Here is a 69,942-nt window from a genome sequence, read left to right as displayed (position 1 = left end):
CGCCCCGTGACGCGTCGGTGGCAGCGCGGGCCATTGGTGGGAGCGGGTGACGGGAGAAGGGCGGGGCCCGTGGGTGACACGTCGGACGGCGGCGCCGCCAGCGGCAGCGGCAGCCGGAGCGGCTCCCGGTCCCGGTCCCATCCCTGTCCTGGCCATGCGGCTGTCGCTGCTGTTGTCGGTGCTGCGGCCCGCCGGGCCGGTCGCCATCGGCGTCTCGCTGGGCTTCACCCTCAGCCTGCTCAGCGTCACTTGGGTGGAGGAGCCCTGCGGGCCGCCGCCGCGCCCCGCCACCCTCCCGCGCCCCGACGGCAACGCGGCGCGCAGGCCCAACGCCGTGCCCGCCGCGCTGGGCGCTGACAACTGGGAGCCCCGCGTCGTGCCCTACCGCCCGCCCAGCCCCGGCAGGGCCGCCAAGAAGGCCATCAGGTGCGGGGGGGCCGGGCCGGGCTGGGGGAGTTGGGCCCCGCTCACCGGGGGTACCTGCGGGCGAGCTTGAGGTGTCTGGGTGTGGGTGTGTGCGTGTGCCTGTCGTGCTGAGGCTGGAAGGCTTTACAGGAGGCTCAGCGCTGTGCTTTGCCCTCCCTTCGGCCACCTAGGGCTGCAGATGGGATTTTCTCACTGCAAGTGCYTTTCCCAGCTCCTTCCTTTCCTCCCTGTGTCCGACTTCATCTTACCCCCAGCCCGCAGCGGAAGAGTCTCYTGCCCATGCTGCTGCCGGCTGCGCGAAGGTTGCCTGCTGCACACGTGCTGCCGGGCACCCTGCCACGATCCCCTCTGCCCGAGCAGGGACCCCCTCCCGTGGTGGCACGTCCCCACCCAGTGCTGCAAACGCCAGCTTGCTTCGGAGACGGCTGCAGCCCCGTCCCAGCGTCCCCTGGATGACAGGGAACAGGCAGTGAAAGGACCTCCTTGTCCTGGCGAGGTGGTGGGCGGATGAAGGGGGCTGAATGGGGCCACTGTGTACCAGGCGGCGGTTGGGGGACGTGATGGGGGGGGTCGCTTCCTGCCACTGCACCAGACTGGGAGAATTAAACCTGAAAGTCATTGTGAGTGTGACAGCTGGGAGCCATGGTGGGGAGGGGTACACAACCAGCCCCTTGCTGGCTTCAGCAGTTTTTGTGGGGCCTGGCTTCCCCAAGGAGGGCAGCATGGACTCTCCCRCCTGCCTGCCTGCTCTAGAGCAGTATGTCTGGCAGGGGTGGCAGGAAGGTGCTTCCCAGTTTGGCTGACCTGTCTGGGGCCTAGTCTCACGGGTGGAGTATCTGGTGGGTCAYGTCCCTGCTAGAGCTGGGTTTTGCAGCCTTGTTTCCTGCTTTTAGCTATGCTCAGCCTTTTGAGAGCATCTGTTTTGAGCTGGACTGGCCAGCTCATGGGATGGTAGGGCCCCCCTAAGTCTCAGGTTGACCGGGGACCTCAGCAAAGTGCTCTGCTGTGCCTCTAACAGGCATAGTGGCAGCTGATGACACTTGTGTGTATGGCTGAAGCCTGGGAGCAGTTCCTGCAGAGGAACTGAGGTTGGTGCCATTGGTTGCAACAGGGAGGGTGCAGGCTGGGGTGGGTTGCAGTGCCATAGGGGCCATACATTGTTTTCTTCTTGCAGGACCCGGTACATTAGCACAGAGCTGGGGATGCGGCAGAGGCTCTTTGTGGGTGTGCTGACCTCCAAGAGCACGCTGAACACACTGGGGGTGGCTGTCAACCGCACGCTGGCCCACCGCCTGGAGCGCCTGGTGTACTTCACAGGCACACGGGGCCGCAAGGTGCCCCATGGCATGACAGTGGTGACGCACAGTGACGAGCGKCCCATCTGGAATATGTACCAGACCATCAGGTACCTTCTGGACCACTACGTGAATGATTTCGACTGGTTCTTCCTGGTGCAGGATGATACCTACACGGAGGCACACCGCATCAGCCGCCTGGTTGCCCACCTCAGCATTGACACCCACCTCTACCTGGGTCGTCCTGAGGAGTTCATTGGTGGGGACACTGAGGGACGTTACTGCTACGGAGGGTTTGGCTACTTGCTGTCCCGCAGCCTCCTCCTGCTCCTGCAGCAGCACCTGGAGAGCTGCCGCAATGACATTCTCAGTGCCCGGCCTGATGAGTGGCTGGGCCGCTGCATCATTGACTACACAGGTGTCAACTGTGCTGAGGAACATGAGGTAGGTCCTACAGCAGAGATGTCTGGATCCTGGCCCACTGTTTTACCTCCCCCAAGTGGGCTCCCAGGTCCTGGGAGAACCAGCTGTTGCACGCTGACATCCTTTGAGCTTGATATGTTGGCATCTTGTGGTGTGGGAGTACCGGTTGGGGCTGGCTGTGACCTCTCTCTCCTGGCTGGCACAGGGTCTGCATTACCACTATTTTGAGCTGGGGAAGAACACAGACCCCGAACGGGAGACCGACCTCCGTTTCCAGAGTGCCTTCACTGTCCACCCTGTGCTGGATCCCCTCCAGATGTACCGGTTGCACAAGTACTTTGCACAGGTGGAGCTTGAGAGAACCTATGAGGAGATCCAGCAGCTCCAGGTGAGACCTGGCTTGTCTGGGAGGGCCTTAGTTCCATTTGTCATCCCTGTGGGCTCTGGTCACTCTGTGGGTTTCTCACCTGGTCCTGCTGTTGGACAGGATAAGCTGGAGCAATGTGGCTGCAGAGGCAGTGGTGCAGTGCTGTCTGGAAAGCAGCTTTGGAGCTAGATGTGTCCTGAAGATGCGATTGTGCTTCTGGCTGATGAAGGCAGAAGGGTGCAGAGGTCTGTCAGCAAAGGCCAGATAGGGCGAGGGAGAAAACCTGAGGTGCTGRACAGGGCAGGTTGAGGGCAGAATTGTTCTGGTACTGCTCTTKGAGCCAGCTCTGGCTAATCTCTGAGTATCGGGAGTCAGCTTGACTGCTACCAGAGCTGGAAGACCTACTTGTGCATGCCTTGGTTCTCACTCCTCCATCTCTTGTCTTGCAGATGGAGATCCAGAACGCCAGCAGCCTGTCTGCTGACGGGGACCACGTCGCCACATGGCCCATTGGCATCCCGCCCCCRTTCCAGCCCAAAACCCGCTTTGAGGTGCTGCGCTGGGACTACTTCACAGAGGAGCAGGTCTATGCCTGTGTGGATGGCTCTCCCAAGTGTGAGCTGCATGGTGCAGATCTGGCAGATGTGGCCGATGTGGTGGCCACGGCCATGGAGGAGCTGAACCGCAAGTACCAGCCGGTGCTCCATGTCCGCAAGCAGCAGCTGGTAAATGGGTACCGGCGCTTCGACCCCACACGTGGCATGGAGTACACGCTGGACCTTCAGGTGGAGGTGGTCACCCAGAAGGGGCACAGCCGCTCTGTCACTAAGCGAGTGCATCTGGTGCGGCCCCTCAGYGAGGTGGAGATCATCCCCATGCCCTATGTGACTGAGGCTAGTCGCATCAATGTCATCCTGCCGCTGACAGCCCACGACCGGGACTATGCTGGCCACTTTTTGGAAGCTTATGCRGCAGCTGCTTTTGAAAGCAGTGAGAATGCGGTGCTCACCTTCCTCTTCATCTATGACCCCTTTGAAGCCCAGCAGGTCACCCAGAATGACATCTTTGCCGCTGTGAAGTCCCAGATCACTGAATATGAGCGCAAGTATGCAGAAGTAAAGATCCCTTGGATCAGCGTTAAGACAGATGCACCTTCCCAAATTAAGGTCATGGACATTATCTCCAAGAAGCATCCCGTAGACACGCTTTTCTTTGTGGCTGGCGTGGGGACAGAGGTCACTGTTGATTTCCTGAACCGCTGCCGGATGAACACCATAAACAACTGGCAGGTTTTCTTCCCCATCCACTTCCAGGGCTACAACCCAGCCATTGCTTACCACAACCAGGTGCCACCCACAACACTAGACCTGCTGCGGGACATGGGGCGCTTCGACCGTGACGTCTTCCATGAAGCCTGCTTCTACAACGCCGACTATATGGCAGCACGTACCCGCATGGCAGGGGATGTGCAGGAGAACGAGGACATCCTGGAGACCCTGGACATCTACGACATGTTCATCAAGTACTCCARCCTCCATGTCTTCCGGGCTGTGGAGCCTGCCCTGCTGCAGCGGTACCGGCACCAGGCCTGCAACCCCCGGCTCAGCGAGGACATCTACCACCGCTGTGTGCAGAGCAGCCTGGAGGGCGTAGGCTCTCGTTCCCAGCTAGCCATGGTTCTTTTTGAGCAGGAGCAGGGGAACAGCACCTGAACCCCAAATCGTGGAAGGGCTGGCCATGCCATGCCATGCCTGCCTGCCCATTCCACCTCTTCTGCTGCCCAAATCCGTCTTCCTTCTCCAGCRGCTGCAGGGATTGCTGGTGTCCGAGCTCAGTGTGACTTGCCCCACGAGGGCTGCCAGGCCGGGGTCTGCCAGCCCAGGGTGCCTGGGTCCTTCTCAAGCTGCCACGGATGTGTAGACCCCGGCGCAAGATGAGGTCAGAGTCACTGAGCTGCAAGCTGGAATGCCTGGCTCCCTATCCAGAGCTGTTGGCTGCTGGCCCCATCCCTCTGTCCTGACCCTGCTGCTGAGCACAGGGGAGATGGGCTGCCCTGTCTCTTGCTGTCCCCCCTCAACTGGGGGACTGTAGAGCCCAAGGTCCCCCTGCTGCAGGGCCATGACTGCCACAGGGCCTGGTGTGACCCCTTGTAGTTCCCCCAGTGTCCTGGGACAGGTCTGTCCCCCTCGCTCCTTGGGAGCATTGGTCTGGTTGTACAGGGAGGGACACGTCCCTGTGCCTGYCACAAGCTTGGACAGTGGAATGGGGTACATCCCATCCCAAAAGAGCAATAAGGATGTTTGGTTCGGGGTTTTGCCACTTGGCAATAAGCTGGAGTGCTCCTGGCTGGTTGGGGTGTGAGGAACTCGGCCACTGGGGCTGGTGGGTGTAGGGGGTGCCGGAGGGGATCCTGCTGATTTCACGTACGTGAGCTGCTCCCCATGGGAACCATGACCCAGGCCGCTTCGGCCTTCGCAGTATTGATAGGACGTCGGAGGTCACAGCCCTCAGACGAGAGCCTCCTGACAGAGGTGGGATCCCTCCCCACTGTGGGGCTGCCCTCAGGGTCGAGGGACATTGTGCCTGACACTGGTGGGCATGGCAGAGGGTTTGGCTGTGCATCTCCTAAGGAGAAAGYGACTGAGGAGCCGCTCTCTGCTCCTGGTTTGTATTTAATAGGGGGAAAGGAGGGAGGATGGGGTGCATTTACACTAATAAAATGGAGAGATGTACCAGTGGGTCTGGCTGATTCTTTCAGGGTGTTCCACTGGGGGTCTGTATGGTGGTAAGTGCTAGTTGCTTGTATGAATTCTGGCTGCAGCTGGCTGGACAAATTCATTACAGAATGCTTCTTTCCCCAAGCACCTGCAGAATCCTTTACCTGAGCAGGCAGATAGCTGCTCAGGGGGGGTGAACTGTGCCCTCCAGTATCCAGGATCAGCTCTGAAGGAAACTSCTGAGTCAAAAACTGGATCTGAGCACTGTGTCTGGGATCACTAGTGCTGGTTCTGCCCTCTGCATTGCTTTCAGCCTTTTGGGAGCTGTTTTACATCTCAGGGGTTTCTCAGCACTTTTGTTTTCTGGCTCTGATTTGAGCAGAGCACTGTGGTCCTGTCCTGGACTGTTCCATCCTATTTCATTCCTATTTGCATTATGAGGAGTGGGGACTGTGTCCCCTGCCCACGGTACCTGCACCACATATGATTTTTATCACTCTGTGTGCTCTTCCCACCAGCCCTTTACTCATCATGTTTTATTGCTTCATGAAACACATGTATCAGAGACACCCCCAAGACAATTAACTGAACCTACTCACTATTACTTACCAAGACTGCTAGTGCTCAGCAGAACTCCTGGAGAGCCCCTGGGCTCTGTGGTATGCCTCTTCCAAGGATACCTCATTCATCTCTTCCTGCTCCTGTCTCTGTATCCATGGTGTAGGAGTGTATATGTTTAAATATAATTTTATTATACTTCAGACAGTAACTGGTAGCTTGTTCTGAGTATTTCTATTTTTGATCTTCCCTGAGCACATCCTTAATTCCCTTTAAATGGAAATCTGGGGCAGAGGGAGTGAGGCAGATGCAGGTGTGTTAGATACATTTATCCTCTGAAAAGCAGACCAAGCAGTAAGATGTGATTAGGCATTAGAAGAGTATCCATACGGTAATAAAACAAACCGGCTTCAAATCAAGTTGGCTGTGAAAAGAAACCCAGAAGTGTCATTTAATTATCATGAGACTGTCTAGATAAAGTTGCTCTTGCCTCACTGCTGTTTGCCCAGACTGAGTTAGAGGTATTTGCATACTTAACGCTCTGCACTATCAATAGCAGCAGAGCCTCCTCACTCTGACATGTGCATGAGCAAATGACAGTGCTTGTGGTGATCCCAGTACCATTACTGCTCCCTTTTAAAGGGAGCTGGCAGGGTTTGAAGCTGTTTTAGTGTTTGCCAGGTTATTTGCAGCATCAAAACATGATGAAAGCCCGAAGAAGGATGTGCAAAACTTCAGGAAGGTGTTTGTTGATGTGAACAAGGTGAGCACTGGCTGTGAAGTGAGTGTGCTCACTGGGACATGGCAGAGATCAGTGACAATGGGGACACCTCATAGGGCTGGCAGGTGCAGACAGGGCACCAGACTGGGACAGTGACACCTTTGAAAGGGGCAGGAGGAGCAACCCTGGATGCTGATGTGGGTGGCTGAGCAAACAGAGGTATTGATGCGGGTGGCTGAGCAAACAGAGACATTCTGTGATCCCTCTTCAGGTTTGACTGGTACTTCCATACAGTGTGTGGATTTCTGCACTTAGCCAGTTTCAGAGGCAGGGCAGTAAAAGGTCAATTTTTCCAATGAGGCAGGAGAAAACTTGTCTCCTGCCTTGTATACTTCTGCTTCCCTTGAGGAAATTCTCTAAGTATTACTGGCTCACCACAGCAATCAAGAGAGGCAGAGCAACTTCCTCCTGATTTCGGAAGAGAGAGTGAAGGGGTGGTTCAGAGCCYTCTGAAGCACAAGAGAGGCTGTCTGAGTGCTCTGGGCCTGGGCACGCACCTGCTTCTCCTCCTGCCTCCTCTCTCATTTCTGCACTGTGGCAAGGAAAGGAACTCAAACTGGGGAAACCCCAAGCTACTGCTGTTCTCCCCCCATCTGATTTGTTTTCCTGCAAATGCAACAGTGAGCCTGTGAGCAGCAGGGAAAGCAAAGCCTGCTTCTCTAGCCCTGCTAGAGAAGGGTCACTCCAGGCTGTGCTGAACTCTGTGGTAAAGCTATTTAGCTCCAGCAATATTAATCAGTTTGATGGCTGACCTTTGGGAGGATGTGGGAATTGCAGCCATGCCAGAAAAGGACTGGAGGGCAAGGGGAAATGCAACGCCCTTTCTTCCCTGTGCTTTCATTGGGAAGGGGCCAGTGTTACTTTATTGCCTGTCCTACAGGGACAGGTCTGCCAACCACAGGCCAGGACTCAACTCCAGCAATCATTTCCTCCTGTCTGTAAGTGAAAGCAGAAGAAGCTGTTCTGCTTGAGGAGGGGCAGACAGGGAAGTGCCAGGCTTTGCCTYCATCCAGTGCCTTGGGTGCCCAACACACTGCTGAGCCCCTCTGGAGGATGTGAGAGGCTTTGGTTACGGTTTCTTCTGGCCAATCCCAGGGAAATCAGAGCCTTTTGGTGAAGAAAGAAAGCTGTAGGTGCAGGCAGAGCTGCTGTCGGTGTGCYTGCCTGTAGGGATTTCCTTCCAGAGGGTGTCAGCATATCTGGCTATGGCCAGAAAATGTCTCCTCTGGGCATACACCACCCCAGCACTGGCAGAATGTGAGACCCTGAATCTCTGGCAGTGAGCGAAGAGGCAGGCAGCTTGCTTGGACTTTAATTGCCTCCTTGGTTATTCCAGCCTGCTTGCCCACTGTCAGGGGCTGAGTGCTGGAAAGTGGGTGCTGTGTGTACCCGGCCTGGCCCCACCGATTGGCACCACCAGTCCAATTTCCAATGTGCAAATGATCAAGAGCAAAGCAGGGAGCTTGGCACGTGCATGTCATTCAGACATGCTGAGAGTCACTCCTTTCTCCAGGTGTTGCCTGTCACCATCAGCATCTTCCGGCAGGAGATGCTTGGGGAGAAGGTGACAGCAGTGAGACCACATGTCCCATTGCATTTTGGGCTTACTTCCAAACCCTCTGCTCCCATSTAGATGGTTTTGTTTTCTTTGAAAAAGAAAGCTTTTCTGTGGGAACAGTTGTAATTACTGTAATTCATGGCAATGGAGGCTCAATGCAAAGTGCCCAAAGGAGATGCCTACCCCATAGACAGAAGAGATCTTTGCTGCCTWCTCCATCCTGGTGCCCCCTCCCTGGGGACTGAACCACTGACTGGAGCTATGTCTTCTGGGGTTGTCACCTCCACGGTGACAGAAGCCGTCGCCAGCACAGCCGATCCTGCTGTGATCAGGTGCTTGGCATTTGTCCAGAGGGCTGTGCTCATTAAAATTAAGGGCCTGTTTCACTGTAGTGGATCCCCTTCTAATTATGCCCCAGCTATTTCRTGTGCCTCATTACAGGTGTTTCAAGCAGTGCTGTGCTGGGTGAACCCCAGGTGGCAGCATCTCCATCTCTGGGGAGGATGGAGCCCCTGGTGGCCCTTAGACAGGCACAGCATGTGTCCTTGGACAGGGAGGGGGTTTGTGGTTGACCCTGGAGTACTAAATATAGGTTGTCCCACTGGCTCTGTTCAGCCCAGCACCATCTGCACTGGGAGATGAGGCATGTCACAGGCAGGGGATGATGCTGGGTTCACCTTGTCTGCCTGTCCTGTTTGGAGAAGTGGGAGATATTACAGGAGCTGTTACTTCCAGATAGCACCTGGAAGTTGCCAAATTGAAAAACAGAGGTGCTGAGAGCCACAGAGAGAAAAATATATGCCAAATCTTTGCTATGTCATCACTACAGGATTCCTGGGAATGGTCCTGAGGCCACTTCATTGGCACAGAAGCTGGGATAGGCCATGCATGAAGCTCAGCCTTCCCTTCCGCCATGCTTCACTCCTGTGCATGGTGCTAAATGAGCTCATGAGGACATGCTGCGCAAGGACCTTGTGGGCTCACCCCACAGTCCTGCTCTCCTTCTTGCTCAGCTCCCATGACATGTCTTCACTGTAGAGCAAGAGGCACCATGAGCTCCCAGKTACTGTCTTGGTGTGGGTGAAGTGATGGGGCATCCTAGAGGGGCAGATGTGTCAGAATCTGGTAGTAGGGACAGCCTCATCCCAAAKGGACCTTATTCTCTTACTTTGTGATAAAAACATGTGGAGGATGCAGCTATTTCCCTGCATTTCCCTTTAGCACCAACCTCAGTGCYCTTCTCACAGGGCATGGTGTGAGCTGTGGGATGTGATCCTGTGTCCCAGGTACACCCAGTTAACTCAGGCATTTTCAGCCCTCACTGGTTTAGAGGGAAACTTGTGGCGCCTGGTGTTGGCAGCCTTCAYGATGAGGTCAGCCTCTGTTTCCTACTGCATCCCATTTGTCTGTCCTGTAGGTGGCTGAGGCAGATGGAGAAACGTCTGGAGAAGGCAGGAACTGGAGGAGCACCTTTGCTGGGGAAAGCCCCAGCAGGGCCCCTTTTCCCCTTCACCCATCCTCTGCCTCCCCTGTTTCAGTCTCACCCTGTACCCCTCCCACATAAGCACAGGGCTGTAAAGTTTTCCCTGGGTCCAACCACCACCTCCCCTCTAGKGTGATGTCACCGCCATCTCTCTGCCCCATCAGCCCTCACAGGCATCTCTGGACCTACTTGTGCCTCTTTATTAGGGAGCATTTTTACATTTATAAAACAGTGACACACATCTCTCACATTCACCAGCACGAGGGCATTCGTGCTGGCCCTCCCACSGTGGTGCCCATGCCCACCCTCTTCAGGGTCTGCTGCTCCAGCTGGCAGGAAGGGGCCACATCCTGCACCCCCCACTTGCCACAGGAGACCTTGGTGTAAGGCTGGCTGGCATGGCCGTGGCACTTTCCTGGGCTGACATGGCACCCCTCTGGGGACCCTCCTGCTTGCAGGTTGGTGTATGGGAACCCCATGGGGAGCTGGCATGGGGTGCTCTGGAGGGCTATCCGGGGAGCACCGTGTGTCTGCCCTGCCAGGAGGCTTGCCATGTGTCCCCACCATGCAGGGGGACCCAGAACACCACACAGTTAGATGCTTGCACCAATGGGGAACGTGCTTACGCGTGGGTACATATTTTGGGGTACGCGTGGGGGGCTGTTGGGCCACGCATACCCAGAGCCAGGGCTGCTGGTGCCCCGGTCCCTGCCGTGCACCTCCCATTGTGTGCGACCTTGAAGGCTGCAAGGATGATGGCTCCTCCTGCATCTATGGCTTTGGGCATGGCACAGCATGGCCATGTTCCATCTGTGGGCACCAGGGATGGGGACCAAACCAGCAGGGCCAGAGCCTGCAACCCCAGCCTTCCCCAGAGGTCCCAAATTCCTGCCCTGAGGTCCCCCTCTGCCAAGTGTGTGTGTTGAGGGGGGCTTTGCCAGCTCGCCCCCCCTCCTGAGATATTTTGGGGCAGTTTGCCCTGCGCTGGTGTCTGCTGCTACAGTGGAGGGGGTGGAGGCAATGTACAACAGGACGGGGAGTGTTGCGGGTCCTGCCGCAGGTCCTGCYGTGGGTCCCGCCATCTCAGGGCAGGCAGGAGGACTGTGGGTGCCAGTTCCAGCCAAGGCTCCAGCCACCAGGTTGGACTGTGGCTGTCTGGGCAGTGCTGGGCACGGAGCACCCTCCTAACCATGTACAGTCTGGGGGAGGCACAGCGGGTGCTCAGCACCCGGGGCTGGGAACATGGCAAGGGGTACGTGCACGGTGCAAAAGAGCAGCGACAGGCAGGGGAGTGAGAGCAGAACCCACCACGCTGCCTGGGCTGTGCCAGGCAGCTACACCAAGGGATGAGCCACTTTAGGCAATACCTGGGCAAGGAGAGGATGGGTTCACAATGGACTGGGGCAGAAGACGGGGGAGGCAGTAGGTTTGCAGTGCTGAAATGACTGGGGGTTATTACAGGCCAACACTGGAGTGGCAGAAGGAGTCACAGTGCAGGGGTCTGGTTGGGAACAGTGATGGAGGGGCTACAGCCCTAGGAGGCTGCATGAGGTTGGGGAAAGGTGGGCGGATGTTGGGGGAGGGGTGTCACAGTGGTGGTGGTGCCAGGGGTCAGGGTGGTGCCATGCAGGTGTGGCTGCAGTTGGGGTGTCCCCAGGCTGGCCGCGGGGGCCATGCTGCTCCGAGGGATGCCCTGCAACGCTGCCCTGCCCTGCAGCAGGAAGGCAGGGAGATGGTTCCTGGGCAGAGCAGAAGCTGTTCCAGGCATGTTTCTCTCCTGGGGAAAACCATGCAGGGCAGAGACCACCACCCAGGAGGGGTCAGCAGGAGAGGCCTTGGAGGGGCTCACAGGAACCTCAGCTTACCCCCTTCATGTTCTGCAGCACCAGGGCCTCTCTGGCCCACATCTGTTGCTCCTCCAAACCCCCCTGGCATGCCCATCCCCCTCCACGCCATGTGCTTGAAACTGGGCTGAGCCCACGTGCTAGGGGCAAGCAGAGGGGACAGGCAAAAGGGCCGGGGGGCTGCTCTGGTTCCGGTGCTGAGRCAGCTCCAGTGGCATCACTGGGGGTGAACGGTATGGCCGGTCCTGGCAGTGCGGTGCGGGAGGCAGGAGTTTGTGCCCACCGCACCCAGTGCCGCAGTCCCTCTCCATGCGAACGCCGGGGAGCGGGGTGGCAGGGGGCTGCCCCCCCAGTCCCAATCTTGCCTAGCAGGCAAAATCCTCGAAGACTCCCTGGTGAGGGTAGTGGTGGCGGTGGTGGTGGTTGGGCAGGATGCCTGCGTTGTAGGCGCCTTCTACRTGCCGGCCCAATGTCTCACAGGGGCTCTGTGGGGATGACAGTCAATGGGGTGGGCACAGACTCCAGGCACCCTACCCCCCGCCAGTCCTCTTGCCCAGCAGAGCCTGTCCACAAGAGCTCCCCCAGGGGCCCCCAGCTCTCTGCCTCCCCAGGACTGGCGTGACTCTGCAGCCTGAGGGCACCAAATGCAGAGCCACACAGACCCTTGATCTTAGGATGATGTCCCTTGCCCCTGGAGAGGGGCAGACACACATGTCAGGCCCCGTCTGCACACCCACCAGGCAGCCCAGCCCTGTGGAGGTACCTGGTCCTTCATCTCCTCCAGTCCCAGTGTGGCAATGCTACCCGAGGGTTTCTTCAGAGGTGGCTTGGAGCGGYGCAGGACCCGGCTCACCTTGTCTCGAATCACCTGAATGCACATGGGGGGGTCAGACCCAGACCTGCACACAGGTAGCACCGTGTGTGTGGATACCCTGGTCTACACAGAACTGTGTAGAGTTGCCCACTCCCCTGCTCGCCCAGGGATAGTGGGGACAGTACCTCTGCCCACCACCCTCYCTGTCCTCAGGTCACTGAGGAATGCTGGGGACCTGTTCTCCTCCCACTGCCGTCTCTGTGTTCCCTGGTTTGGAGGCTGTAATAGCCCTCTGGGGTAGCCACACATTTTATGCCCTCCCTGGGAAGCCTGTCTCTGCTCCCATTACCAAGGCTTGAAGGCTAAACATACCTCATAGATGTAGTCCAGGATCTCCAGGATGGTGAGGATGCTGGCACCGATGAACAGGCCCATCTGCCCCCCGATGTCCCCTGGGAAGGAGGAGGGAGAGATGGTCACCAGGAGATGCTGTGCAGCACACTGGAAGCCTGGGGTGGGCCAGCAGGGCTGCAGGCAGTGCCAGGGCTGCCAGATGGTGGGGGACAGAGCAGTCATGGGGGCAGGGGCAGCAGGACAGAGGCAATAGGGGACATGCAGGATAGGGGACAGTCAACAGCATTCCACCCTTCAGCCAGCCTGTGGCTGGATGCTGCTCTGCGTGATCCCTCCCCCACCAGACCCATGTCTTCCCAGGGCTGGGACCCAGAGCTCCACGCCTCAGAGTCCCACAGGAAAGCGAGAGGAGTCACCGAGAAGCCCAGCAAGGTCATAAGCTTTCTTCTGCTCAATGGCTTCGTAGTTGAGTGCCTCAAAGAAGATGTCCAGCACCAGGAAGTTCTCCCTGCGGGGACACCATTGTGCTCAGCAAAGATGGCTGGTCACCAACCCTCCTGCCCCACTTCCCCCAAACATCCCCTGTCTCCCAGCCCTCCAGCCCCCAGGTGCTCCCAGGGCCCTTGTGAATTATTCAGGCTGGGGTAGTGGGGACATGGRTAGGGCATGTCCCATGCAAGGAGGGACTGTGGGGTGGGCAGATGCTGGCAGGAGGGCTGGGAAGACATGGACAATTTGGGGAGAAGGTCAAGTGGCAACATCCCTGGGCAGAGGATGTTGCAGGGACCGAGTATGCCAGAACCCTCTCTCTGCATGCTGCCAGGAGTGAAGTGGAAGTTCCCTGGGTCCCCGGGTCCCCGCCCACCCCCTGGAACACCCCAGTACTGGCAACTCACCGAATGTAGGTCTCATTCTTATTGTACTTGCGGGCAAGGTAGCGCGCTGAGCCCTTGTTAGGGATGCGGACCATGGAGATCTCCTTGCCATAGCGTGTCAGGTTGCATGGCGTGGGGCAGCTGCAGCGCTCCTGGCTGTCCTCCACTGCTGCATCTGGGGGCAGACACCCATTGGCATGGCTGCAATCCCCAGCCCCCTCCCTGGGGCACTCAGCTGGGCCCTAGATGCCCACCCACTACTGCACCTACCCAGCGTGTGGTCAGCACATTCGATGTACACGTTAGGGGAGCAGATGGACTCGTTGCCTGTGGAGAAGCAGCTGGTTGGGAGGGTGGGAGTCTGGCCAGATTCTGCCCCCCATCCTTGATTCACTCCCTCAGAGGCAGTGGGGCAGGGTGCAGAGGGAAGGGGGATGAGTGACCCCACTGCACTTGGGTGCAGGTTGACTGGGGTAGAGGTGGCCCAGGTACAAGGCAGACAGGGAAAGGGCTGACATGTGCTGCAAGGAGGATAGGACACGTGCTGACAGCGTGTAGAGAGGATGGGGCGGTCCCTGGGTGCAGAGGGATGGGGCCAGGTGAATCCTTGGGTGCAAAGTATTGGGGCAGAGGTTATCTTTGGGTGCAGACTGCAGGGAGCTGGGGCACCCCGGCAGGACTGTTGAGGTAGTGGGGTGCCCTCACACCATCATGCACACCCCTCACCTGGCATATGGACCATGCGGCAGTGGCAGCTCTGCACCACGGCCTCCTTCTCACACTGGAGGCGGCAGGCAGCGATGCTGTAGGTGTCATAGCCAGGCAGCATCTGCTCGCCCTGCATGCTGGCCCGGCAGTTCCCCCATGGCTGTGGCAGATAGGTGAGCTGTTGGGGTGAGGAGGGCATCACTGTAGGGCTGTGCTGGGCTGGGTGCCCACAGACACCTCCCTAGAGGCTGTGGGGCATCCTGCCTTACCCGCTGTTCCTGGCAGGACACAAAGGTCTGGAAGCCAGGAGAGACACCAAAGCCCAGCTGATGGATATAGGGTGGTTCATCCTGGCTGTGGATCTGGACCCGGATGCCAGCTTCAAATGATGTCTCGTCTGTGGGAGGAGGACAGAGGTGCTGCATGCSTGCACTGGCCCAGCACCTGCACCCCTCTGGTGCCCTGCTTGTCCCCATAGCCCCCTCACAGGGTGCTCTGCTTGCCCAGCAATCCTCCCTCTGAGCCCCCTCACGTGTGCTCTGCCTGAGCCACAGTCCCACTTACTGGTCTCTCTCCAGATGGGCAGGTACTCTTCCTGCTGGATGTCCAGCATGATCTCCAGCCCRTTGCCCATGCCACCTTGGCGGGTCACACGTGGATTCCTTCGATCTCCATTGAAAGTGTAGCACTTACCATAGCGTGTGTAGACCTGGGGATGGAGAGAGCAGGGGTAAGAGAGCAGCAGGGATCTGGTAGACTATTCTGCAAGCAGGAYGAGGTCCAAAAATTCCTTTCCAATTCCATGGAGGTGCTGGAAGGGAGGCCCAGTCTGGCATGACCCTTGGAATGGCTCGTCTCAGCCGTACTCCCCACACTGCCACCCCTCCACCCTTGCTGGGGTGGGGGGTGAAGCATCATTCCCAGTGGCAGCCCACTGCTCCTGCCAGGAGACTCACGGGAGTGAAGTGCTCGGGGCCACAGCGCTCTCCCTGAAAGCGACACTCCACCAGCATGTCCTCGATCTGGTGGCCCAGGCGGTGAAAGAAGCTCTGCATGGTGCGCTCAGAGCGGCGGGGCGGCAAGAAGCGTGAGTAGTTGGCCAGACGCGTCAGCCAGGCACGCTGGTCCTCCCCCAGCACTGCCAGCATCTCAGGCACCAGTGAATGGTTCTCCTGGGCCAGCCCCAGCCACTCTCCCACCGAGTAGAGATCAGGTTTAGTGAGGTGCAGGAAGCGTGCCCGGTTGGGGTTGCAGAGGGTGACAGCCGGGAAGCGGAGCTGGGGTGCCCAGGCGAGGCGTGCACGGGTGTGCACGGGGCGTGAGAGCAGGTGGTGCAGGCGGTCAGCGGYGCCGGTGGCCAGCAGCCCGGCAGAGGCCAGGAAAGCCAGGCTCCAGAGCAGACGGCGCAGGCGGGACTGTGGCCGAGTGCACATGTAGTGCAGCCCGGGGATCCGAGTGGCTCGCAGGATGCCAACGACAAGCTGAGGTGCACTGCTGTCCTGGGACGGTGTCAGATCTTCTCCATCCTGGCAGCAGGCAAGAGGCAACGGCATGGCTGCATGCAGGCTCCTCTGGAAAGTGGGCKGCAAGCTGCCCCTAAAGCTGCCCAAGGTCCCTGGTCCCTTCCAGGGATTTCTCCCTCCTGGGAGGCTTTTGCTGTGCACCTTCCTGGAGACAAACAAGGCAGGCGCCTTCCTGAGCTGCTTCGGTGATGGGTGAGGGGAGGGAGAGGAGGGGGTTGCTACAAACACGCCTTTCCCCAACCTCCATTCAGGAATGGAAAATTCCTCCTCGAGTCAGGCTGGGACAGGGGTGTATGTTCAGGCAGGCTGAACTGGCAGCCCCCAGTGTCCTGGCACGGTGGGCATCTGTGTCTGGATAGTGATGACCTGTCTCAGGCACACTGTGTGAACCCTGCGCCTAGGAATGTTGCACCTCAGCTCTTCCTCCTTGTCCCTTGCCATGCATTTCACTGCAGCCCCCATGAAACTCTGCCTAGACCCCCAGGGTCCCTAGCTGTGGCTGCTCTGCAGCTGGGGACCCTGCCCCACAGAGGCAGGACAGTGGCAGCCCTGGGGGGCCATCACCTATTGCCAGTGCTGCTTGGGAGCACATCTACCTTGTACCTTGGTATCCCTGGCCCTCCTCCCCTTGGAGCTGGGTACTTCAGTGCATCTGGGCCATGTGGGGCAGGAGAAGCAAGACCATGGGTCAGRAGTGGAACCATGGGGCGGGAGACTGCATGGAAACCCACCCGCACCTGGCGGGTGCTTTGAAGTGACAGTGAGGCTGTGATCAGAGCACAGCAGTGGCGGGGGTGTGTCTGTACCCGGCTGTCAGCGTGGCTGGCAGTGCCCCGACAGCTTGTCAGGTGCTTTCAAAGCTCAGCACCGCACTCCCCTCAGCCTCTCATCTCCTGCTGCTKCTGCTGCTGCTTGCAGGCACCCGCCATTAGCACTCGGTCAGCATGTGCTGGCATGGGGAGGGGGATGTCCCTCAGCCTCCACAGCTCGGGGACAAGTCAGGGCTACCGGGCCCCGTGAAGCATCATTGAGCTCCGTTGCAATAAGGGCAGGAAAAGGCCAGAGGTGGCACCGGGGAATAGAACAAGAGGARCTCCTGATTGCCTCAGCAGTGACTCCCAGCACCATCCCTGCCCCGGGCCTCCACACCTGAGCAAAGTATAGCTATAGCCATGACGGGGTCACGGCCAGGATCCCATCCGGCAGCTCGGTTACARGTGCAGGACGACGTCAGGCAGGTGAGAAACAGGACAGGCACCGAGGAGGCGAGCGGGGGCAGCGGGCRGCATGCAGGGGCAGCAGGGCCGAGCCCCGCGTCCATCGGAGGCCCTGCCCTGGCGGCGGGCGCTTGGCGGGCGCTGTCCGGCAGGGGGCAGCAGGGCCCCGCGCTCGCCGCGCCGCGCACCCACCGCCGGGCCCTCACCGCCGGGGCAGCCCCTGATCGGGCCGGGCCGGGCCGCGCTGAGCTCTCYGGCCCTGCCGTAGCCTCTCCGCGGAGTCCAGCGCTGCCGCGGGCTCCCTGCTTCCTGCATCCTCGGGACCCTGTGGGGCACCCTACCATACCCGCCCTGAGCTGTTCCCTCCAGCCACTGCATCGCCGCGCACCGGCGGGACRCGGCTCAGCCCTTCTCTGTGGGGCGGCTGGAGCCGGCTCGGCTGCTTTCTGAGATGTATCGCGGCTGTGAGCGCCGGCGGCTGCCAGCCTGATACCATCAGCCCCGGCACACCAGGGCAGCTTCTATATTAGTTTTCTTTAAACGGAGGATAAGCTCCCCAGGCTGGAGAAAATGTCATTTCTCTGAACGCTTCCATCTCATGTCAGTTCAGACATCTCCTGGCGGCATCACAATGACCCCGGAGCGGGGTGAGGGGTGGGGATAGGATGCWGAGGCTGGGGCACACGGGGACAGAAGTTGGGGACAGGGACCAGTGTTGGGCAGGATTAGTGGAGACCCACCAGCTGTGGTGGTGGCCGTGTTCCAGGCAGGTGAGCACTGCTATGGGGGAGCATGGGGAGAGCGAGGGTGCCCGTGGCGTCCAGCTGAGTTACTCACTTGTCGGCTACTGGGGTGCTGAGGCCAGCTGTGAAATCACACTGGCGAGAGCAAAGCACAGTCCTGAAGGGCTTTTGCCTTTCCACCATGACAAATCCAATTAGGTAACAGGGAGCGCATGAGGAGGAGGAGGAAGAAGAGCAGAGGAGAGCCTGCCTGCACCAGGAACATGATTTTCTTCCCACAGCTGACCCAGAAAAACACCTTGCGGGGCTGTAGCGCACATATCCATCCAAGGATAGCAACTGGGGCATGGGCCCCTGGGCACCTGGCTGTGTTTGCTAGGCACCCCTGAGTGTTGCAGCCCTGAGTGTTGGGGCCAGGGTTGGCAGCATTCCCATATCATGTGCCAGTCTCCTTGCTCAGCCAGTGCTTGCTGGCATCCCCACGCCATGCTCACAATGCAGGGGAGACCCCATTAGGGAGGTAATTTCTTGACACGATTCCTCATTTTCCTCTCTCTCCCACGGAGACACTCTGACCTTGACAGAAATAGCTGCCTGCGCCTCAGCAGTCAGATTCCAGTCAGATACTGCTGGGGGCCCTGGCATCTTCTTCCCCTCCCCACACAGTTCTGGGGCCCCCCAAGCCCTCTTCATGCCCCGGAGACTTCCTTCCCTGCCCCCCTGCTGTGGGGAGCCCTATGGGAGCAAGGTGCTGACCCCCAGCTCCTCACCATGGCTCATGCCAGCCCACCCATGAGCAGTGGGAGCATGAGGACAAATATCATGCATTCCCAGTCCCCCATCCCCAATGMTGCCAGCCCATTGTGCCAGCCTCAGGCTGATCCCAGCTCACGCAGGTATTTCCGCGGCTTACACGGCTCCCCATGGTATTTAGCCTCTGGAAGACGACGTTAAACATTGCAAGCAGTGACAAATCCTGATTGCTCTGAGGAGACAAGAGGCCGCACTAAGCTTCCAGCCAAACATTTCCATGCGAGGGGAACGAGCTGCGACATGTGTGGTGCCCGCRGGTCCTGCTCCTTCACGCCTGGGGCACCCAGCCCTGCTTCCACATCCCCACTGGGACAGCCAGCTCTGTTCCCACATACCTRCTGGGACATCTAGCCCTGCTCACACATTCCCATTGGGACATGCAGCTGACGGGCAGGCCCTGGGCATGGGCACACCACACAGGAGCCATCACCCTAGCGTAGAAGTACCCCTGAGAATAGTCATCATTGGGGCATAATGGCAATGGGGACAGGAATGGAAAGACACCAGCCCACCTTGGACTTTGTGGGGATGTCAGCCCATAGGTAACCTTGAGGATCATTTCCAGGTACCCAAGTCCAGAGAGCAAATTAGCATGGACRAGGCTGTGGCATGAAGGAAAGCAGCCTCCAAAACTGGAAATGCTGCTTCCTGAATAAGTGAAGGCAGCTGGAGGCACAGGGATGTTCCTGGACAGGGGACGTGGCACAGGAGCTGGGGCTAAACTGGGATGACAYCAGTAGAGCTGGGGCAACAGCACACCAACACACCCTGCCTCCTGCTCTGCCCCTGCCCCTCACTGTGGCCATCCCAGCCTCAGATCCCAGCCCTGCTGGAGCCCCTCACCAAGCCAGAGGCCCCCCCTGAGGCAGCCCTCCCCTCCCCAACAGCACGCTCCCCCCGTGCAGCACAGCYAGGCCCCGCCTGGGTGCCCCGGGAGGGAAGCTGCAGCGCTGACGCCAGCATTACAACTGCCCGGGATATGAGATCCGCTTGGATTCAGCAATTTCAACTCATTTCAAGCCCGATTCTGCAGCAATTTTCTGAGCCAGTGGGATGTTTTTGCCACTGCAAACGTCCCTTCTCATGCATGGTCGCACCGTTTCCCTTCCCTGCTCCCAGGAGGATTTGGGGAACGGTGCCAGTTTGGCTCGACCCCAGCTCTGGCAGCAGCACAACCATCTCCCACACTAGCAGCCCCCAGGGCAGCCCCCTGCCCCACACAGAGCTGCTAGGATGGCTCCTGCAGGACACAGCACTGCATATGGGGCTGGAGCTGCTGCCTCCATGGGGCACCAGGCTCCACATTCTCAGCCCAAACAGAGCAGGGCACCTTTGGCACAGCACGATGATGGTATAGGCTTCTTGTTTCCCCTGTCCTGTGAAGGGCTAAGCTCTGGAATATCTCCTGCTGCTCCCTGATCTGCCTCCAAAGGAGGAGGGAAAACAGTGTGGGGCAAGGAGGCCAGGGGCTGCTGCAAGCATACCCTAGAGAGGCCAGGACTCCTCCTGCCACTGCAGCTGTGCCTCTCTCTGTGCTACAGGAGAGTCCTTGCCAGCTGAGTCCCCTTGGCTAGGCCTGAGCCAGCAATGGAGATGTGGGCGTGTGGGGCTGGCAGAGCCCCTTTCATGCCAAGCAGGCTCGCTGCTGGAATACCAATTTCTCAGCTGTGCTGCCAGCCAGGCAGAGCAGCGGGAGCCACCAGAGCCCCAGCACTGGGCAGGGCAAGCAGATCACCACCAGGCTGCTGCTCCAGAGACAGCATATAACCCATGTCCCCAGGAATGAGCAGGATCTAGACCAGGGCTTCCTGCTCCTGGTGGGTCAGGAGCATAGGGATGCCATGCAAGACAGGGATACACCATGSACATGGGCAAGGACACCTTCCCAGCATATCTGCCCCAGTGCTGCCAGTGACTGTTATAGCAGGGGAACATTGGCACCATMCAGCTTTCAGGATCAGCATCTGCTACAGCCCAAACTCGTATGCCAGAGAAGAACCTCTCCCTGCAAACCATTGCCCCAGAAATCCTGCACTGGCCAAGTCAGAGGCTGGAGAGAGCTGTGCTGCCCATGTCACATGGAAGCAGGGTGGCTGTGAGTGACTGGGGACCCCAGCTCCTCACCTYCTTCCTGACTTCACTGTACAGGCATGGCAGCACACTACACACACATGACAGCCTCTAGTAGCAGAGAAAATGCCRTCACATAGTTGTGCTTTTTACTCCTGCTGCTCCTGGGGGGAATCTGTCCCAGAATCTCACTCATTCCCAACCTAAATTTATTCATGGCCAGTTTTTACCATTTGTTCTCATGCCAGCATTGTCCCTTAGCTTAAATAGCTCTCTTCCCTCCCTTGTGTTTACTCCTTTGATATATTTATAAACAGCAATCCTATCCCCTCGCAGCCTCCAGCCTGCCAGCCTTCACGTGCCAATCGCTTCTGGTTTCCTCTCCCGATTCATGCTCTGTCTGCCTGAGCAGCCCGGCTGCCGGCACAGCATCGGCWCCAGCTCCTCAGCCCTGGCTGCCCGGGGTTTGTACATTGCTCTGCCCCTCATTCCACAGCAGCCGTGGTTGGGTCTGCTGTCCCAGCCGGGGCTAACCTGCTCCCTGCAGATCTCCTGGCAGATGGTGCTTTCACAAGGTTTGTTTTCATTTTCAAGTGTCCGCCAAAAGGGACACCTGGGCAGGTAAAGGAGCCAGCCCCATGGGAATTGTGGAAGATGAAGTGACGGTGGCAAAGGCATGCTGCAGTGCAGGGCAGGGAAATGAGGGAGAGGGTGGGCAGGAGCAGTGAGATGGGGGGGCAGGGGCTGGGGAAGTCCACTTCATCCTGTTGACAGACAGAAAAGCTCTCTGAGTTGTTGAGCATGCTGCCCACCTACCCTGGTCTCTCCCTAAGTACTTCAGTGGGATGCTGGAGCTGCAAAAGTTTTCTGCCCCATGTTTCTGCCTCCTGCTTCASGAGGTGCTCAGGGTCCCCACGGGAAAGATGCACCAAAACTGCACCCCCAAACATGCCAGAACGAGCTTGTCAAGCTGCTAAGGCAGTCCCTAGCTTGGGTTTGGACTGTGCTGAGCAGCAATCCTGCCGTCACTCTGTGCACCCTCCGGCACTCTCCAGCCGGCTTCCCACCCTCAGACACCCCCGCACCGGGCACGCCGCTCCCGGGCACACAGCACAGCACGCTACGGATAAGCACTGGGATGGGCTGCAGCTCAGCCTTGCTGCTGCAAACCCAACAAAACATTCACATACACAGAGAGCAATAATGATGGGTTTGGGTAGCGGGTTCCCCTTGGCAGTTGGAGGAGATCCAACACGATGCGCGGTACTGTGCAGACACAGCTGGCCCCTGCCACTTGTCCTCAGGACCAGAGAAGGATCCCTAGCCCTGTGGTTTCACAGCACGCTGGAGGAAGCAGGGAACATCAGGGATGCCCGAAAGTGGGGTATGCGATGTCCCCGGGGCTCCTTTGTGGAGCTTAGGCAGCCTCTGCTCTTTCACTGTTGTCACCCCGCAGGGACCCCAGTATATCAGTGCCTCTCTATGGTGCTGGTTGGGCGCTGGTTGCTTTTTGCTGCAGATCCTGGACACCCCCGGCCCTGCCTTGCTGTCCTTCGCACGCGGGGCCTGTGGGGAGGTATCCCCGCATTCCCGCTTGGCTCCGGGGGCAGCGCATCCCCCGGGGACTGCTTCTCTTTGAAAGAAGCCGTACAGGGAGCTCTGCCGCCTCTCCCCAAAGGGTTAACAAGCAATTTCCTTTGCTGACAGCTCGGAGACCGTTCTCTATCGACTGCRGGAGAATAAGAGGGGAGAAGCAGCGAGATAAAAAGGCAGCAGAGCTGGCACCGCCTGCTTAATCCCAGCGTTTAATCTGCTGGGGCAGCGCAGGCAGCCTTATCTCGCCGTCCTTCTGCTGCTCCATCTCATTACTGCTCCCACGGCTGCCGGGAGATGGGGGAGCTGAGCCGAGGAGCGGGGCCCGGGGCAGGGATGCCGCCTGCCGCCCCGCTCAGCAGCCCCCGCTCCTGGCATCACCGCACCCCTCGCTGCCCGGCCGGAGAGAGGGGGGAAACACGGGGATGGGCGCACAGGCTGCATCCACAGGCAGCATGCTGGCTCGCGCCTGGCGCTGTCACACGGCCTCGGGGACACAATGCCAGTGTCACACACTCAGTCACACGTTTCCCGRTCATTGAGCTCCGGTGGTCCATCTTGCGTGATGCCCAAGCCCCCGTGGGCTGATGGAGGATGCAGGGCTCCATGGGACGGTGCGTGTAGAACAGAGCAGGGCCAGGACAGCAGGCAGAGCAATACCACCTTATCCTGCATATGCCCCTTCCTCTATCCCCACCTATCCAGGTGTCCCCCTGCCGGGTGCCAGACCAGGTCCGCTCCACCCACCAGGCACACCATGGCCATTGTCTCTGGGGCTCASCGGCCTGGACCTTGGAGCTCCCACAGCCTCAGGGCAGGGTTAGGCAGGAGGGGAGGGGGTCCCTCCAGCCGTGGCATTTATCTGTAAATCCACAGCACTGACACGGTGAAGATGAAGCCTCTGCTCTTGCYGGGTTGTCACGGAGGTTATCCTCCTGCCTACGGATGGGTTTACACTGATAAGATTTATCGTCACCCTAGCTCAGGTGCTGCCAGCACCTCACTCCCTGCTGCTCTTGCAAGGCTGTGCTGCCTGCCTGGGGGTGTTGTGAGGGACGTCAGCAGCACCTCAGAGCAGTTGCCAGTAGAGTGGGTCCCCAGACAAAAGGACAGCCAGACGTGACCCTCTGCTCYCTGCTGCCAGGGCTGATGGGTTCCCTGCCCACCTGTTGCAGGGTGCATCACACATTCTCTGACCATTTCAGCAGGATGTGGAGGGATACTGGTCCCTGAGCTGAACCATTCTGAGCAGMGCACACATCTGTGCTGCCACAGATTTGCTGACAGTGCTGGCATTGCAGCTCCTGTCACAGCTYGGCAGCTTCATGGCTCTCCTGCATAGTGTGGGGTGATTGGGACTCATGGGRCTGCTGGGGCAGCCATGTGTGGAGCCACCACAGGTAAGATGGYCCGGGCAGGGAGTGGAGGGAAGACTGCATCCTGCAGCCTGAACTCAGCGCCGTGCAGGAAMGGGCAGGGTGGCTATGGGAACCGGGGCTTTGTACATCATGTGCTCCAGGATGACATGGGATGAACAGGAATACCCTCAAAACAGGAACCTGGCTCCAAAACACTCTTCTGATCCCTCACCCACTCCCTGCTGCCTGCCCCCATGCCACACGCCCCACCACTGATTTCCCTGGGGCCGGCACGGATTGCCCTGAGCCACCTGGTGCAACCAGGCAGGGGCTGAAGCAGGCTAAATCCCTGAGCAGCGGGAGGGGCAGCTGCCTGCCAACATCCTCCCTGTCTCCAAAGTCACCTCGTAAGCCCTGCACAGCTCTCACATCACACTGCTCCATCCAGGCTCCTACCTCTTACCCTTCTCCTACCCTCCAGCCACAAGCCCCCSATTGTTGTGGGCTCTGCTCTCTCTGACATGAATTCGACTCCAATGTGTCAGAACTGAAGGAAACAACATGCAAGCAAACAGCCTGAGCCCTGGATGCACCCTCCTCCCCAGGGCCAGCTCAGGTCCTGCTGGGATGATGGTGTAACCCCACAGCACACCGGGACCCCTAGTGAAGTGGGGTGATCACAGCTCAGTGGGAAAGGGCTCGTTAATAGCTGAGCCCTTTTAGCAGAGATTAGGGAGCTGCGCGGCTTTGATCTTTGATTGCCAATTTGCATCTTGAAGGCGCTGGGACCTCATCCAGCCTCAGCGCAACCCTTTGTGGTTATCTCGTGGCTAATGGATTTGTTCTTAATGCTGGAGCGTGCAGGCTAAAGGCTGATTAAACCCTCTCCGCGGCGCTAAATCAATGGAACAAACATGATAGGGGTTGGCTTTCCCCAGCCTGGGTGCTCCCGGGCGGAGGGGCTGATCGAGAGAGAGCCCCCGCGCCCTGGCACTGACAGGGACTCCCTCCTTGGGACTGCYGGGAAGGGGAAGAGGTGCAGGCACTGGCGGGCAGGGACAACCCTGCAGCCCAGATCCTTCTATCCCCACATCCCCATCCTCTGCTCACCATGTAGGAGGTGATGGGCTGGGGGTCTCAGGATTCACAAGGTGTCTGCCTCTCCTGGATGTTTGAGCCACATTGCCCATATGCTAGTCCTTGGCACCTGCAGGAGCTGCTCAGTTGTCTGTTTCAGTTCCTTCCAGGTCCCAGGGCTTGCTGTGGGTGCAGGGACGTGTCCTGGTAGGAATGGGATAGGGCAACCTGCCCCTGCAGCTGGGGAATTCCTTCCTCCTCCTCATACTGCTTTGCCTCCCACATAAAGGGGAGCAGCACTGGTAGCTCCCATCTCCTCTCTTCAGAGCATTTCTCTTTGCCCCTGCTTGGAACCAGTGCATCGTTCTCAGGACTGTATGCTGCCCCCAGCATTCCATACATCACATGCTGTGAGCAGGTGTAKCTGTACACACTTTCCATGATTCCTGTGGTGTGCACTGCATGCCCAGCTTCAGGAAAACACAATTCTCATTGTGTCTGTAGGCAGCATGAGCAGAGGGGACAAAATGCGCCCTGCCCTCTCATGCCCCAGGAACAGCTGGTGCCTCATCCTAGCTGCTGCCTGGGCTGTGGGCCTGGGGATGTGAGCTGAGTATCTGAGACAGGCAGCACTAAAGTTTTGGGACTAGGAGCTGTGGGGAGTAGGAGCTGTGAGGATGAGGGTTGTGTGGCTGCAAGCTGGGAGGAGACAGTCTTAGGGCATTTTGTAACCTTTGCTTTTTGTGGGGCCCATGGCATTGGCCTGGCTGCTGCCAGGTCAAAGTTACCTACAGGTGACAGGGGCCCAAATCAGGGAACTTTCTCCGTAGCACAAGAGGATGAGACATGAGCTGCAATTCAGGCAAGCTTGGAACAGTACCCTGCTAGGGACCAGTCTGTGGGAAAAAGGTGCTGGGAGCAGACCCGTGAGCCCCAGACTGTGCCCATGCCAGGCTCAATCCTGGTGAGCAGCTGCCCCAGAGGCAGCTGGGCTTCTGCGTGGATGGAGCTGGTGGGCTCACACACCGAGATTTCCATCGGAAACCCTCACTATTGAAACATCTCCTCTTTGCCAATATTTGCCAAGCACATGAGATAAAGTGACGACAAGTCATCAATGCTGGCATTTCAATCCACTAGGGCTGGCAGCAGAGGGGCAGCCAGGCAGTCGGGCAGCTCCTGGAGGTGGGGAGCCCTGCCAGCCCAACCCTCCAACCCMCCTGCAGTGGTACAAGGAGAGCCAGGATCCCTCCACACTGCTGTGCAGCACCTCTGGAGCCTGGGATGGATCCTGCTGCCATGGACACCATTGCCTCCACCACCCTGCCCTGGGTAGCAACACAGCTCCCCTCCTGCCAGCACCCCCACCTCTCCACCATGACAGCCATCTCCACTGGGTCAGCATATCCCTGAAACCTTCAATGCAGCACCAGCTCCCTGGTTCCAGCACTGCCCCATCCACTCCCTGTCACCCCAGTGATCTCAGTRTCACTGCCCTGCCCTAACTGCACCAGGCATCCCTTTGCCCCCTTCCTCCAGGCTGCCTGGGCCRTCTCTGCAGTGGTCCCTAAGAGGATGAGGCAGGACACAATGCTGAGATACAGCTCCTGGAGGAGAARCCCAGAACATTATCAGCACAGGGAGCTAATTAAGGTCATGTCAGGCGATAAGGAAACAGGATGTCAGAGCAGCAGCAGCAGCACAGGGGGGTCAGAGCCTGAAAAACTCCCTCTGAAAAGCAACTCCACTGAGATTTGATCAGCCAGGTGCTCAAGGACAGAGCAGCTGTCATGGCCCCACACACAGGGCTCTGTGTATGGCACATGCTGTGCCATGTACAGGATAGAATGGAGTGGGATGGGGTGAAATCGGGATGAAGGTGGGATGGGATGGGATGGGATGGGATGGGATGGGATGGGATGGGATGGGATGGGATGGGATGGGATGGGACGGGATAGGACAGGATGGGCAGGAGGCCTGGCTGTGAAACACCATTTCCTGGGCTGGGAGAGCCAGCTGAACAGTCCTGATTATTCACTCCTATCCTCATGCAGAAGCAATGCACCTYGGTGTGACGAGTGTCATGCCAGCAGGGCAGAAGTTACTGTGAGCCCCTGCCCATAATTAGCACATGTAATTGCAGACACTSTCTGATTAGCAGGACCTCAGAGCCAGGCATACCAGACTGCTCGACAGTGCTCACATTGCTCCTGCCTCAGACTGTTCACCTCCCTGCTCAGTGATGGCTTTGCCTCTGAGCCAGGCAGTGCCATGGGGCTGGGAGAGCCAGGCTGACCTGGCATGGCACACCACAGTCACAACAGGGTGATGGGAGCAGGCTGTGGACAGGGGGACAGGCATAGGGAACACACCGCCAGTGCAAAGCCATCTTTGCTGAGCAAGCYGCCGCATCACCCTGTGCCCTGCCTTGCTGGGCAAGAGCTGAGCTGATGGGACATAATTGATACTTACATCAATCTCAGGTAGATTTGCATAGTGCCCTCAGTCCCATGCTGCTCYGGAAGGCGGGCTGCTCCATGCCTTTCCCAGGGGCAGCAGCATCAGATGCTGGGCCAGCCCTGCCTCCTCTTCAGGAGTCACAGCCCCAGCATGGCCCTTAACTTGCCCCCACAGGCACCCTAGCCCTCCTTGTCCCACCACAACGGGGACACCGACGCGACTCTTCCCTGCCCTGCTCCAGCCACTGGAGCATTGAAGACAAATGAAGATGCTTCTCTCTGCTGTGGTCTCTCCCTCCCTCCTTGGGCTGTGAGGAAATTGAGGAGATGGCAGCTTGGGAGTGAAGGACACAGCAGGTTTTGGAGGGCAAAGGGATACAGCTGAGCTGCAAACACCCCCAGACAGCTCGGAGACACGGCAGTGCCCACCTCTGCATGTCCGGACGGAGTATGAGGTCCATGGGAGAAAGGCAGCATCCACAGACAGTGCCTCTCTTCTGGCACACTCGGTTCCCTCCTGCCCCTGTCCTGCACCCATGGCCTGGGAGAATTCCCCCATCAAGTCACTGAAGGGGTCTGGGAGGAAGAAGAGCCAGGAAAGAAAAAACCTGGGGTGGCGGCCAGAACACCAGGATGCAGGCAGGGACCACAGCCCTCACTTTGCTCCCTGTGGGTGCAGGTGSAGGTGGTGGAGGGACAGGACAGTACAGGGATGTGCAGGGTGTCACTGATCCCAGAGATGACAGATTGGTGACACATCCGTGTGCAGCCGAGTGCAATGCCTCTCCACAGCTGCTGACACCAGTGACAGCCGCTCCCAGCCCCACGCACCGTGGGGACCACCACACTCCAGGCACAGCCAGACTGCCGATGGATACAAGGGGAGACGCTGGCACATCTTCAGCCCCCAGCCCTGCCCACAAGCCCTCTGTAGCCACTGCCAGTGATGCCTCMCCAGTGCCTGACCGCGGCACCCACAGCATCTGCAGCACCTGCAGCACCTGCRGCAATTGCTGTCCAGCCCACCCCAGGCATGGGGGACGTGGTCACGGACTGTGACTGTGACCGAGAGTGGGGGGGCCACCACCTGATTGCAGCTGCCCAGATGAGTGCATCCAGCTCAATCAGAGCTGCACAGCCCTCCTGCATGCCGGGCACCAGGAATTAAACTGCTAATGAGCTGCTGGCTGGAGGGCCGGCAGTTAGTGATTAATCAGAGGCTCTACTCTGACAAGGCTGAGCCTCCTCTGCCTTCCTGCCCGGCATATCCCAGAGCTGGCTGCTGGCAGTGTCCCCCAGCCCCTGCTCCCTGCCTGCCCAGCCATTGTGGGCAGGGGACAGCCTGGCTCAGCTCTCCAACACAACCCCTGTGCCACTGGGACACAGTGCTGGCAGGTCCTCCCAGCCTCTGGCTTTCCTCGCACCCTGCTCCTTCTKCACCCACCTTCTCTAAGCTGCAATCAGGTGAGAACATTTTGTTCTGCTGGAAGAAAACCTGTTGAGCCCAGCTGAGCTCAGCCAATGCTCATCATGTGCGGAATGTGYTTGGGCTTCTGTCTGAGAGCCCAGAGATGGGCCTAATGATCTGGAGGGCTTCTGCAGAGGGGCAGGGGAGGAGCAGCCATGCAGCCAGCGACATCTCCTGGGGATAAAGCAGACAGRTGCAGGAGCCCTGAGTCCCAGTGGGTCAGGGTGCAGCTCCAGCTCCCCTACCCAGCAGCACAGTGCAATTTACCACCCTCACTTGCTGTCTGCTGTTGGTACAATGGTGGGGTGGTGGGGTTGGCAGAGCCCTGCCTGTGCTGGCAMAGCATACCGAGACATGAGGGAAGGCTTTGCAGCATGAGCAGGGGACAGCCATCCACAGAACAGTGTGAGGAGCTACMGGGAAGCTATTCGGCCTCGAGCCTGACTGGTCCCTACTGGGACCCTTCATGGTCATGGCAGAGTCAGGACAGGGCAGGACATGGCAGAGGTGTCAGCACCCTCCTGTCCTTGCACTCTCCCTGGCTGCATGTTGGGGCAGTGCCTGGGAGAAAAAGGCCAGCAACCGGCAAGGAGCAGGTTAGAGATGCGTGTTTTCCCCTATTGCACAATTAATCATGAGAAGTTTTTCCTCCTTTCGTGCATGAAACAGAATTTGGCAGGGAGCTCTGACCACAGGGAYTGGCTGCTTGCTCTCCGGTAAAAACCCAGCCACATCTGGCTAAGAAATAAACTCAGAGCAACCCTGTGTGTGCAGGTGGAGAGAGACAATGCCAGGCCAGGCAGGAAAATCCAGTAGGGCTTGGTCCACAGTCCTTCATGCAGTGAGCACCCTCAGCTCCTAATGTTTGTCCCCCCTCCTCATCCCCCAACACATTCATGGCCATGTTGAGCTGTCAGTGCCTTCATCCCTGCCTGCAGGCCTTGTTATTCCAGTCGTGGACATATAAATGCCTAGGCAGGGACATTCACCCTGTGGCAGCATCTCCTGTCTGGACTCTCATCCCACCCTGTCTGCCTCCCCCTGCCCACTCCATCCTCTAGCCTGACTGGAGCCTCAGCCCATCCTTTCCCAGAAGGAAAGCAAGCTCAAGCCTCCCCAACAGCGTTCCAGTTATTTGTTATTGGAAAAAGGGGAAATACGTTTTTCGACAATTATTGTTTTTTCCACCTGACTGGCTGCAAACTTGTTAATTTTTTTCTTTAATGTGTGAACAGTGTCGACGGCAGCTGCATGTCAAATGACTCTACGCCCTATCTGCGGGTCCCTGGCTGGCTTTCAGCAGTCGCACCGCAAACATTGCCTTCTATAAATAAAGGCCTATATCTCATCAATGGCAGAACAGCAGAGCTTTATATAGTCGTCTTACATAAAACCGTCTCTCTTTATGGGCTTCAAACCATTTGCGTCACTTAGTGCAGCTCCGTAAACCTCCTTCTCCAGACGCTCCCTCATGGAGGGAGACCCGGCACGGCTGCCCCATGCCCCAGTGGGGAGCTGGGATTGCCACTCTGCCTGGGGCTGTCCCCCAGTGCCTCCGCAGGGCCAGGCGAGAGYCGTGTCCTCCTTCCCCTGCCCCACAACCTCCCTCCAGCCCACCCAGCCGTAGCACCAAGTGCCAGGATGGCAGCTGGCACTGCCAGGCAGCCCAGAGCTTGCAGATGGCTGGCCAAGGGCCAGCATCACTCACCCTGCCCTTGTGACCCTGTCCCTGACACCTGTCCCTGGGCAGTGCAGTCATGGATGCTGGGAGGTGCTGCTCTGTCCTCCGTCATTTGGGAATCAGGGACCCGAGGACACAGGGTGACTGGGGACATGGTGCCAGGCTAGGGGGTCAGGCTAGCTCACTACAGCTCTAATACTGATATGCAGAGAACATGAGCCTGGACAGTGGCTTTCCACCCCACTGCCCAGTGAGTGTCTGGTGTGGAGCATTCTAGGGGCTGCCCCCATGGCCACAGGACACAGGTCCCAGCCCCAGCCCACACTCAGGCTCCTGCAGTCCCCAGGGCCCCTGGCTCCATATGGCAGAGCCTTCCCTCCGGCTCGCTGCAGGCGCCCGCCTGCACGCAGTGATGGGTCGTGGGGGGGGTGGCGGGGGGAGGGGTGCAGGGACTCCTGCTGGGGGTGCAGCAATGCTGGCCTGCAGGAGGCAGCCCACATCCCATCTGGGACTCCAGGAGCCGGGTGGGGGTGTGACASAGCTGCACAGACCCTGCTGACAAGCCTTCTTTTACCTCCATGACATCCCTGCTGACTACCCCAGGTGGCTGGAGCCAGAAGGAGATAGGGATCCAACAGCATCGTGGCACCTGTGGTGCACTGACCCGTGCTGGCTGTCCCCAGTGCTGTCCCTGGAACCCCTGCCACAGCTGACAATGGCACCAAGGACAGGGTCAGGGCAATGACCTTCCAGCCATGGGGCAACCTGGCACCCGACCATGCCACTGGCACAGGGCACCTGCACCCCAGCCAGCCCTGCTCTGCCCCATGCCCAACCAGCCATGCTGCACCCCATGAATCCCCCCTCCCCTGCACCATGTCAGCCCCACAGCCCTGTGTGCTCATCGCCCCATGGTCTCACAGCCCTGTGGCCCCCAGCCCCTGCAAGCACCAGCTCCTGGAGCCAATCCCCTCTGAGTGTCCTGTCCCCACCCCTACCACAGCCACTCGGGGTGCCCAGCCCCCTCTGCAGTGCTGGAGGGGCACTGCCCCACAGTCACCCCCCGGGTGCCCCAGCCCCAGGGGGCAGCAGTGTCCCCCTCCCTCTCAGCCTGGCACGTGGGCCCAGCCTCATGGCACGTCCCACATCCCTGGGGAGACACACCAGGCGCGGGCGTCCTGGCCGCTGGCTCCCCCCGTATCGGAGACAGGCTTATTAAGTGTGTGATATTAAATTACCCAGATAAGAGCATAAGAGCTTTTAAAGTCAATTCATTAAATATAATTATGAAGAGAGCTTTTTTATGCTCACGGTGATCCGATCTCAATCAGGGAGACGGTGGGAAAGCCGTCGGCTCCTCCAGCATCTCTGCTCCCCCGCTGCGTCGCCTCCGCACCCCCCGGCTCCCCCGCCTCGCCCCCTCCTGCAGGGAGCTGGCACCCACGGCCATGGTCCTCGATGCCCACCCCACTGCCGTGGCAGTGCTCTGCCCTCTCCCCAGTGTTGCTCCTGGTGTCAGTGCCACCCCACTTGGATGGAGGGTGGCATGGGGGTCTGCTCAGCAAAGGGTGGGGAAGGGGAGGCAGTGGGGRTGAGATAGTTGGGGCAGTGGCAGAGGAAGGCAGCAGGGTATGGAAATGCTCAAGGACAAGAGGCAGGGGACTGGGAGTTCAGTATAGGTTCTTCCCAGCCATGGATCCCTTTCTCCTCATGATCCAGCCCCCTTGTTGTCCCCTGCAGACCAGCCTCCTCAGGGACATAATGATGCATGCCTACTCCCCAGGCAGGAGGGGTGCATGCTTCCCTCCCATCCCACATTCTTAATGACAGTTTGTGACCAATTAATACCTGCCTGGACCTATGGCTGGACTCCTCACGTGCAGCCCACAGGGGCACATGCCAGCCCTTTGGACTGGGGCACCCCTCTAGCTTCATGCACCCCCAGCCACAGGACAGGGTGCAGCTGCACATGGGGCTGAGCCCAGCTTTATTGGGGGAATCCATGAGGGAGCAGTGGTTCCAAAGATACTTCATGACCCCCATGCCAGTAATGTCTCCCAAGCAATCAGAAAGAGTCAGATTGCCAAGATGCTTGTGCCCTTGTCACCTTACCCACTGTCAGCAAGGGCTTTGCAGTGACACCCCTAGGTGCAGCCAACCCCTTGCTCTCCCATAGTGCCCAAAATCCCCATTATCCCCATATCCACACACAAGCTGCCACAGCCCGAGCACCTGGGACAAGGAGTGGCAGCCTGGCTGGCAGGGAGCAACGTGGGCTCTGGACTGGGGTCCCTGCAGAAGGCTTCAGCGGGGACTGGTGGGAGCAGCTACCCGCTGCTGGGAGCTGCTGGACTGACATTTATTTTTAGACGTGAATTGTATAAATTAGCATTTCTCAGCGGATTAAGCAGCGGGAATTGTGTAAAATTAAATGGCAACGAATTGCATTAAAGTCCCCCGTTTTCTGGCACAAACAGCGCCTCGAGCTGTGCCCAGGCGGCTCATGTGTAACAGCGCCGGAGATGCCGCTAATGCTGCTCCGGACAGGAGCACAGCCAACCTGCAACATGTCTGCACCACTCAGGACACAGGCCTGGAAATGCACAAGCACAGCGGCCAGACTGTGAGCATGGAGGGCTCCAGATGGGCTCTGAGCCCCTGCCTAGCTGGCTCAGGCACTGGGCTGGGACTGCAGGATGTGGACGCAGTGAGCGGAGTGCTGTGACCCAGATGGGCACAGATGGGCTCAGCTGAGCAGCTCGCAGGCATGGAATCAGTGAGGGATGCTCCAGGCTTTCCTGAGCACTGGCAGCACCAGCCCCAGCCCAGCCAGTCCCTTCCAGGCATGGCAGGACACCCACCRCGGTCACAGCCGTGCCGTCCTCCAAAGGGGATGATGCTGTGCTGGGACTCGTACGGCACTGCCTGGCCCAAGAGCMGCTCTGTGCCCCAGCCAGGGCAGATGCTGCTGTACCTGGAGCCCACTGAGCAGCTGGGGGCCCCCAGCTCGCCCAGCCCAGCACAGTAGTACAGGGAAAATGGAATGAATGCCAGGGGCTGAGCAGGCACCAGGCAGGGCAGGACAGGTGAACAACAACCACATCAGGCTCTTTTACCCAGTAAAAAAGAGGCTGAAAATGTGACATTTATTAAGTACGATTCTGGTGGAAAGGTCAGAGAGAGTGCCTGTGTCGAGCAGTGGGAGAGTCTTGCTGGGAGAAGGCAGAGACGACAGCCTSCTGCCCCCACCCACCCCCTGAACCAGGATCTTTTGGGTGCATGTGGAATGCAGCTGAGGATGTTCCCCATCTCCACATAGGGCTTTCCTCTCTGGGATCTGCAAGGGGTACTGGGGAGACCCTCACACAGCCCACATCCCGGGCAGGCAGGAGGCCTAGCTGGGGCCAGTGCCAGCTCCGAGAGGCACTGCCAGCTCTCCGCAACCTCCCTGCTCCCCCCAGCCTCCAGCCCCGGCACAACTGGCTTCGGCAGCCACACATCACAAACAAAAGGCTTTTGACAACGAACGAGGTTTTGAGAAAGACACTGGGCTCCTGCCCGGCTGTGAGCGGAGCCTCCCACTGCAGCCACTGCCGGCAAACAGGCGGGATGCTGCTGCCAGCTGAGGGGGCCCCCTCCATGCACTTCCTCCCACAGTCCCCCAATTCCTGCACACCCCATCTGTCTGTTCCCCCCATGCCAGAAGCACTGTGGGAGGGCTCGCTCTTTCCCTCAGTGCCACCTGACGTGGCCCGAACTGGCCTTGGGTTGTGGGTGTAGCCGGATGCCAGGCAGGGAGCTGAAGGTGGCTGTGAACCACCCGCGGCATCTCAGCCCCAGCCCCGTGGGGACGCTTCCCAACCTCCCTCTTAATGGCATGTAAAGAGTGTCATTGATTTCCTGCACCGGCACCGCGCTCTTCGCACCCCGAGCTCTGACGCTGCACTCGCCCAGCCGGGAGCGCTCCGTGCCCGGTACTCTCACCAAGGCATCCATCGGACACTGTGCCGGCCCTGGGCAGCGCCCCCGGGCACAGCAGCGACCGGGGGGCTGCAGAGCACGGCGCAGCTCAGTGGGATCAGGAGAGGCTTGGCCGGGGCTCCGGCACAGCCCTCTAGCAGCCCGCACAGGGGGCACATTAGTCAGCGGGGCTGCAGGRAGCCTCGCTGCGGCTCAGGGTTGTCCCTGCCGCTGGGGAGATTTACAGCCCAGCCGGGCTTTATTACACGGAAGATGCTTACGCTGGGGATTTTTTTTCCCCAATAGTTTCTTAATTTGCTGTCCCATAAAGAATGTGGATTTGTGACGTTGAATAGGGGAAGATCATTTACCACTCACGGCTCTTACTTAAAGGATCCGCACGAGTTATTTATTTTGTGAGCACGGGCTGCAAGCAGCAKCATGAGGGGACATGCTCCAGCCTTGGCTCTGCTCCTGCTCCYGGACAGCCAGTCGGAGGCAGCCCCACAGCTTGGCCACTCTCGTGCTGAAAAACTTCCAGCCTCTGGACGAAGCCCATCTCATGCCCAGAGGGAAGGTAAAACTCTAGCAAGACTCCTGCAAGCATGGCTGCAGGGAAAGCTCCTTCCCTTTTCCAACATTGCTGAGGGACAACCTCTGCTACAGAGGCTGCTCGCTGTGGGCTGGGTGCCCTGGGACCCCAGGCCATTTGCCCTGCTGGGATGTGCTGCAGTCTGAGAGCCCTCCATCACTGCTAGGACATGCTGTGACTCACGCACTCGCCCACAGCAGCGGGGTACAAAAGCTTTCTGAACATGAAGGCTCACATGGGGACCCAGAAATGTCACCAACAAGGCTTGGAGCTCCCTGCCACATCAGCAGCCTGGATGCCCCTTCACTGGGGCCACGGCTATGAGGTACAGGAGTGCCCAAGCCCACACACCACAGCTGGGACTCGACCCGCCTGCCAAGCCTGTGCTGTGTTTCAGTCGTTCCCAGGAGGCACAAGGGACCGATTTGGCTCAGGGAATGGGAATAGAAGGCTCCAGCTGCAAATGGTGTGTTGCCTTGACAGGTTCCCACTGCTGCTGGGACATGTTATTGTGGCAAGGCTTTGGGACATGTTATGTGGCATAGAGATGTATCACATCTTCACTCATCCCTCCCCACACCCATGYTCTGCAGCCTCTCCTGCTCCAGCTTCACCCCTTTGCTCCAGGCAAGTGAGAGGTGACAGGTACACCCTATTCTGCTGACAGCCCCTGATGCCCCAAAGGCCAGGAAGCTTGTGCTGTGGGCARGGTGGGTGAAGGTTTTAGTACCTTATGCTCCCCTTCTATGGCCGTGAGCCCATGGGTCAGCTGGCACTAACCATTCTCATGCCTGAAACCTGCTCCAGTGCAGGGCGGCAGCACACCAGAGCCCGGCCGCCTGGGCATCCCCAGGGCATACGCGTAAGCAGATGAGGTAACCAGGCCAGCTGGTCCTGCAYGGCCACCCGCTGGGGAACCAGGTCCCAGGGACTGTCCTGGCGGTCACCCTTCACTGCCAYGCAGCACAGCCCATACCACACACTCTGTCCACTCTTCCCCACTGTGGGAAGCTTGTACTGCCCCATCCACCTGAGCTCTGCCCTGCCAGCCTTGCGGTGTGGCTCAGCACACACCAAATCCCATTCCCATGCCGCTGCCAGCACAAAGCTGGGCTCTCTGCCTCCCCTGCGAACCAAAGCTGTGCTGAATCCTCCAGGAGTATCCCAGGGCTGTAGCCAGCATGGCCAAGCCATGTGCAGGACTATCCAGCACCAGAGCTTCCTGCTCCAAACCCTGCTGAACCACACTGCTCCCCGGCAAACTCAAGCAGCTGGCGTAGAGCAGGCACAGAGCCCAGCAAATCCCCAGGAGGAGTGGGGCTGCCCCCCCGCTGTCCCCCGCTCCTCCCCGCTCCACTGCAGTGCCCCATGCCACCACCAACCCCCACCCCCCTGTACGGGCAGCCCCCCCAAACGTCCCTTTCCCAGGGACAGCATCACTCTGCACATCGAGCAGGCGTTGTACCGATGGGCACGAAGTGAAACGGAACATGCTGCATCAGCCATTTCCAGCCCCATGGAGCCTCGTCTCTTCCCCAGTATCCTGCACAGCCYATGGCATCGCACCCCACTCCCGGCACGGAGCGGGGTCCGGCTGGCAGCGCAGCTCCTGAGAACGCAGGAGYCAGCTGAGCAGTAGCCCCTGGCAGCCGTAGGAGAGAGGCGGCTCATTTCCAGAGTCATTAAGGTCTGAAAAGGGTCCCATCAGGTATTCCGCCCGTTCAGCACATTTATTTTCCCAAACCACAGCGGGGATTTGTGATTCCAGGCTCAATATTGGTGGAGAGCTGCACACTGGCGGCGGCCGGCCAGGGGCTCGCTGCCTGGGCAGACCGGGCGCTGCTGAGAAGAGGCCCTGCTGCCAGTCCCGGGCAGTGAGTGGGCAGCCCCGGGCAGCGCCCCGCTCGCCTGGCTGTAGCCGTGCCTCCGGAGCGGAGCCGCTCGGCATTTGTGCACACGTGCGTGTGCAATGCCGGCAGTCTCCACGTTTACACACATCCCAGTGCTAATCCCCCAAATGCAGGAAGATTCCCCGATGTGCAAAGGGGTCTCTGCCTGTCCCCCCGGCTCCAGTGCCCTCGCTGRGCAAAGCACTCTGCGCCAGGGCACTTTGACCCGGGGAAAGAGCAGGCTGGAGCAGGACTCTGTGCCACAGCTTTCCCCCTGCCCGCTGCACACCCACCCTGGGGACTGCTGAGCCCCGCTGAGCCCCGCTGCTCACCCACCGCGGCTCCTGCCCGTGAGCCCCTCAGGCACAGACCTGCCGATAGCCCAGTCCTGCAGCTCAGAGCCCTGCTGAGAGATCCCACGGAGGATCCTCTCCCTCTCTCCGTGTGAAACTTGGAGGGAAACTCAAACACAGAGAGATGCAAACTTCAGCAGCCGGAGTGAGSCAGGGAGCCCTGCTCCGGTGCGGCGCGGACGGATGGATGCCCCCCGAGCCAGTAGGGGACCCCAGGGAAGCTGAGCCGGGTGTGCACTCACCACAGTGAAATCACGGGACGAGCAGTTCTCGCCGCTGAAGTTGCAGCTCTTGAGCATGTCGTCGAGCTGGTGGCCGGTGCGGTTGACAATGTCAGCCATGTCAGGGTCAGGGTAGAGCAGGTCCGTGGCCTTGTGACCATCCCGGTCCTTGGGGGGCAGCCCGGTCATGTTGGCCAAGTGGAAGATGTCAGCGTCAGTGAGTGCCGAGTGGCGGTAGCGGTTGATGTTGCAGATGGTGATGGCGGGGAAGACCATCTCGCGGATGGCCTCCTCGTCCAGGGCCATGACGTGGGGGTGCTCCAGGTAGAGCAGCGCTGACTTGGCCGCCTGGTAGAGGAAGAAGGCGAGCGAGGCCAGAAAGGCAAATGCCCAGAGGGTCTGGCGCACRCCCAGCTGTCCCGACCGGCAGATGTGTCCCAAGCCGTGCAGCGTGCTGGTGCTGGCAAAGGTGGCCAGATCCCGGGAGCGGGGCCGGGCAGGCTCCTCGATCAGGCTCTCCTTGTCCCCTTCTTCTTTCTCCTTCTGCTTCTCATCCTCCTCAGCAAATTTGATTTTACACACGATCTCAATCGGCATCTGCCCCGCGCAGCTGGTGTGCCCAGCCAGTGAGCTGCCCCCTGGCACAGGCACCGGCCGAGAGCCCGGCCAGGCGCTGGGAGGGGGTTCGGGTCCCCCCCAAGCCCCAGCACGGCACCGGGAGGCCCGAGCCGTCTCGGGAGGGAAGCGCAGCCCCTCTCAGCAGCTCCGAGCCGCCGCTTCCCTCTTGTCTCACTAGTCGATCGTCTCCTTGTGCCTTCGCTTATCAGCACAAATACAGCTGTCAAAAACCCCTCTCTCTCCTCTCCCTCGCTCTGTCTCTCTGCCTTTCTCCCTCGCTCCTCTCTGGTTAAGACCCCGGCAGATACAGGCAGCATTTAGGCATCATGTGCTAATAAAATCCAGGGAATACTTAATAATTCAAGACATGTCAACATTATTTCATCGTCAAATAAAGAGCGAGCGTCAGAGAAAAGAGGCAGTGTGAAGGGCCCGGCGCCTCCGGGGCAGGGAGCCACGCTGCGCCCGCTCCCCAGCCCCGGCCCCGAAGTGCTGCCGGAGCCACTTGTTTGAATGGCTCGGGAGCTGCCGGAGCCGAGCCGTGCCGAGCGGAACCGAACCGTGCCGCGCCGTGCGATGCCGAGTCGTTCGTGCCGCGCCGCGCCGAGCCGTGCGATGCCGAGCCGTGCCGAGCCGTGCCGTGGCGGGCGGGGCACGAAGCCTGCCCCCCGCCGTCGCCGCTGTCGCCGCTCTCCCCGCCTGGCCCCGCCGTGCCCCGCCGGCCCGTGCGCCCCGGGGCAGAGCGCGGAGCGGCTCGGCGGGGGCGGGCAGCCTGCGGGCAGCTCGCCCGGCGGCCCCCTCCTGCTCGCCCGCCTGCGGACTCCTCCTGCCTCGGCGGCTCCCTGGCCGTTAACCGCCTCCCTGCCGCGGCCCGCCGCGACCCACGGCGACCAGCGCCGAGACACGGCCGTCCCGGTCCCGGTCCCGGCAGTCCCGGAGCGTTTCTGCYGGCGAGACGCCGCCGGAGAGGGGCTGAACACGGGGCGCCGGGGGTGCACTTTYCCGCGTCCCCCCCCGGCCCCGCCGTGCTCCTCGGTGCCCCGGAGCCAGGAGGGCGGCAGTATCGCCACTCGCGCCCCGTGTCCACCGCCCCCCTCTCCACTGCGCTCGCTGTGCACCCGGGATGGGGTCCTTCGGCTTAATTTCTGACCCATTTCCCTCCCTCCGTCACTCGCTGCTCCTCATTGTTCCAGGGCAGCGCACAAGAAGGAAGGGGGGTGGGGGGGAGGTTGGGACACCGTAGGCAGTGACCAACTCTGCTGGAAAGGGTGAGCTGGGGTAGCCCTGACTCCGTCCTGCGCTGCTGAGCCCTCGCTCCTGCTGGGGTCTGCTCCCTCTAGGGCACGCTCCCGTCCACCCTGAGCAGAGCCCCAARCAGCACCCAGCTCCCGAGGCAGCACTGCCCTGCAGGCAGCGTGAGTAGCAGGGTGTCCTCCTGCCCCGTCCTGCCCGCGGCCGTGGGGCTCTGCCTGCGTGACTCAGTCACGAGGTGATGGGTTCACCTTGAGGCACCAACCACATGGCACCCAGGTCTGGCTGTTCCCAACGCACAGCACCTCTGACAGCAAGTTTTGATCTCTCCCAGCTTCCTGCCTTGGTTTCACCAGCTGGTGATGGAAGGTTTTCACAGCCAAAAAGGCTGAAACAACCCCCTCACTCACGAGTCAAGTAACTTTCTGTGACACTGCCTTGTGACACAGTGGTGGGGGAAACACCAGCTCTCTGTCCCCAGAACAAGCCCAGCACCGGACAACCCCCCCCAGCAGACACGGCTCTGCTGAGAAGGTGCGTGCCTGGCAGGGAATCCGGGGTCTCCGGAGGACAAGTGATGAGACAGCCGCCCATGAGCGCGACAGGAGGCCTCGCCTCTCCTCGGGGACAGCGCCGCAGGTCAGCGTGACCTTCACTGTGCTGCCAATGCCAACGGCAAAGCTTTCCCCAGTCGTCCGGCAAGCGCACACGCATCTTCAATCTTCCCATCGATCTGTGCATGGCACACATGTTTCTGCCTCTGTGTGGGTCAATACAGCATGATAGGCTGCCTCCGGCAAGGAGCACGCACAGCCCYAGCCTGTTTCTCCCTGCCCAGGGGATGCAGCGTGCACGTGCCAGCCCTGCACACCCAGCTCGGACAAGCATGGTGGCAGCGGGCTGGGCAGGTGACCCAAGGGCTGCTGCCACCACAGGTGCCCCAGCCACACAGCCACCATGCCCCAGCTGTGTCCACGGGGATGCTTGGCCCTCTGGGGGATACTCGGCCCAGCAAGGACCATGGGTAGAAAGGGCCTGATCCTGTGGTGAGGAGTTTCCACAGAGCCAGGCAATGGCCAGCCCCGGGTTTTTGGTCTGCAGCTGGGGATGCAGTCCCTGCCTGAACCTCTCAGGTGCTGTGGTGGTGAGGGACATRAGGGCATGGAGGATCTGCCAGGCAGGTCACCCCACAAGTGCAGACCCTGAGGTATAGGGCAAATGGAGCTGTGTGRGTGTGGGACCAGCTGGAGCCCTGTGCCCTCCATGCGCTGGACAGTCATGGCATGGAGCAGGACAGTCTCTTGGCTCCCTGCAGGGCCCTCTCCCCCATACCAAGGGGAACACAGATCCCTGCTTTCTCTGGACATTCTCAGCTCCATTATCAACTGCCACCTGGACTGGGGACATCTCTCAGCACCATCCCCACAGCATGATCCCCTCCCTGTGGCCAAAGAGGCAAGTCCTCTCCTGTCTACTCTACTRGCTCTCCTTCCCTGTTATACTCTACTCGTGCTGGTCCACCCAGCAAGAGCAAATGGGTCTTGGGGGCTCATCCCCTTGCAGGATTTCCCAAAGCTAGAGTGCAGTCAGGCTGGGTTGGGATCAAGCTGTGCCCAAGTGAGTGGCACCCGCAGCACAAGCCCCATCCCCAGCTGCAGCTGCAGGCCTTCTACAAGCCATGGAGAGGGGAGGACCATGGCTTCACAACCAGGGAGCACTGGAAGAGAGGGCATGCTGGGASAGACACTGGGATGGAGGGGCAGCAGCATGGCTTGGGAAGTTGGGCAGTAGGGTTTAGGGACTGCTTCCTACTCAGACCACACAAGGTAGAGAATGAAGCACCTCATAGGAACGGCTGGTGCTGCCCCTTTGCCAACATCTCGGCAGGTCCCCAAGGTTCCACACTGGAGCCTCTCACCTGTGGCTGAGCATGTGCACATGGGGGACATGAGGCCGCATGGGGGGACTCTGTRGTGTGTTATGGGGCTCATTCTTCCCCTTCACCTGGCCACATGCAGCTGCAGAGTCTGTCTGCCCACTGATCTCCCTCATCCAGTCCCTGGATATGATGCTGTCAGGAGAAGCACAGTGCCCTGGGCCCCAGTGCTGACTTCACTGGCCACMGTGCAAGCAAACCAACAGGATGGGCTTGCCAGGAGACTGGGAAAGTGGAGTCCCCTCTGCTTACCCCTGTGCCCCCCAGCCAGGGGAATGCTGATCGTCAGAGACTTGGCACAGGGCCCATGTACTACACTCAGATGATGGGGGGAGGCTGCGGGTGCTGGGGAAGACAGGACTGGAATTCGAAATGATGTTGACAAATCGGAGAAATGGCCTGAAAACAATCAGATACAATTCAAAAGGACAAGCGCCAAGAGCCAGGCTGGGGCGGGAAGCAAATCTGCCCAGCAAGCAGAGGGCGAGCGGCTGGAGGGCAGGGCTGCCAAGGAGGCAGGAGGGCGGAACAGAGCCCAACTCCGCAGTGGGCAGCAACATCAGCTTGTCTGAGTTTAACACCCAATCCCAGGACAATCCCAGGTGCATAAACAAGGCATGCAGAGGGGCAGAACCCTCAGGCAGGATGTGTTCTGCAGGTGCAGTTATCTGTGTGAGCAGGAGCTGTGTTTCCAGATGCCCAGCAGCCAGGCAGCTGCTTAGAAAAGCATCAGGAGTTAGGAGAAAATAGGAGAAACCTCATTCATTTGGGATATGGGATGTACCAGTTTAATATGGGATGTCTGGCAGCCCTGCAACTGCACTGAAGTCAGTGAAAAGTACAACGTTGCTCAGGGCTGCGTGAGAAGGAGAATCATTCGTAAGGCATCTGAAGTGTTTGCTGGCAGCAAGGCCTTACTTGGAGCCCCATGTCTGGTCTGGGACACACATCAAGAAAAATCCAAACCAATTGTAAAGAGTAAGGAGGATGGGAATAACAGAGGGCAGTGACGGACACCAGCTGGAGGCACTGGAGGTTTGGATGAGAGCAGAGGAAGTTAAAAGGCTGCATCCATGGACAAAATAACTGAGCACAGGAGCAGTGGGCTTTCTAGAGCATCAGGACCCTGACACACCATAGAACACAGCAGGAGAGAGGTGAAGTCTCCACATGGGAGAAGATGTCCCACAGTCTGGATGGATATTTGGTGAACCTGACCCTGCTGCGGTGCCCTCCAGCACCCTCATGGTGATTCATCCCCTCCAAGACACTGGCACTGGCTGTTTCTATTCTTAGCTCAGTCTGGATGAGGRTTTGGTTTCCCTTTCTTGTCACCCAGCCGATGAATTGACTCTTTTCCATACTGAGACCCAAACTCCCACTGTGCTCCAGCTGGTGCTGTGCCACTGCAGTGAGCTCACCCTCCCAGCCAGCCTGTGGGGATGTAGGGGATCAGGCCAGGGGACCAAATTGTCCCCCATGACCGGGGCAGGCCAGGAGGGTTGGGGACACAGGTGACAGGACAGTTACAGACCTGGGTGGGCAGCAGGCAGCTGCCTGACAGGAGACCCCCAGCAGGGAGCTCCCACCTGACACTCAGTTGGGCCAAAGTGGCTGGGATATGGATCCAGCTTGCTGAGTGCTTCTGCTCGCAGCCCAAGTCTGTGAGCCGACTGCCACGTCTTCCTTGCCAGCTCCTCACACTCCAGAGCTGGCGCTGGCCACGGCCCCATGCCCAGAGGGAAGTGGATCTGGGGCAATCATTAATTTTGATCTAATTGAAGGGAACGTGACTGCGGAGCCCAGCTGGCCGCAGCACTCAGCTCTGCCTCATGCAAGTTGTGTCCTCCGAGACCCTTGCACACGCATTGCCTTAACAAGAACAGCCTCCTTCCATGGCCTCCCCGGCACGCTGCTGGCGCCTGCCCAGCAGGTCAGRCTCCACGGCAAGGACAGCGAGTGCCTCGGCTGTGGGGAGATGKGGGATGACAAGATGTCCACTCCAATTACAGGAGAGCAAGGCTGGCGACAGTATGATGGGCACGCCAGGCATCACTGCCTCCTATGGAGGTGGCCATGGGGGGGCCACAGGAGCAGTAATACTGCCTGCACCCCACTTGCTGAAACCTCTGCACCATCCACCTGCACCACTGGGAGCAGTGGGGTTGGGAATGGTGGGAGGGAGCTGAAGGCGCCAGGGTAGGAGTGGAGCCATTGCTGTGAGCACAGTTACCAGCTGCATGGTGCTGTGATGGGGAAGATGGCAGCTCCAGTGYTGCACACCAGTCTTCCTGGTGGTCCTGGTCCCCAGCTTAGCCTGCTGTGACAGATGACAAATCTGCCTGGGCCAGCAGATGTATGGGAGATGCAGCACCCCATTAACGCACTGACCCYGTTTACGTCAACTACCCCCATTAAACACGATACCTTATTAAACGCTTTACCCCAATTAAGTGCAATACCTTAATTAATGCAACACCCCAATTAAAGACAACACTCCCATTCAATTTATTCCTTCATTAAGCGCAAAACCTCAATTACAAAGTCTCTTCTGTAAGCTGTGTGCATGAGCTCGCACAAGGTGCCCTGGACACCTTTTGCTGTTGCCAGGAAAACAACACCGAGTTTATATGGGTTTTGAGGGCCTGCCTCTAGGAATTTAAGGAGTGGGTTTCAGTAGGATCTGGGTGTAGGAACAACTGTTGGATGGCTGAGAGAACAATACCTGCATCAGAGCTGGGTTAGATCCCRTGGACACTCAAGGGGTAATGGATCCAATCCCTGGATCGTGGGAGAAAAGGGTTTATGCTGAGCCCAGGCTGATTCCATGGTGCTTAACCCTGGTGAGCAGTGAGACCTCATTGGTCACCCTCCTGACTTCCTTGTCCCAGATATGTTTACCCAGCCAGCTGTTGCCCCTGTGCCCAAGAGCAGCAGCAGGCAGTGGGTGATGTGTCCTTCCCACCCATGCACAGCAGCCCCTGCTTCTGCTCTCCATCCAAGACCCCCCACATGCCATGGAGCTGCACTGCCCTGCCTCTGCCAGGCTGAAATCCAGAGGAGCAGGAGACATCAGTACCCCCATCCATGTTCTGTTCTGACCCTGTCACTCCCAAACTGAGCTGGGCCCTTGATCGCACTGCAAAAACATTCTCACTGAGAGAAAGCACATTTAAAAGCTTCCCAAAACCATGCAGAGGAGCAAAACRAAGTCCCCTCCCCAGACATTTCAGCAGAGAGGGTGTTCAGCATCCCCAGGAGGATGCTCAGCCCGGCACCCATCTCCTGAGTCTGGAGCCGGTGATGCTCACTGGCCCGTGACCAGCAGGAGGTCAGGTTCGGCTGACGCTCCAATCCTGAGTGGGAGGAGTGCAGGAAATGGCCTCACCGCCCTCAGAGCATCCCCTACGGCTGGAAAGGCCGTCGCAGACGTGACCGGAGAGCKGCTGCATGGCAGCAGGAGCCCTGGCTCTGTGCATTGGTGATGGGATGTGCACAGTCCCTCCTGCCCTCAGCGCTGTTAGGAAGGGGAAGGAACCCTGGGAGCCATCGCTGCAGTGTGCCGAGACAATCATTTGTTTTTATAGCCTTTTATTGCTGCAGCTGGTTGGTCCTCCCTTCTCCCTGCCATCTTGAGGAGGGCAGTTGGGCAGGCTGGCACATGGCCATGCTGTGCGGGGCAGCTTGGCAGTAGGGCACCCTCCTGGGGTGCCACTGGATTTGCACTGCTAGCAAAAACACCAGCATGGCAGGGAAAATTGCTGGGACAGTCTCCAGCACTACTTCCCTCACAGGCCCTCTGTCCACAGCTTGAGACCCCCTGCCTCCACCACTTGTCACCTGCCTGGCGGTTTATAAAATTTTAAAGTTAATGGTGTAATAAACTCCAATAATGATATTGCAGCTGCACCARGGCATCCTGGGATGAATACATTACAGGAGCTGCAGCAGTTAGGCAGAGAGGGCAGCACTGGGAGATGCTCYAGCCTGTGCAGCCRTGATGGACAAGCTTCATCCAGGTCTGCCGTGAGAAGGCCAAACCCCTGCTTAACTCCCTCCCAAGCAACAACAGAGCAGAGGTGACTGGAGGGCGGGCAGCTCACCATTGCCACAGTCTTCTCTGATCACAAGGCAGGCCAGGAGACCCTCAGAGATTTGGGAGGGGCTTAAGCCCCTAAGGCAGCCTGCCATTAGTTTCTGATTTATGGGCAGGGGATGTTTGGATGGATGAACTGGACTGAGACTGGAGGATYGCCATCCCTCCACATCACTCGGCTCCATGCTTGGGGGAGCCCAGCCACCATGTTCAGCCCCCAAGCACCAGCTGGGTGTCCCTGTCCTGCCTCGACAATGGCACACCCTCATCAGCATGCACAGCTGCTGATATGGCTAGGGCTGCTGCTGAACACAGCTGGCACAGCTGGGATGGCATCTCATAGCCAAGGGCACATGCCAAGAGCTGTGCCACACTGGAGAGGCAGTATGCAGAAGGATGCAGCCTTGCTGTGGTGTGTAGGGAGGGTGAGAGCCCTATCCCACCCCAAACAGCCCCGAMCCTGCACCAGGGGCAGGTCTCTTGTGGGCTGGCATGAGAGTGGAAGGATGATGGATGCTGCAGGGCTGAAGGCCAACACAACAGCATCAGGAAGCCCATCACCAGGGGCTTCAGATACCTCTGCAGAGGTGCAGCCTGCAAGCAGCCCCAGGGCAGGGCACAGGAAAGGCTGGCACTCCAGGAGCACCCACAGGGGCAGCAAGGCTGGTACCCACCCACCCCACTCCTCCACCTCATCTCTGGCCCTGAGGGATGCAAGAAGCTGGATGGGCATGTGCCCAGCAACCGGAGTGTGTGGATGTGCTCTTCATGCTCCGAGAGGCATCATTCAGCTGCTCCCTCATGCTCAGCTGTACCCACAGGCCCCATCCTGCCATGTCCCCTGCAGTCATCATCACCTGGTGCTGGGTCAAACACCCTGAGGCTCCTCCTGGCCCTGGACTGCTCCTCCTGTCCCATCTGCAGTACTTTACCAAGGCAGCTCCCGGTTCTCATTTGGCTTTCCTAAAAACAACAGAGTCRTAAACCGCCAGCAGAGCTGCCTCAGCACGGCAATAGGGCTGAGGTTTTAAATGCACCCAAGTCAGGAGGCTGGGAGTTATGGTTCCCCAGGCAGCCATAGCTCAGCGGCATGGTGCCCACGACAGTCCTGTGCGTGCACAGCCGTGCGCCATGGGCAGGGGGCAGAGTTAGTGTTACCATGGGAACCATCGCTCCCCATTTTCCAACATTTGCATGATTAAAACCTCAGCCTTAATGCCATAGCTCCACTGATGGCATATACAGAGGAGCACGCTGCCTGCCCTTTCCAGGCTGCTGGCCAAAGGGGCTGGGAGCCAAGTCCAGGACTGTCCCTGCCCCTTGATGGCTGGTGGAAAGGTAGTGGACAGATTGGGTCTGCAAGGTGACTGGGAAGTTGGAGAAGTTTACTATGAAGTGGACCCAGGACTGAGTACACCACAGGCACAGCACACAGCTGGCCACCAAGCACACTGCATAGGCCCCTGCATGGGCCATGGGCGCTGATGGCAAGGCAGGTGCCACCTTGCTGTGAAGCACATGGCAAACACAGCACACGCTCTGTGCCCAGCGGGTGAGGAACTGGTGCCTGCAGCCCTCTGTGTGCTCCAAACCCCAGGCATGCTGCTGGCACTAAGTGCATGTTGCAAACTCCCAACAACTCATTGAGCTCCATCTGGAGCGTACTGCAAACAGGGAAAGCATCCGACTGTCGAGCATCCTGGAAGCATTGACCCCAAAGGTGAGCTGGGCATTGCAAACCATCATGACACCATTGGGCACCAAGTACCAGTTCCCTGCAAACTGGCAGCTGATGCTGAGCACTGAGGGCACCACCAGTGCCACATGTGCCACAGACACTGAAAACTGCACTGTGGACRTGGGATGCATGACGTACTGTGAGTTCTGAGGGCACTGGACTGAGCCTCAACAGGGACAGCACAGGTTAATGGMACTGCTAATGCAAGAGCTGGTGCACACAGACTATGCAGCTGCTCCAAAGCGGGCCAGCATCTGGCACCGAGCACAGGCTGGGTCGCAGGAACACCACTAACGCTGTGCAGAGAGCTCTGTAAATGGCAAAAGCATCAGGAAGCTCGTGCTGACCACATCATGGGCTGCACTTACAGAGCATGCTGCGAGTGAGCAGTGCGTTGGGCACTGGGGCGGGATGCAGGGCAAGCACTCACACCGGCGGCTGCGGGACAGTGCGGGCAGTGGGAGCACACTGTGGGCACCAAGGCTGAGCCCGCTGTGAGCACTGCACACGCACTGGCGCTGGGCACCAACCACAGCGCCAGCAGTCTGCTGTGAACACTCATCACACCACGGGAATCGAAACACTGAGCACACCATGGAGAGCCGGCTGGTGCGAGCATGGGCTACGCCGCAAATGCCAAGTCGAACAGACGCCGGGCACACCTCGAGTGCAGAGATTGCTGAGCGCTTGGCAAACACAAAACCGCAGCTGACACCAGATACCGAAGGTGCTGCAAACATCATTGGCGGCAGGGTGCACACCCCGAGCACGCTGTGTATGCYGAGCGCTCCTGACACTGAGCGCGAGGGCTGTGTAAATAACAATGATGCCACAGGTATTAAGTGCTGAGCACTCTGCAATTATCAAGCAAGCTGTGGGCATCAAGCGCTGCGCACACCACGACTGCAAACACACTGCAGGCACCAATTTGACAAATAAACTCCTGAAAACAAGCATGTGGCTGGTGCTGAGAGCACCAAAAAGAGCGTGTGAATGTGGGTACAGAGTGCTGCGGGCTATTGTGTACACCAAATCTGGCGCAGGCGCTGGGGATGCTGCACACATCAGCTCGGGCATTGTGTGCATTGCAAATACCCAATATAGCTTGGGCACTGAATGCCAACCAAATCCTTCACTGGCTCCTAGCTATGTGCTGTGCCATAAATAAGAAACGTGCCAAGTCACTACCCTCTAAATGCGTTGCAAACACCAAACAGTTGCAGACACCACGCAGTCTCACACTGACCATTGAGAACTGGCCATGCTGCAGCCAGCCCTCTTCCCGTGCCAGCCTCAAAGCCCACTGCAAGGAGCAGCATGGAAAGTGCTTTCCAAGTGCTGCAAACACCAGAGCTGGTGGCACCGAGTGCTGACACACCACATGTCACAAACCCATCGCAGGTGGGCAGGCTGCCAGTCCTGTGGTTGCCCCACACCAGGGTGCGTGGGGTCCTGCCTGTCTCTTTGGGAGCGACAGCCATGCAGTAGTGCCAACATTGCGGCGTGTGCCGGTGTGCTCAGGGCCTGTTATTTCATTTTCACTTGTCCCATCCCATTAGCACAGCTGTCTGCCACCAGAGAAGGGAAAATTGATGCTAAACGGGATATCAATTTATCATGGAGTGTGTCACCCGCCGCACGGCTCTGCCAGCCGAGCAGCAGAGACGCGCTGCACCAGCCAAGCAGCACCTGTAATTAACAGCTCGTCAGCCTCCCCCCACGCTGCAGCCTGGGCACCAGCTGGCGGGTGTGGCACRGGGAATCCCAGCTGCGGTGTCACCCTCCACCCTGGCCGGGACCCCGGCATCACTCCTCAGGGCCACGTGTGCCCACCTCCCAGCCAGGGACAGAAGCAGGCAGCAGGWTGCATGTGGGTGTGACAGGGATGCCATCCTGAGGGAGACCCGGCTTGGAGAGAGAGGTTTGTCCCCTGCCCCAGCCTTGCCTCAGTCGTTTCACCCCTGCCCTGATCCCTCTCTACGGAGCTGTCCCAGCGCAAGGCAGAGCTGTAACTCACGAGGTGACGGTGCCCAGTGAGTAACGAGCTGGGAGCCCGGCTCCTGGGCATGAGTTACAGCCACTGCCTGTGCTCAGTGAGACATCAATCCCRTCGGGTGGCGGGGACAGAAATGTAGAGTTCAGCGTGCCGGGAAGGGGCCGCAGGATGGGACATCAATCCTGGGCAGGAGGATGTGATGCCAGCACAGGCACGGCTGGAGGGCAGCCACTGAGATAGCCCCTCGACATCCTTATGTTTACCCCTGGTCTCCCTGGGTGCTCCCAGCCCCARGAGAATGCAGGCTGCTGTGCCCAGTCCACGCTGCCCAGCTGAGATGCCACAGCAGGATGGATGGGCCAGATGTGACTTGCCCCAGCCCAGGGAGAATGTCCCAGCAGCCAATCTATGGGAACAAGAAGGAGGGAAGGGCCCACAGGGACAGCCTAGTACACAGCTAGGAGTGGGGCCCCATCCTGGTGCTACAAAAATCTCTGGGTTTTTTTCCATGAGCAAGCTCTCCATACCTACTGTTCTGGGCTGCTAAGCTGTGCCCCCACCTTCCCTCAATGCCCCTGCCATACAGGAGTGCTGCAATCACACAGCCCCTTCCCCACTGTGCCCTGGCAGGAGAGGGACAGAATTCCCACCCCAGCCTCAGCTGGGCATCACCACCCCTGCCCTGCACCCTGCATGCCCGAGTGGTGCGGCAGGAGCAGCGGCAGTGGCAGGGCGGGAGGGAACGGGTGAGCAGGCGGCCAGCTGAGCCGAGGCTGTTTGCAGCTTTGATGTTAAACACCCAGAGATGAAATGCGTGGCCCGGGGCTGGGTCCCTTGCAGCCAGCCGCTGGCCAGCCTCTGGCTGCGGAGCCGTGCCAGCGCTGGGGCCGATAATTGGATGCATGTTTCTTCCAATGAGTTTGTATCATTTTTATGTAAATTTGACATTTTCCTGATGTTCTGTAATGTGCACAAAGCAAGTGCCGCTCCTGCCGTCGGCAAAGCCTATTTCCTTCCTGTCTGAAGTGCTGTGTTGATTTAARGGCCTGCTAATACGCACAGCCGGGCCCCCCCGTGCACACGCACGTGTTCACACGTGGCTCGCTGGCTCCGATCTCTCTCCATCACTCTCATGTGCTGCTCCTGAGCACCCAATCAATCCCATGTCCACCCCAYGGCTACACTGGGACAGCATGGGGGTGGCCTCCCCAGGACAGCAAACCACTGTCTTTATCCATCTCATGTGCCACCAAATCCCCACTAGGACCACTGGATGCCACCTGGCTGTTTGGCTTATCGTGATGGGGGTGAAACGGTTCCTCCATGCCCAGGATGGCAGGAATGCCACCCACAGTCCCTCAGGGTTCATTCATCTCCTTTTGGAAGGTGGGAGGAGATCAGAGCCCAGGAGCCAGAGCAGGAGGAAAGGAAACAACAAAGAGGCACCTTTCTGGCAGCACAGGGAGGTGCTGCCAATTAACAGATTTCAGGGGACCATGTAATGGGAGCTTCGGACACTGCTGCTTGGGAGCTGCCAGAGGGGCTGGGGTGCATCTGCCCAGGCATCCCGTGGCACTCCTGGGCCGGGCTCTGTGTGTCCTGGTCACAGACCACCTGCCCACGGGCAGCAGCTGTGGCACTGGGGGTCCCTTCCTGCGGGTGAGGGCACCCCTGCTCCCACATCCCTGGCTTCTCGTGMAGCACAATTTTCCTGGGCTCTGTCTGTGGCGCAGGCGACTGGGTTTCAAAGGCAGCGCTGCTATTTAAAGCCCTTATTGTTCGCGTCCTTGACACCGACAGCTACATCCTGCTGTCGTTCGATGTGAGCGCATCCTGGCCCGGCCAGCCAGAGGAAGGCAGCTAATGAAGAGCAAGTGCAAAGACGCCTCTTCTTTGTCCTGTTCACAAAGCAGCTTCCCAAACAGTCCCCCTCCGCCCTTCACTGAGCACCTATTTATAGTTCCTCTTCCCCAGGGCACGCTGGGAGTTTCCTTCAGACACTGATGCCCTGGGATACCTTCAGTGGGCCACAGGGAAGAAGGCTCTCTGACCCGTCAGTCCTGAAGGTCAAGACAAATATGCCCCATCCTTTCTTGCTCCCCTTCAAGGGGCAGCCACGAGGACAGCTGGGTCAGCCAGGGCCGGGGAGAGAGTGGGCATCCCACAGGGTCAGCTCCCTACCCAGCCCTGGCAGCCAGTGGTCCTGGGGGAGCTTCTCCATCTGGGCAGCATTACTGCCTCTCTCTCATCATTCCCATAGGCGAACGCACATCTGCTGCCGCTGYTCCCCTGCCTGCCTCAGGCACGGGGCTGCACAGCTGTGGGACACAACGGAGGGCTGAGTGCCCCATCTGAACTCTCCATGCCCGGGGCAGCCTGTCTCCTGGCCCCTCATCACAGCGGGCATCTGCTGCAGCCCCGTGCCAGGTGCTGCTCTCTCCAGCGAGAGGCTTTGACAGGAAATTAAAGATTAATGTTCCCCGCGGCACCTGTGCCAGTGGCGCCCACGGTGCTGAGGACGTGCCCAGCATGGCAACCTGAGAGGGGGGGCAGGCAGGGGTGCCAGAGTGCAGAGGGGCTATGCAGGAGGCAGAGGTGGGGTGAGGAGGGAGAGGATGCCCTGTGCACTGTCACTGCACTGGGCATCCAGAGCCAGGCAGGGAAATGTCCCTCTTCARGCATGGCAGCCTAGGGGTTGAAGGGGCTGGAGAGGGAGCTGTGGAAGATCTCCGGTCTGGAAGTTCTGCACAGAGCACTCAGCCCCTTCCCTACCTCCTTCAGCCCCTCAAAGGCAGCCCCACTCCAGGGCAGGCTAATGGATCCAGCACCTGGCTAACTGGCCACCTGGCACAGMGAGCTGGGCCATGCAGCTGAGCAGGCAGCATGATGCCAGGAGCATTTCCTCCCTCCCACTGGGAGGGGATTAAGCTCAGCCAAGCTCTGGCTGGCAGTGGCCATGCCCACGCAGCTGCATGTGTGGCTGCAGCTGCCTCCTCRGCTCCCAGTGCAGCCGGGTATTGCATCCTGCTGCACCCACCGCATCCTGGGGCACTCCCCCGCTGTTCCCAGCGCACAGGACTGTGCCAGATCCTGTTGAGCCCTGTGCCAGTTCCCATGGGCACATGCTGAGGCCTGTTCTTCCACTGCCTGCCCTGGACAYGCACCCATCCAGACCATGGGTCTCTCCCCATGAACACCGGGCACCTTGGTGTGCAGGGCTATGGTTTTGTGAAATATGGCCCCTATAAATCCCRTCGTGTGCGTGCCATAATTCTCAATATATTTTCAAATATAGTTCAATTATTTTTCCCATATATCATGGGGAAATTGCATTGGCGAGTGGCGGCACTAAGCAGGGAGCGCGTGGCGGGGCGGCATTAATAGGATTGTGCATGGTATTATGCATGAGGTCGTTCAGGACACAGTGGGGAACCTCCCGTGCTCCAGAGAGACGGGAAGGAATAAATCAGGCTATTAGCCCAGCACCTTGCTCAGGTCTGCAGGGGATTAATCTCTACAGCGTGTAGGGATCCCAGCTGGGCTGTCTCCCTGGGCTGCTCTCGGGAGCTCTGTCCCACTCTCTGCCCATGTCTACCCAAAGCACCAGGGAGCAGAGGCAGTGCTGAACATGCCAGAGTCATCAAAGTGGATGTGACATGTCACTGGGGAGTGGTTTGCCATACTTGCATGCAGGGCAGTCCCTTGGCCCAGCGTACAGGCTGATATGACACTCTGGGAAAACCCTGGGTGTCTTGCGACCCTCTCTGGAAAAGCCTCATCCTGAGCTTCTGAGCTTGTAGCTCCGGTTCCAGCCCTGTGTGAGGCCCTGGCAGCTTTGTGGCCCATGTCACCCTGCAGGTGGGCAGCACAGGGCACCCTTGCYGTATCTCACCACGAAACAGCAGCTTGGCCAGCAGTACCTGGAGAGCAGCCGCAGCCTTCAGGACAGGCGCGTATAATCAGCCGGGACAGTCACATTTCCTTCRGTTCTCCATGAATATTTATGCAATTTGTGCAGAGCTGCCGGAGCCGATCTACTGAGCCAGAGGGGAGATGGCAGCCTGGCCCCCCAGCTCCCATGGGAGCTCCTTGGGGCTGGTCCCTCTTGGCTGGGCTGCTGCACACATTTCCATGACATAGCTGCAAGCGGTGAGATGGGAACTGAGGGTCCTGGGAGTAGTGACCTTGGGAATGGTTGTAAGGGATGTCAGCGTCCAAGGTGGGGCTGGACATTATTGTGCTGGGTTTGCAGAAGGGACATCTGAACCAGACACASACCCCATGAACAGCACCAAAAGCTGGTCCTGGTACTGGACTCGTGGACTACTTGCCTCCTTCTGGTCCACCTGGGAGAGCCTGGAAGCATTAGCACCTCATGGGCTGCTGCCAGCTGAGAGGGAGCCCAGCATACAAGCAGCAGGAGAACTCGGTTGTATCTGTCCAGGGTGTCTCTGTGTGAGGGCAACTGGAATTACTACAGAGGCTAGACATCCAGGGCTGCCTCTATTCCAGTAGCACGCAGGACGTTTGCTCCCGTGCACAAGGCTTGGCCCACTAGGAGCCATGAAGAGGTTCCTGCACTTGGCAGATGCCGCTCTGGGTGGGTTCTGGAGACTGCCTGACCCCACAGTGGGTGCCCCACAGCAGGCAGAGAGGTGAAGGACCTGCAGGGCCACGGCACGGGTGCTCCCCGGCAGCGACSGAGCTGGCAGTGCCAGAGCAAGCAGCGAGTGCAGGTGAGGTTTACAGTAAAGGGAAAAACAAATTATTAATCATGAGAGCAGCCCCAGCCGGGCTGTCAGGGCCGCATGGGCTCATGAATATTCAGCATCGGGCTGAGCACTAAATCTCATTTAAATGTCAGGGACCATTAGGCAGACAGGGAGGGGGTTGGGATAGCAGCTCCCCACTCTGTGCCAAGCCCCGCATCAGACGGATGGGCTGGGACTGGGGTGCTGGCACCCCGCTGGCATGGCTGGACAGAGGTCACACTAATGCTCTGTGTGTCCCTAGCCCAGCACCTGGGTGCTCCTTGGGGGTGTCTGAGACCCCCTAACGCCTCTGCCAACCGTGAATGTCTTCTGATTGCTGATGGGGGCTGAAAACCCACACCAAGCACCTCACAGATGCAGGCACTGCCAACTGCATGCCCTGCTTCCCCCTGGCAGAGGAGCAGACCCTAATGGATCACCATCCCAGCCAGGTTCAGCCTGGCAGGGCMGTTTGCTGCCCCTGGCATCCCAGCCAATCCTCCTTACTCCTCAAGGCACACACAGGAGCAGCTCTGTGTCCTTCCTGGACACAGAGTGCCGGAGGGATGCCAGAGGAGCATCCAGAGGGATGTCTGGGAGGACTGAGGCCATGCCAGGGAGGTGCAGGCAGCACACTCAGGGCTATGCACACTTGAAACTCTCCTTTGGAGCCCATTCTGTAGCAGTGCCTGGACTTCTYGAGCCACCTGTCGTCCATACTCAAGAGTGGTTGGTGGCTCCCAGTGGTGTCCGCAGCGGTGGCAATGGCAGGAGGCAGCAGCAGGSAGCAGGAAGGAGCAAGCACGCCTGGGCACTGCCTCCCTGTGCTGGCACTCACACTCTCTCCAGCTCAGCAGGGGCCTGGCAATTACACGGATACRTTTAAGCTCTTAATCCTACTGAAGATTATTCCAAGGTCGGGGCACTAGGCAGGTCCCCATGCACTGCCAGGCTGCAATGCATCCCTGCTGCCATCTGCCGGGATAGCCCAGCTGAGGGGTTGCTGCCACCCTGGCACACAGTGTCTCTTCCCATGCCTGGGCCACCAGCATGCCTCCATCCATGGAATGGTCCAAGTCTTGAGCCTGCTGGCRTCTCCTGAAGGCTGAAGGTTGGTGTGGGTGATCCTGCTTGCAGCCTCTCCGAGGTGCCAGTGCCAGCCACTGGTATCTCCCCTAGTTCTCCCAACTTCCAGCTCCATTACCTTCCTGATTTTGTCTCATGGTGCTCCATGGGAAGCATGGATGGCCTGAAGAAGAAATCTCTCCAGCAGGGCAGATRAGACATCTTGGAGTTGTCATAGCTGGGGCTCCAGAACTGCTGCATGCCTATCCAGGGTGACACTGAAGCCCAGACATGCAGAAGAGTGCCTTAGCCTGAGTCTGGAGAGCCTTGACAACCAAAGAYATGGCTCACAAGTTCTAAAACTTTTATAATTGCTGGCACTGGCAGGTGATCACCTAAGAGCAACCAGTGGTTTGAAGATGGTGCAGACCAACCTGGGAGCAGGTCTGAAGCCCTCTGCAGAGAGGGAACATTAACTGCAGAAGCTCATACCCTGGGCCATGCTGGGGTCTCCCCCAGACCTCTCCAGATGCGCAGGGATGCTTTGTGGAGCCAYTGCCCCAGCCTAAGGTGAGTGGTGAGATGATAACTAAAAGGAGGGAAGGTGCCCAAGACAGGAAAGAGGTGCTCGGCCTGGACACGGGATTCCCCCTCCTGCCCTCTGCATTGCTCATTGGAAATCAGCACCCACTCCCCCGCACAGCCGCAGTCGTGCCTTGCCCACTGCTGACAGCTGACGGAGCCCTGCAGGACCTGGCATTTCCTCCCTGGGAAGATGTGTAAACGCTGCAATCCATCACTGTCCCGTCTCCTGTGGCAGGCCAGCTGGCTGGGGACAGGGCTCTGGGATGGGACATGGTGTCTGGCATTACCAGCTGGAGACAGYGGGACTTCTTGGGGTCAGTCCCAGGGGACAGGGAGAGGATGATGCACGCTGCATGTTAGGGTGATGCCTGTGACCACACTGCATCATTTGGATGCACAATTGACATTGGACTCRCCCTACTGGGCAAGGGCAGAGCCCTTGTCTGATCTTCACCTCCAGAATCTTGGAATCCTGGAATCCCCTCAGCAAGATGCTCCTCCAGCTCAGCTCCCACTCCCTCCTGCTGCGGGCTGTGCTGGTGACCAGCGCTGGGTTGCCCTGCTTTCCCCTCCCCGCAGTGCAGCCATCCCACACATCGGCACACAGACACAGCCGCCTGCACCCCATGGCACAACCCAGAGTATGCCCCTCCGCTCACACCCCCATGGAGCTGCTTGCACCCCAAATCCCTGCATCTCCTCCTGCTACTGGCTGGGAAGGTAAAAAAAAAATATTAATGATTATTAGGAAGAGCTAAAGCAGAATTGCAAATGTTATTTCTCTGGTAGATGGATGATAGCAGGATGGATGATAGATAGCTGGATGGATGGATCTCTTTCCCTCCAAGCTGTAACCCCCTTCCAATCGCTCCCTCCGGAGCGCTGCTGTCACCTTGTCTCTGCTCAGAAGGGCTTTTACTGGCTCACTGGGGGATGCACGAGAACAGGTTATTAATACATGGAGAGGGGGATGGAATCCATTTGACTTGAAAATAGCTGAGAAACTGAACTGCACTTTTAAAATCTGCTTTTAATCAGAAGGAAAAGAAGAGAAGTTTGAACAATTAGGGAGTAATGAAGAGCTTTGAAAAAAAAAAAAAAAAAAGCTCTCTGAAGATTAGCTAAGATTTTTACAGCACTTGGAGAATTTAAAGAGCTATGCTGGTATTGAGCAAAACGATGCAAATATTCCCTGTGAAAATCAGAGGTGGTGGGATTGACGGCGAGTGCCAGAGCCTGGATGTCCGCAGGTAGGTTCAGCACTGATTTGCCGTAAGCAGCGATGCTGTGCTGCCTGCAGGGCAGGGCAGGCAAGCAGCCGACAGCAGCAGGGCTCACCTGCACCACTGCCCGTGAGAGGCAACGGGAGCATAGCCAAGAGGGAGCCCTAGCTAGCCCGTGGACGAAGAGCCATGGTGGAGTCTGAAATGGAAGTGCAGCCACTCACTATGGCAAGGCTGGACCCATCCCTTCCACTCCAAGCCCTTGGCAAGAGAAGCAGGGATGATCCCCTATGGGTTTGGCTTTTGTGGGTCCAAGGATGCCCAGCAGATGGTCATGATCAGAGACTGCTGATGGCACATCCCTGAAGGAGAGCACATGGAAAACTTCCTCCCTGAGGCTCAGACACATAGTGAGCAGCCGTGACACCGGCATCCCCTGCCCTGAGCCAGCCCTGGCCTCCACCACGCGGGGAAGCCGCCAGCCAGTCCATCCGTCCCAGCCGAGCTGGCGGCTGCTCCTTCCCAGTACCTGCCAAGGGCCCGTCACCGGGAGGTGAGCGCGGGGGCTGCACAGCCGTGCACAGCAGCAGCTGGGTAATTTTCATGCTAAGTGAAAAGTAAAGTGCACAGACTCTTTATTAGAGCGAGCACGGTGCGGGGAACAATGAAGGCAGTGATGATCGTTAACTTTCTAATCGGAGGAGAAAAGTCCTCAATGCAATTTTTATGGTAATAACATCGACACTAAAGATAATTGCTCCCCGCGTCGCGCTTAGCGCCAGGAAACTGTTTGGGAAAAAAACATTAATTTGCAGGAACTGAGCCAAAGTTTCCTTAAGGCAGCTGTTCCCTGTGCCACCCTGTTCCCAGCCCATGCCAACACTGCCCGCTGGCCAACCCCTTGCCCTTCCACCTCTGTCCACGGTGACACCCCTCATGCCTTGTGCCAGCCAGGCTGGGTTTGCACCATGCTGGTGCTGTCTTTCACAGCATCGGTTCCCGGGGCTCAGCTCAGCAGGAAATGCTGGAGATGGTGCAGCCCACCTCTGCGGTGGTGGAAGAGGGCCAGAAACATTTTGGGTGATGTGATAGAGCAGCGCTCATGCTGCAGTAAAGGGGACGGGCAGGGCTGCCCCATGTGCCGGGACCACCRTGAACAGGGAGGAATGGGAGCTCACGCTCCCTGGGGAATAATAAGCACAGGAGAAATTACAGCCAGGTGACATTTTAACGAGCTGGCGTCCTGTGTGGCATTAATATTCCAGGGGCTGCAATTCCCTCGTGGGTGTTTGAGAGATGAAAAAAAATCCCAGCCCAGTAAAATCAAATAAATAAATCTCTGCCTAAGCGTGGMGTCTCCCCCGCCCCCGGCACGGAGCGGGTGGCACGCGGTGTGATTTCCCCTGTGATCCCCTGCCGCCGAGCAAGCAATCGTCTCATCTTTGAGCGCGGCGGCAGGATGATTTATCCCGGCTCCCGGCGCCCCGGCTGGGGCGAGAGCGTGGGGCCGGGGATGATGCATTGGGCAGGAGCAGAGGTGGCAGCGGGGGGAAGGCGGGAGAGCAGGGTGCGCACACAGGCCACCACTCAATTCTAAATTAATTTTAATATTTGACAAATCAAATCTACTTAGGTGAGCCATGGGCCATGCAAAGGAGATTTATGAGSGTTTGGGGCTGTCGGCTGCACGTGTAGCCCTTATTCGCCACCGCCTGATGGGGTTCCAGCACTCACAGCATCAGTAACTCCCCGCTCCCCAGGAGCAGGGATGCAGACAGTGAAACAGAACGGTGGCAAGAAAAATGTCCCAGACTCTAAGTCCTGGCTTATTAGGCTGGCAAGAGTGGCTGACCCTTTGCCTCCCCCAACTCTGAACACACTGGCTGAGCTGGCAGCCCAGCCACAGCCCTGGCTGTAGCTGGATGTGGTACCTGGTGCCCAGGATGTCCCTGGGAACTCCAGCTGAGCTGGAGAAGAGCAGCCAGCTCCAGGCTGCTGGCGACAATGCTGGAGCAGTTTCCCACGGGTTGGGGGCAATTACAGACCTGTGGAGAGAAGAGCCATGATGGGAGCTGGTGTGGTGTGCAGGGTGTGCAGARCCATTCGCCTGCAGGACCATTTCAGTCCCAGCTCCATCAGGCCCACAGATTCATGGGCTGTGGGAGGTGACAGGAAACCTGATAGGTTTTAAGACAGAAACATGCCCTGAATCTGCAAGGTGCCTGAGCAGGCGAGGCAGGGAATCCAAAATGTTTACAGCCTCAAGRGACTGCGGAGCAATGAAGGCAGGCTGGGCTGCCTGGGATGAGATTTCCACGCTGGGGATAGAATGCTGCCATCCCTAATGCCGCTGGAAATCCCTCCCTCAGCGTGGCCATCTCCTCAGCAGCTCTGCAGAACTGGTAGGAGAGACTCAGGGAAGCCCACTGCCCYGGGGCTGAACCCATTCTAGTGGCAAAGCCCTGGCATGAGGGCTGCCCTGGATTGCAGAGGTCTCTCACAGTGATGACAGAGAGGGGTCTTTAGTGCTTCCTGCCCCGGTGTCCCTCACACGTACCTGTAGATGAGGACCAGCCTGTGCTTGTTTCTTCYTGCTGGCTCCTTTACTCGGCACAGCCAGGTGTCCGTGCCCCAGYGCTCAGGCAGGTAGACCAGGACTGCCCTGCACCAGCCCTTGCCTGCAGGACACTGTTACAGAGATGTAACACTGGACTCTCTGCTGGAGACCAGCCCTCTGTCTGGCTACAGACTCAATCTGGAATATCTCAAGGGACCTACAGTATATCCCTGTATTGAGAGAGATACTGTGGTCCACAGCCCATGGCATGGCAGGCAGCTTTTCCAGCTCCTCCAGCAGCAAAGAGGAAACTGGTGCACGAAGCTCAGGCCAGCCCAGAACCCCGGGGGGCTTCATTTCCTGCTCTGCCTGTGCCTCCCCCAACTCCCATGCTGTCAGCGACAGAGCCCTCCATCTGCCCTAGGTGTGCCAGGGAACAGCCAAGGGCCAGGGGAGAGATGTGAGCTACAGGAGAGGCAGTCTGTATGCAGGGATGACATGCACACCTACACCTTGCAAGTCTTACAGTATGAAACAGAGATGACAGGTCTCAGAGGACTTTAAGAAATCTCTACAAGTTGCCTGGGCCAGTGGGGATGAGCTTTACAAGGTGATATATGTAAGGAGAAGGCAGTTTCCAGCCCCTGCGTGGCCGTGTGCTTGGCCAGGCTCCCAGCTGGGCACAGGGGGCAGCTGCTCCATCCTGGCATGTCCCTGCACAGTGGGATGAAGCAGGATGGATGCAAGGCCATGCCTCCAGGGCTGTGAGCTTGCAGTTTCATCCCCACAATGGCACACAGTTCCCRATGGCTCTCTCCAGCCCAGCTCCAGCCCTAGAAGTGCTCCATCCACAGCAGAGGCAAACAATGCCAGCCTTCGTGATGCAGAGTCCATGGCAAGGTGGGCACTGTGTTACAGCTCCAGCTCTCAGCAGAAGCGTATGCTCCCATAAAGTCTCTACATTTGGATGCAGAGATTTTCAGGGATCCGCGAACGCTGTGCYGATAATTAAACATCTGCTCTGCATTTGTTTGTCTTCCTGCCACGATGCCGCTCCAGCCCTCATTCTCCCCTCCCAGTCCTCCAGCAAGAGGTCTGGACAGCAATCCCTGCTCAGTGCTCTGACCCAGCCCTGAGGGCTGGAAGAGAGAAKGCAGCTCTGGGCACTGCTCGGAGCAAACACTTGCCAGCACCCTCGGTCTTTGTGAGGCTGCAAAGCCAACAGCCTTCTCTGTGGCTTGGGCCAGCCCAAACAGTTTCTCTGAGCTCCACCAAGCACTGCTGGGCAGTGCTCGTCCATGCAGCTGCCACCATACTGCAACAGGAGAGCATCAAAACAATCTCCAAATTGATCTCAGAGTCTCTCCTGCAAGCCCCAGTCATGTCCTGCTAGGAGCAAGCGTCTGCTCTAGTTACTGTCTCCTAGGAGAGCACCGAGGGCTTCAGGCTGTCACAGGAGGAGCAGACCCAAACATGACATCTCCATGGAGCCCGGGGTATGGCAGGCAGGGCCACGATGGCACCRTGGCCTGGATCGATGGGACCCGGCTGGATCCCATGGGACCCCTATCAGCTCATACGCGGCAGGGCTGGTGGTGGGATGAGCCGGGACAAGGGCTGTGTCCCTTTCCCAGCTGTACCCCAGCCCCAGCTGTGCCCCTGCCTCTGGCCAAACACCCAGCAGGGCTCAACTGAGGCAGCTGCCCCTGCCCACACCGCTGGCCCTGAGGGGCCACATCCTGGCTGTACTGACTGCACTCCTTGTCTGACCATTGATGGCAAGCTGGGGCACCTGCAGTATYATGCCAGATGGGCACTGCCAGCAGCCACACCACCACCTCTGCCCTAGGGACCATAGCCCAGTGGGGTGCCAGCATCYGTGGGGACAGCACCCTGCTCTGAGTGGAGTTCCAGGAGTCGAGGTGGGCACAAGGACAGGGAAGGCTTTTTGGGGTGCACTGCAGAGCACCTTGTGCAGCACCCAAACCTGTCCCAGTCACTTGCCCCCCTTTACCAGGGCTGCCCTTCCTGCCATCCCTTGTCCCCTGCCTACTCCCTGCCCTCCCTCCCGGCCCAAACACTGTTTGTCACACTTGTCACCATGGCAAGGGAGAGATTAGCCRTAGACCCTCCGCTCCTGCCCCAAGCCACTGATTCATATTCATGAGACTTCAAAGCATCTCTCCAGCTCTCCTGCACCAAACCTAATCCTGTGCTGCAGCACCGTGCCAGCAGCCCYAGCCCTCACTCTCAGCCCCAGGCTGGCAGCTGGCAGCCCCACAGCCCTCCTGCCCTGGCTGCCCGTGGCCAGGTGGCCACACTCCCACCGGCCCACAGTCACAGGGGGATGCTCTGTACCATGGGGTTGCTTCCATGGGAGCCACAAAAATCAGGAGTTACAGCACAGAGGTGATGTCTTTTGTGTCCTCACCTGCATCTGTCCATCCTTCTACCCCTCAGGACTGTATCTGCAGCACCCTGTGTGGACTGCCAACCCAGCAGCATCCTTGCATGGATCACACTCATGTGCCCCACAGTCYCCTCAAACCCACCACAATCAACAACCAGCAGGCATCAGACAGAGACTACTGAGGAACAGCTGAGTGTGCAGGGCACAGCCTTGCTGGGCAGTCTTCCTGCTCCCATCAGTGACAAATCCTGCAGCCCAGTACCAGCAGAGAGCCATCAGGAAGTGCACTGGAGACACTTGGAGGCAGGCAGGACCAAAGAGAGTACAAGCTCCCAGCCTGCCCCTGCAGAGCTGGGGCACAGAGGATGGGAGGAAAAGGCACCCAGGAGTGCTGTCTCCTCTCSCCGCTGCAGTGTGGGAGCAGGTGGGGTGCAGACCCACGCAAGCACTAGTGCTTGCACCGGCAGGTACAGCTCATCTGCTCCGCAGCAGATGACACCAGGGTCACACACGGGCAGCCCCACACGAGAGCCAGTGGCACCGTGCCACCCGCAGGCACTCGCAGCCCTGTGCCCGCGCTGGTGCCGGGAAGGTTCTGGCTCTGCACACAGGTCCTGGCGGTGGGCGGGCAGCGGGCGGCAGGTCCCCCACGGAGCCATCTCCTCCAGATGGTGAAGGCCATTAGAGCCGCTCTCATGCGCATGGAGCCATAAAGTTTATGGGCCTCATCATTTAGCTGTAATGGAAATAGTTAAATCTGTCTCTGTTTAAGCAAACTCTGCCCTCGTGGGAGCGCTTGGCACAGGCAGGCAGAGGCCTCCGGCGGCCAGCGGGTGCCTCCGCTCGCCATCCGTCACCCAGGCAGCTGGGACACCCAACCCTGGCACTCCCACCTGGCGCTGGGGACATCCCTGCCGTGTCAGGATGGGGACAGGCAGTGACCCTGGCACCAACAGCCCCAGTGCCTCAGTTTCTCCTCAGTGCAGACCATGTTTGAACCAAGTTTGGAGAGACCAGGCAAGATTTGGGACTACATAAATTCCCTAACAGCAGAGGCTGAGAGGTAAGTGCAAACAGAGAGGCAGAGAGGGCAGGGAGCTGCAGGCAGGATGATGCCTGTCTGCTTCAGGGAGGGTGCCTGCAGCTGTGTAGGGCTGAGGTGGATTTGCAGCCCCCRGGCTCAAGCCTGGAGCCTGCCGGAGTCCACTGCATGGGGCAGAAGAGCAAGTGATGCACCAAAAGCCACTTTCTATCCCTCACAGGCACCCAGAGACCTGGGCAGGGAGATAKGATCCCAGCACAGGCCAGATTTCCCCCAGGTCTTGAAGCAAGATCTGGTCAGGCAGAAGGATTAGAGCAGTACACCTCTCCGTGCCTCACAGCTCTCCTCAGCCCTGACTTGGGGTTGTGAGGCTGAATTCCCAGCTGGTAAAATAAATGCCAGTGTGTTATGGAGGTCTACTTTCTCCCTACAGTTCCACGGGGTTAGTGGGGGTGCTGACCTGGGATGGGGTGAGACCCTGGAGCTGCCGTGGGTCTCCTCACCTGTGCTTAGCCAAGGTGGTGCTAGGAGCTGCCCCCTCCCTAGCATGCAAAGCATGATTAATTAYAGAGTAAGTCATTAATATTCACAGCTAATTAAAGATCTTTATCATGAATAATGGATATCACTCTCCAAATTATGGGACAAGGATGGGAGAGGGGGGCAGAAACCCTATGGAGAGAGGGGTCTAACAGAGGGACAAAGCTCTGGGGCAGTGGTGGTGCCCTCCTTGTGGGATGCCTGGGCCTGGTAGCACCCTGGTTGGGCACGCAGTGATGGGCAGAAGCCAAAGCAGTGGGCATTGGAGCAGGCAGGGGATCCAGCCACACTGGAACAGGGCCCAGGTGGCCCCAGGGGACCACACAACCCTCCTTGTGGGTCTCAAACCTGCCACCCCATCATGTGGGGGATGCAGTCTCGCACACTTCGTGCTGGCCCAGTGTTGCACTCCTCCTCCTGGAGCAGGGATTGTCCTAATCCTGTGTCATACAGTCTCCACGCCAGCTGGCCCCAGCAACCTCCCACAGCAAAGCTGGGATGGGGCTGCCTGGTCCCTGAGGAGCAGGTGGGAAGGGAGGGCACCGGCACTTTGCCTGAGCTCCTGTTATACAAATGAAAGGTTTTTAGTGGGAAAGACTCTGGGAGAGTAATACATCTCCCATATTGATCGCAGGCCAGGGACCAAGGCACGGCTTAAACAGTAATTGATTTCTAGCCGCCGAGATGTGTTGGGGAGCATTGATTTAACAGCACTGCAGACACACTGCTACTAATCTGATTAAAGTATTTAGCAGAAATGTTATTCTTTTAAAAAAAAAACAGAGGGAGGTGACGATGCTGCCTGGGGCTGAGGCAGGTCTKTGGAAAAGGGACAGCCTAGCACCCTGCCAATGGGGACCTGAGGACAGCTCTTGTGCCTGCACCCTGCTGGGGGTGCCACTGCTTAGGCACATATCTCTGGCCAGTTGCGCTTGCAGCCATTCCTGACAGAGCTGCCAAGGATGCGTGCGAGCCCGGCAGGATGTAGGCAAGGCAGAGCCAAGGATGCATGCCGGAGTGTGGACAGCACATGGACCTGTGCCCAGCCAGCGACCCTGCCAGTGCAGCCACCAGCTGTGCTGGGGACACAGYAGGTGTGGGAGGAGGCACAGGCAGCCTGCAGAGGTGGCCCTGGTTGGAGACATGCCCGGCTGGTGCAGCAAGCTCATGCACCACACCAGACCTGCAGCAGTCAGGGAGGTGCAGGAGCCAAGGCCTGGCAGTGCCTGGGCATGGAGAAATGCTGGGCAAGGGGACCATGTGCATTGCTGGCYCACTGGCCATGCAGCATCCCCAGGGGCAGCCCATCCCCATGTTGTGCCCTGCCACGGGCGGCCAGGCCATTACGAGCAGCTCTTGCATGCTGACCTGACCCTTCCTGTCCCTGCCTAGCCCTAGATACTGGGCTACTGAAGATGAGACTCCCCCACACCATTCCCAGCCCTTGTGGAAAGGTACCAGCTGAGCAGGTGGAAGGGTTCCTGCCACTCCCCATCACACTCATCAGCCCAGTTAATTAACAGGCGATGTCAAACAAATAAATTATTCCTGCTTCCTATTGATTCTAATTTACTGGCCCCTGGAGAACCCAGGATCGTTTATCCCACCTGTCTCCCGTGCATAGCAGCTGCACTAACATCTGCCCTGTTCCCCTCAACTCTTCTGCCCCTCCACCTTTGGGGCAGAGCTTTGGGGCACACAGCGCCCTACACCACTGCCTGTTGTACCCTGGAACACAGTTGCAGCCYGGTCTGCTTCTCCTACTGGTAATGGCAGAAACCCTACTGCCAGCAGCACAGGGAGGGAAACTGTCTGCCCACCATTCTGGTACCCCTGCTTGTCTGGGTTTCAGCATCATCCAGGGCTTCCCTGGCTCCTGCCCACCCTCAGCCCTCCCCAGCAGCACCAGAAAGGGTGTGGGWACCAGTTCTGGCTACCTGAGCATCCAGACCCCCAGCCCAGGCCATGCCCACCATGACAACAGCCGGATTTCCCCATTGTGCCAGAGAGAGGCCACTGCTGCCCACGCGTCAGCCTTTGATGCCTGCCTCCTCTGCAGGAGGCTGATCAAAGCCCGAGCCCCTCCCAGCTGCCACCTCTATGGATGCTGGATCAATAAATCAATGCCAGCTCAGCTGCTGACTGCACAGTAAGCGTGGTTGGGAGATTGTGGAGAGGAACAGGGTCCTGGCATCCRCCCCTGCCTGCTTCAGGGCCTCAGCTCATGGCTGATGCCACACTGGGCTAATGATGCACCACCCACACCAGTCCAGGCTCTTAGGCAYGATGGTGATGGCAGCCAGGACTGTCTCCTGCTGGGGTCTGGGCAGCACCCAGTGACAGTCCTGGTCCTCGCCAGGCCAGGGCACTACTGCCCAGTGCTGCCTCCAGCAGGAGGTTGCAGGAGTCCCAGGGCTTGCATGCAGTGATGCAAGTGGCAGCATATGTGCCCTCCTTTGGGCATAGGGTCATCAGCTGAGGGATGCTCTGGGCAGCAGCCTGCCAGCACAGAGCAGCCCTGGCCTCACCCCAATTCCCAAAAATGACAGGCCATGTCGTATTGGGGCAGCTGGAGCCTGGCCCAGGTCATGGAATGGGATTGTGAGTGCAGCCTGCCTGCCTGCCTGCCACTCCAGGCACTGGTGCTTTCCAGATCTGGATGAGCTGGATTTCCTTGGATTGGATGGATTAAATTGATCCCGGCCAGAAGCCAGTAGCAGGCTGCTTGCCACGTGCCCACAGTCCGAGCCTGCCTGGAGCATTTGCTGTTTGGATGGGGGGCACCTGGCTTCTGGCTTGGGAAGGGACACACACAGCACTGGACTCACTCCTGGCAATCCTGCCAGGTATCGTGTGCTGCCTGTTCTTCCACAAGCCCTTGGACATCTCCTCGTAGCGCTTGCCCTGCAGAAGGTGGAGCAGTAAGAGCCTGCTGCTGTGCCATGGGGAGGGCAAGGAAGTGTTGTGGATGCTGGTGCCAAGCTCTGCTGCCTTTGTGGCCAAGGCCAGGGGGGCTGGCAGGTGACTAACTCAGTCTGGGTGATTCATGCCAGGGGGCTGGCAGGAGCAGCCAGAGAGACAGGGTGGCTTCAGCCGTTTCAGGATGCCTTGCCCAGAGCAAGCCCATCATCCCGGCCTCCAGCTATTTTCTGAATCCGCAAGCCTGCTCCCACAAAACTGCTGGGCTATACCCATGCCTGGGAGTCGCCAGCCCGCCCACCACTGACCCACCATGCACCCTGTGAGGACCGTGGAGTGGCTGGTGGAGCGGGAGGTCGGAGCTCCCATCTGGATTGGCGTGGTCCCGCGGCAACGCGCGGTGGGGCGCGTGTAGGAGGAGCGGCTGGCAGCACCGCAGCCCAGAGATAAGCTCCCTGCTCATCCTCATCGCATGTGACGGGAGGGAGATTTATGGCTCCGAGCTGCGATTTGTGCGCGGCTCCAACACACCGTATTGATCACTCCTGGTTGCTCCTGCTGCTCCCTCACCTCTCAGCCCCTGCCTGTTAACTCTTCCAGACCTGGGGACCCCCAGGGCCAGGCACCCTTCTGTGCTGCAGCAGCTGGTGCAGCAAGGAGCACCCCAGGTCCGGGCTGGCTGGGATGCCAGGGCCCATGTCCTGGGAGAAGAGCCGGGTTTTTYCTGGCTGGGGCTCAAAGCAGGGCAGGCAGGGGGAGTCCGGCTGGGTTGGAAAGGAGCGGGGTCACAGAAGCAGGGGGATGCTGGAGGAGCCAAGGGGACAAGGATGGCAGTCAGTGATAAGAAAACAGTGCAGAGGGGATGGGGCATAGTGCCAAGGATTAGTGCTGTGTGTATGGGGATGGCAGGTGGTGACAAAGGAAGTGTTCCCAGGGGACGGTTTGCAATGGCCATGRGCAGTGCCAAGGGCACATGGACAGAAGTGTGCACCAAGCAGTCCTGGGGCCAGCTGGGGGGCTGATGCCAAGGGGATGGGGATGGGGGCAGCCGAGGGGGGACGGGGATGGGGCTGCAGGTGGCTCTGCAGCAGCGGCAGGAAATGATGTGTGAAATGAAGAGTTCCTGCCCAGTGCCCAGAGGGAGCGTGCAGCATACTGAGCAGGGCTGGGGCTGGGGAGGGGGCTGCAGGGGGGCGCACGGCTCGGGGGGTCCCCAGCCTTGTGTGGGGACCCTGACTGACAGGGCTGCCCTGCAGCACGGGGCTGTGTCCTTCCCACAGGGGAAGCGGGAAGGGGGCTCTTAGCGTGGGAGTGCTGGGTGACTGCTGTGGGGCTGGAGGCTGTGTGGAGCACAGCCTTGCTAGATCAAGCCCTCAGTGTCCTCCTGCTGCGACGCCCCAGCACCGYGTACCCGCCACCCCCTCCCTGCTCACTGGTTTCCCGCTGCTCCACGGAGATAATTAAATCCGCTATTTCGGCAGGTTCCGCATCCCCTGCCAGGCGGATCCGCAATCAGCCTCGAGAGGACCGGGGGCCACCCACCTGCGCCCCTCCACCCTCACCACCCCCACACCAGGACACCTTAGCCGGCCCTGACACCTCTGCCTGCCTCGGGTCCCTGTCCGCACCCTTGGGGACAATCCTGGGTGTTGCAGGAGGGGTAACACACTCCTCTCCYGTGTTGGTCATATCTCCTCTCCGGTTCCAGGGTCACAGCCTCATGCTAGCTGCTCTTGAGGAGTGAGTCCTGTCCCCAAAGCTAGCCTGGCTGCACAGGGACCCTTCCAGGGGTGCCACAGACCCTAAGCATGGGCAGGCTCAGCTCCCCGCTGGCTGTCGCATGTCCCCAGCTTCCCATTCATCCCCAGTCCCGATGTTATCATCTTCCTGCAGCACCGGGAGAAGTTTTAAATAATTCACGGAGGTGAGCTGGGGCACAGATGCTCCCACAGGCAGCTGGTGAGAGCGGGCAGGCAGCGGCTGGGTGGCAGAGATAGCGGTGCTGTCCCCGCCGGCTGCCCAGGGCCTGCTGGCACCTGCCAGCTGGGGAGGAAGGGCTTGGGCTGTTTGCGGAGGAGAAGCACTGAAAACATCATCCACGAGACAGTTCAGCAGAGTCGGGAGATGAGCAGGGTTCTCGGGGAGCTGCACATTGTGCTGCCCCCACGCCCACCCCCACGTCATGCCCCCTGCCCACCTGGCTCTCCCCTCCACCTCCCCTCTGCCCCCAATCCACTGTGCAGGATCCCAGATTGATTCCTGAGGCAGCCTGTGAGGCTGGCAGCTCTGGCTGTAAATTTTGATCAATAATTTAAGGGGGCAAAACTATTAATAGAATATTAAACGATCTGTTCTTGTCTGAGGCACGAAGGCGGGAGTGAAGTTGAAGGCACCTGGATGACCTGCAGAGCTACCTCCTGGTCCAGCCAAAAACCCCAACACTGCCTGGTGCCAGCGCAGTGGGGAGAGTGGCAAGCCTTGCTGTAACTAATTGTCAGCTGTGCCAGGAGAGGGGAGGGCAGCATCCATCAGGGAGTGGAGTTATTGATGGACTCCAAGGCTGCTATTACCTGCCAGCCCTGCTATTACACACACCATCACTCAGTGCGTGGCTGCAGCCGCCACGCCAGCCCCTTGGTGTTGCCTTGCAGTGTGCTGGCCAGGAAAGCCACTGGAAACAGGTATAATTACACAGACAGTGCCCACCAGGAGTGTTTCAGCTGCAGCTCCACTACCTTTGCTGCTGGCTACACATTGCACTGATGCTGTTCAGTGCTGCCTGGGTTTTCCTCTAGGTCTTGTGTCCCCAGCCCCACAACAAGCCAGCACTGTGCAAACCCCATGGCACATCCCTGCCCCACCCCAATGCCTTCTCCAGCTTTCACAGCCACAATGGCCCCACACAGCCTGGCTGAGCCATGGGCAGGAGGAAGCCCCTGCCATSCTGAAGTGGAGAGCTGGCCTTCACCACCAGCAGGTGATGCCTTTGGGAGCCACTGCACTGTGACACTGAGAGCCCACCGCAGCCTGACTCATTCTGGAAAGATTAGTCCCTGATCCTCCACTGCCCAGACCCAGGGAGGGCAGCTCTGGGAAGYGAGGAAGTGAAAATCAGGGAGATTAACCCTGGTCCCCAGTGGGATGGAAAATGGAGGCACATCTGCTCATCCGAGTGGAAGGAACCGCTGCCCTATGGGGGAGCAGATAAAAATAGTCTGACATTTACCTGCCAGCCCCAAGCAGGGCGGGCGGAGGGCACCATGGCCAGCCTGTGTCCACAGAGGGATGCAGGTGTCCACTTGAGTGCCTGGCACTTGCCACCCGCTGTCCTGCTCAGGCTGTACAGACAGCGTGTGGCATGCAGCAGTGTGGCTGTGTGACAGCAGGGCGGTGTCCTAGGGTAGCACCAGTGACAGGGAGCCCTACCAAGGCCAAGGCACCTGCTGGGCACATGCAAGCATGCATCCTGGGGCAATGGGACAGCCAGATGTGTGTGTGAAAGGGATTTGGTGTGATCAGGGCTACCTGTGCATGGAGGTGGGCAGCAGCGTGGSTGTGATGTGGGAAGCTGTGGCATGGGAAGGGCAGTGAGTTTAGGATTGGGCTGATGCCTGAGCCTGGAGCCTGTCTGGGGTACCACTGCTCCTAGAACGATGGTTGTGAGAAGACCAGGCAGGGCAGAGATTCCTAGAAGTGGTGGTTAGGGAAATAYTGAGGAAATCAGAGGAAACCTTTTACCTGGGCATCTTTCCTGCAACTAGCAGAAAGAAACCTCTTCACCTGTCCAAAGCTCTGCAGTTCTGGGCTGACAAGAAGGGCTGATGGCAATCTCTGCCCTGCTCAGGAGCCAGGGGATGCTACAGCAGCTGTTAACAGTTCTCCACCTGCCTGCAGCAGCCCTGCCTTCCCATGCACAGACYAGAGCTGGGCATCCTTCTACACTGGCCCCTACTAATATTTCCCAGCAGTGCTGGCCACATTTCCTTGGGATAACA

General features: G+C 58.8%; 2 protein-coding genes across 2 annotated transcripts; one reads left to right on the top strand and one right to left on the bottom strand.

Moving 5' to 3' along the window:
• The first annotated feature begins 67 nt into the window (after positions 1 to 67).
• CHPF (chondroitin polymerizing factor) lies at positions 68 to 5,243 on the top strand. Its single transcript, XM_057367615.1, has 4 exons — positions 68 to 426; positions 1,601 to 2,165; positions 2,350 to 2,532; positions 2,961 to 5,243. The coding sequence occupies exons 1-4, from the start codon at positions 155 to 157 to the stop codon at positions 4,221 to 4,223; spliced, it is 2,283 nt and encodes a 760-aa protein (XP_057223598.1). The 5' UTR covers positions 68 to 154; the 3' UTR covers positions 4,224 to 5,243.
• A 4,550-nt stretch (positions 5,244 to 9,793) lies between these two features.
• Positions 9,794 to 38,471, bottom strand: ASIC4 (acid sensing ion channel subunit family member 4). The gene is made up of 10 exons (XM_057367614.1): positions 37,242 to 38,471; positions 14,768 to 14,912; positions 14,473 to 14,600; positions 14,222 to 14,381; positions 13,766 to 13,822; positions 13,517 to 13,670; positions 13,037 to 13,128; positions 12,639 to 12,718; positions 12,216 to 12,320; positions 9,794 to 11,937 (listed from the first exon to the last, which is right to left on the bottom strand). The coding sequence occupies exons 1-10, from the start codon at positions 37,815 to 37,817 to the stop codon at positions 11,818 to 11,820; spliced, it is 1,617 nt and encodes a 538-aa protein (XP_057223597.1). The 5' UTR covers positions 37,818 to 38,471; the 3' UTR covers positions 9,794 to 11,817.
• Between the last annotated feature and the right edge of the window lie 31,471 nt (positions 38,472 to 69,942).

This window comes from Malurus melanocephalus, unplaced genomic scaffold (genome assembly GCF_030028575.1).
Source record: "Malurus melanocephalus ecotype Western Australia unplaced genomic scaffold, MMel_1.1 scaffold_81, whole genome shotgun sequence".
Taxonomy (NCBI): domain Eukaryota; kingdom Metazoa; phylum Chordata; class Aves; order Passeriformes; family Maluridae; genus Malurus; species Malurus melanocephalus.
Note: the sequence above shows the minus strand (reverse complement) of the source record. Positions and strands in the feature narration are given on the sequence as shown.